Here is a 72089-nt window from a genome sequence, read left to right as displayed (position 1 = left end):
GTGACTTGCTTACCCTTCACCCATGCTATATATACCCTCATTACCCACAAATGTAAGAAAGGTCATTCAGAGAGAAAAACCCTAGATAGGTTCTCTACAACACACACCTATCTTTTTGAGAGAGAGTTACTCATCCTTAGTGAGAAATCATTGTAGCCTCTTCTCCATCCCTCTCCCATTGTCATACCTTGAGAGGAGATTTATACCCAAACACAACTCACACCTATTCAGAGTGTAGAGAGTGTCTTGGAGCTTGGGAAGCATTAGGGAATTGCCAAAAAAAGCCGGTAAGGCTTGGCGGATGCAATCGGGTGGATTGCGGGATCCGAAAAGCTAGACAAGACACGGTTCTGAGAAGCCTTGTTGGAGTAGGAGTTTGGAGGGCTTAGGTACATCGGGTAGATTAGGCTTTGAGGGTCTCTTGCTAACCCATGTATTCCAACTGATTGTCTAATGGATCAATTACCGCTTGGAGGGTAGCGGAGAGGTTTTTTGCCAAGTTCTTCGATTTCCTCTTTGATAACACATCGACGTATTATCTTGTGTTTGCATTCTCTCTTCCCTTACTCTTGTGCTTTACTTTTAATGTTTGTTGTTCATGTTTATGCACTAGAGTAGTATTGGTTTATTGCGCTTCACTTACTCTTGTTTCCGCACTTAGATAAGTTAGAGTAAAAGCAATCTAGCCGTAATTTTAATTGGGAGTCTAAACAGCTCTTGTAGTTTTTAACACATTTTTGAGCTTTCAATTGGTTTCAGAGTGGGTACACTTTATTTGGTTTCATTACCTAAGTGTGATCCTTGACTCTTTGTGTGTTTTGCCATGGATAATGTTTTGTATGCTTCTATGGATATTGTTGATTGTAACATGCCATGTATTTGTGAAAATGCCTCTATGAGTGTTAATCCTCATAATTGTGATGACATGTTACTTGAATCATGGGTGTTGTTGACAAACTCTTGAAGAAAGAAGCTAAGAAGTTTCATAAGAATTTGAGCAAGTTTCGTTGTGAAAATGATGATTTGATTGCTAAGCTCAATGAATCCAATAAATTATTTGAAAAATATAAGAAGCTTGTTGAAAATTCTCTTGAAAAGCTAAAAGAATTTGAATGTTTGAATATGGACTTGTTTTGTCTAACAAACTAGTTTATGATCTTAAATGTGGAAATGAATCTCTTAAGATGCATGCCAAGTATTTGATTGCTGAACCTGTTGATAAAAATGATGAAAATATCTGTTGCAATCATGTTGTGGTACCTGACTTTGTGCCTATTGTGTGTTCTACCTCAAAAGACAAATCGGTGTACATTCCTCCACACAAAAGAAATCAAAAAGTGGAGAGAAATGCTCTTAAACCTAAGCCTCTGTTTAGGTCTCATCCTAGAGAATTAAGTGGATCTAAGTTTGTTCCTACTTGCCACCATTGCAGTGTGATCGGTCACATACGACCTCAATACTCCACGTTGAAGAAAGAACAAAACCATGGTGCTAGATCCCTCCCTAAAAAGCCTAGTGGACCTAAACACATTGTTTGTCACCATTATGATGCCTTTGGTCATCTAAGACCTCATTGCTCTAAGTTTCATGCTTTTAAAAGAATCAAAAGAAAAGAGAAACTTGAGTTTCTTGGAAGTTGTACTAAAAAGGGTAAATCGGATTTGAGTGAAAATAGTATGTTGTTAAAGAAAGTATTTAATGCTCTTAACTCCTTGTCTATGTGCATCTTCGGTTCTCATTCTTCCAACCCTCGTCAGAGGCTTGTCATGAATGATTGATCAATTGTCTTAATGGTCTTGATACTTGCATAAACTTGTGCCTATATATCTTCCCACCTTTACTTTTATGTTTTTGCTATGAGAGCTCACCAAATGTAAATATCACAATAAAAAGAGATCATGAGCTGCAAAAGTCTGTTGCACATACTAGTATTTGACTAGGAAAAAGGGAAAGCGACTTTTGTATTGAAATGTATGGTGCTTAAAAAGCCAAAGGCTATCTCTCAAAGTTGAAATATCAAAAATTTCAAACACCGATCTTAAAAAGAGATGTATTATCCAAAAATGATTAAATGTTATGATTTATGCAGAAGTCAAATGAAAAGCTTATGAGTTTTGTAATCATTCTCTTGTGGGAGGTCATATATGCTCATTTCTATAATTGAGATAGTCCACTTGATTGAGTACCAGTTATGTATAACTTGATCGAATTGATCATTGAAATTTCATTCTAGTCTAAGGATTATTCCACATTTGATACTCACCCACAACACACAAGTTTAGTTCAATTAATACTTATCTCATTTATGTAATTGTACATGCTTAAATGTGATATGTGTGTACTCAACCATATATGGATCAAACCAAAATGATTTTTGTTCTTTTTGTTTGCTTTTGGAAGTGATTTGTATCACCCATGTTTTTCAAAGTTTTTCAAGTTGTTTTTGTGTGAAAAACATGTTTTCTGGGTGTTTTCATGACCCATTTCATGTGTAAGCTCAACTGGGAGTTTTAAGGTCCAAATCTCAAGTTTTTCAACTTTGGACAGAGAGTTTCGCAACTGTTTCATGAGTAGCTCGTGAGTAAGGCTTACCTACGAAAAATTTCACGAGTACTTTCACGAGTAAGCTTCCCGCGAAAATTTCAAGATCAGTTTTTTAAAGGGCATTTCGTGGGTCATTATTTTTAAACGACTCTCATCCTTTCCCAAACTCCTGTTTTAATGTTTCTACATCAAAACCCAACTAAATTTAAGTGTTTTTCATTTCATTAACATCTTTAAGGTAATCTTTAACTCATTTCATTGATTTTGATCCTTAGATTATGTTTTTGAGGGTTTTATGTTCATAGTTGGGATTTTCTTAAATGGGAGTTGGAAAACTTATTTTTTGTCAATCTTTTTAATTAGGCTTTGTTTTAAATGATGATTACTTTGGATGTTGGCCCCTTATGGCAAAAATAACATGTATTTAGGCAAGGTTTTCATATGTTCATGCATTGTTTAACATACATGTGTAGTGTGTGCACTCTAAGTGTTGGATAAAATGCCCAAATGGCATTTTCTCATTGTTTTGGACTCCAATAAGTACCAAATTTTGGGGATCACCATAATTATTCATATTTATCATGTTTTGATCATTGGTGGTGTGTTTTATACACTTTGCCCTGTGAATGCTTATTCATGCAATGGTCATGCATCTCACATGCACACTAGATGCACCTTTGCTGCACACACTCTAACACTTGACATATTTTGCACTTTTCTCATGCTAGTTAAGTCTTTTTAGACCTTTTAGCACTTAACATGTTCTTGTGTCTATGTCATGCCTAGGTTTACATCATGTTCCATCATCCTTAGCATGTCATGTTCTTTATGCTTTGTAGCATGTTTTAAGATGTCTTTGTTTTTCATTTGAGCTTCATTTTCTCATTCATCTTGCACCCCTCATGCATCATACCCTTGCTCATATCTTCTTTTCTTTCCCTCATTCCTCTTGATTGTTTTGTCTATTTGTGACAAAAAGGGGGAGAGTATACAGGTTTGTATCGTCATTTCCATATGACTCATGTGCACATTCTTAGGGGGAGAAATTCTACCTCATGCACATTCGTGGGGAGAGAAAGCCATAGGATAGATGCATATACCAAGGGGGAAAAGTCTTTTTTTTTTAGAAAACCTTGTTTTGCTTTATGCTTGTTTTCTCATTGCTTTATGGTGCTTTGATATGCTTTGTTGCTTTCATCGCATCGTGCTTATGTGTTGGACATGCATACATCCATATACTATTGTGCTTTATTGGTTGCATGTTCGGACGATCATTTGCTTTGCTATATGATCATTGTAGTCATTTCCATATGATTGTTTTGGTGTATGATCAAGTTGCTCACATGTTTCACATAATGTTTACTTGATCGCATTTTACTTGTTACATTATACTTGTCCTTTTATCACTTGATTTACCTTGAGGGTCTAATGCGTTTTGTGCAAGTGTTTCAGGTTACAGATATATATGTTCCAAGTTCATCACAACTTCTAGATTTAGGTGTGAATAAGTTTTGCCATTGTTCCGAAAGGGGGAGATCGTAAAGTTGTGATTTACAACAATGTTTTATGTTGGCTTTATTCCATGACAAAAAGTGTTGTAATTGCTTAAATTTTATTCCTTGTATTTTGTGGGATTTTATTGTATTGGGTTTAGTATCAAGTTGGTGAAGAATTAGTGGATTTCATGAGAAGCTAACCCACAAAAGAGCCATGTGTGGAGCACATGTCTGGAAGCTGAAGAGTAATGCCAGGCTATCGTTTTCGCGAGTGTCTCGCAGGTAAGGCCTTCCCATGAGATAGTCACGAAACTTTCTACCTGGAGGTTTTTTAAATATGACTTGCTTACCTTTCACCCATGCTATATATACCCTTATTACCCACAAATATGAGAGAGGTCATTCAGAGAGAAAAACCCTAGATAGGTTTTCTACAATACACACCCATCTTTTTGAGAGAGAGCTACTCATCCCTCCCCCATTGTCATACCTTGAGAGGAGATTTGTACCCAAACACAACCCACACCTATTTAGAGTATAGAGAGTGTTTTGGAGCTTGGGAAGCTTTAGGGAATTTCCAAAAGAAGCCGGTGAGGCTTGGCGGATGCAATCGGGTGGATTGCGGGATCCAGAGAGCTAAACAAGACACGGTTCCGAGAAGCCTTGTTGGAGTAGGAGCTTGAAGGGCTTAGGTACATCAGGTATGTTATGCTTGGAGGGTCTCTTGCTAACCCATGTATCCCAACTAATTGTCTAGTGGATCGATTATCGCTTCGAGAGTGGTGAAGAGGTTTTTCGCCCAGTTCTTCGGTTTCCTCTTTGATAACACATCGGCGTATTATCTTGTGTTTACATTCTCTCTTCCCTTACTCTTGTGCTTTACTTTTAATGTTTGTTGTTCATGTTTATGCACTAGAGTAGTATCGGTTTATTGTGCTTCATTTACTTTTGTTTCCACACTTAGATAAGTTAGAGTAAAAGTAATCTAGCCGTAATTTTAATTGGGGGTCTAAACAACTCTTGTGTTTTAACACATTTTCGAGCTTTCAAAATCCAATTTCAATAAATATAAAGTTTAGTAACTCCTTACTAAAGTGGGTGCCCTGAATAACTAATTATCATTAAACTTATCTCAATGGGATATTTCGTGTCTCTATAAAAAGAGATTATGGATTCCATCTTAAGAATATATGTTCCCTCAACACTACGTATGGTTATCCAACATATTGAGGTTTTGACCGTGAATATTAGATCTCACTCCTAATATATCAAAGTAACCTATATTTCATGATCGGGTTCATTATCCTCTCAATATTGAGAGTCTATGAAATTAGAAGTCGTGAGATTAATTATTCAGGTGTCAATTGTTGATTGAATAATTAATCTCACAGTAGTCCAGTTCAATATGTCTTAACACTTAAGACACATCAACCAGAAGTCTCCACTTCCATGATCAAGACAAACCATCTTAGTTAATGTGTTATAGTCTTCGCAGATGAAACGCCCAATTTCATCACTAACTACGAACTATATTTTGAGTTTACAAAGAACTTGTGATTTATATCTTCTATGACTAAATCACATAAATCACATACAATGCATCTCAAGGACTATGATAATGTCTCATTAGTTCATTTATAAATAGTCTCATATAATTAAACAATTTAATTATTTATGACATGCAAATAAATTGGATTTTAGGGCATAAACCCCAATAGTACATAGGTCTGAAGCATGCGTACACATACACGGTTCCTATGCGTACGCATACATGGCTAGAAACCCTAACCCAAAAAAGCAGAAAAATAGAGCAAAAGCTTAAAATGATAAATCTAATATACCACAAACAAAAACCTTCTTAGCTTGATTTTGACTGTTCCCCTCAATCAAATCTATTCATAACTAAACAAAATTGATTAGTGAACTTCAAAACATGAAGATCAAGACCCAAAAAGGTCCCAATCAAAATAAAATTGACTTGAGGATATTTTGTGAAAAACTCCCTCTTTGATTCACTATTTCTAGTGTATCTTAGATTTTCCCTTCGGATTTTTTGTGTGTTTTGAAAAGGTACCATGTATGGCTTTTTATATTGAGAAAATAGGGGTTTAGAACGGTTCCCAAACGATGTAGGATTCATTCCAAACCTCAGCTTTAATGTAGAAAACTTGTCATTCATAGTTTCTGGAACCCTAGCACGCGTACACATGCCCGTGTACGTGTACGTGTACGCATGCATAAAGCTTGTGTACGGAGATCTAGAGCATGCGTACACATATGTGTGTCTGTATACACATGCCCTAAGGTTTTCATGGCCTTCATTTCCAAAAATAGATTTAGTTAGCTCATAAAAAAGTTATATATTTCATAAAAACATTCCCCAAGTCAAATTAAGTTTGATTGGGCCCTAAACCAATCTTAAGCTTTAGAGTTTTACCATCATTGGGGAATGAGGGCCCAAGTAGTAAGAGGTACAAAATGCGGTGTCTACCCCCCCCCCCCCCCCCGGGCCCTTCCACAATCATAATTTTATGTTTTACTCTATTAAAATTCACACACTACATACCATGGTCGCCACAAGTGTGTGTGTGTGTGTATATATATATATATATATGTATTACACGTTTTAATGAATTACACATTTTGAAATTAACGTGGTTTTATCATATGACTCAATAAATTATTAAGATATTTTATTTATTTTAGATAAAACTCTATTAAAGTGTCAAGTGACTCCCTAATTATTAATATTATTTTAATTTATTTACATATAATTTTGAATAAAACCATGCATTGCATGAATGTAAATTGGGGTGTGCAACAAACCTACCAACCTGCCAAAACCGATCCGATTCAACCCTACCCGCCAAAATGGGTTAGTTTTTAAGGGTTGGTGGGTTGAGTTGGGTAGGGTTGGGTTATGAAATTTTTTTTAACAATGGGTTGGGTTGGGTTCGGGTCATAAGATTCACAAATTTGCCTAACCTGATGTGTCCCACCTATATTTAATATATATTTAAAATTATACAATTTTTTATTTTCTTTTTTTGCCCTTCTTCCTAAATAAAACCCAATCCCTAAGTTCTCCTCATAAATTTTGTGTTTATTTAGTGTTATGTTCATGATTATTTGGTTATAAATTTGCTCTTATTTGTAGTAGTGTTGTTCTAATGTTCAATTTAATAATAATAACAGTAATTAGAAAACTATCCAACTTGACCCAACTCAATCCACGTGGGTTGGGTTAGACCCCTATGATGAGTTGGGTTGGGTTGATTTTTTTTAAACCATCATGGTAGGTTGGGTCAAAAAAACTTCTCAACCCAACCCAACCAGATCCATGCACACCCCTAGATATAATAATAAAAGGTAAGAAAAAAATATATATATTCTAAGTTATGTTCATTAAGTTATGGTAAAACATTTAAATAAAATTAAAATAAAAAAGAAACAAATTTTTAAATAAAAAAAAATTTTGGTAACTAAGTTTAGTTAAATTAGTAAATATTGTTGTAAGTTTGATGATTAGATTAGACTACACATGAGTATGATATACTTAATGGAAAAGAATTAAAAGATACTTGTAGATACCGTATTTTATCCACTCTCAATTTGTATACCGAACCCCGAAAATTCCAAAAATATTAACTTTCTTCCATGGGACCCCATAAACATCTATATTGATGTGAGGCAACCCGTTCAGGCATTGGAGCAATCGAAGTACCATTTCAGGTCAAATTGACCAAAATTCCCCTAGTTAACCTTGGTTTGATCGAAAGTCAAAGTTGGTCAAAATCATCCCAAAACAACATTTTTCATGTTTCGACATCAAACCAATTTTGACCCGAGGTTGAATCCTAGGGGCACCAAAAATCCTAATTTTTATTTGACCATCGAAATAGGTTGAGACCAACATCATTACAAAGATTATTGAATTTCTTTTCCAACGACTATTCATGGGTCGAAATTGGAGTTAAAACGGTTGAGATATCTTGAAAACCGTGCAAAGTGTGTCAGTTCTCTTCCCGAGGCCATAACTTTTGATCTGATTGTTGACATTTCAAATTATTTAGTTTTCTAGAAACTAGACATTCAGATCTTTCTAGGGACACCGAGATCAGCTCGATCGGAGTTCGGGAAGACCTTCAAATATGCATCCAAAGCCAAATCGGGGAAAAAGCAAGGATTGCTAATGTCAACATCAGGCCCCATGGCCACTAAAGAATGATTTTTTAATCTATTTAACCCTCAGACCCCCCTCAAACAAGGAAAAAAATTGGGCATTTTTGGAGCACTTTTCTAGGCAAATTCTCTCTCTTATCCTCTCTAAATTATCTCCCAAATATATTTTAAAACCTTTGATCTCACTCTTTTCTCAACAATCAAGAGGTAGTTTTCTTGCACTCTTTTTCTCCTCCTTGGTCTTAGGACCTTGGATTTGAGGTTTTAAGGGTGTATATGTAGCTTTTTAGCTACAATCTACACCATTTGCTTTATCTTGCTTTATAACATGCTTTATTTCTTTTCTTAGTATATATCATACTTTATCTTGCTTCCTATCATGTTTTATAGCTTTTCTAGCATGTCTCCTTGCTTTCTATCATATTTTATTGCTTTGATGATGTTGGCCTAGCCTTCTTGGGCTAGGATATGCCTAAATACTATGTTTGTGCTTAGATTCATATGCCTAGGGGCTTTTTGTCATGTCTATGCCTAGATCTACATGTTTATATGCTCTTTGCAATGCTTATGCTTAGATATATATGTTGATGTGCTCCTTGCCATTTGCATGTGTCTAGATCTACATGTTGATTGTTATGCCCCACTTCTTTAGTCTTTTGTCTCTTGATACATCTCTTTCTTGCATTTCGGCCCTTTAGGTAGGGTGTAGTTCTAGATCTTGTGGTCTAGGCCTACATCCATATACTTAGGCCTATATTAAAGGGTTTGGATCATTTTCTTTATGCATGTATATGCTTTCTTCCTACTATTTTTTATATCCATGTTTAACTATCTAGATCTAGGTTTTTCCATGCTTGATGCCCTCTGTGGGCTTATGCTTGCTAGTCTTTAGGGCCACTTGCTTGTGTGTGATTACATCCGTCCCTATTGTGATTTGTTTGGATGTAACCGCTTGTGAGGTGAAAAGCTACCTTTCGTTGTGGAAATTTGGCATTGATTTAGATCAAGATCACACCCTTTCCAAAGCCAAACCTCAAAGCCCAATTCACTTAAAACCCCGAAACCTAATGCCAATAGCTTGATTTTTAAAAGCATTACTATCTATGTAAATTAAAAGAGAAGGGTCCATCCCGCAATTTCAAGCATGATATGAAAGTTTTGGTTACTTGCCAAGCTTGCGCATTAATTCTACATCACTATAGAATCTCACCATGATTAAAACCCACTTAAGGGTCCAAGCCAATACTTGGAAAATGATAGGGGCATTTTAAATAAGCAAGAACCTAAACTAACTTTGTGCTTGTTTTGTGTTTCCACATTGTCAAATTTTCAAATGTACCCCATTTCTTTCCCATCCTATTCTTTTCCTTTCTAGGATTATAAAGTGAAAAGATTACTCAAAGGAAATAGTCCAAGTTACTATCACACCGTGATCCTATCATCACTAGGTCTCGTACTAAAGAGATGTCTACCCTACTAGTGGTCCTTCCCCCATCAAGGAAAACACATATGAGATCACTCTTCTAAAAGAGCAAATGGTAGAAATGATGAGCATGATGCAACAGCTGATTGTAGAAGGGAACCGAGATTCATCCGGTCCCACTCTAGAGGGCTCTGTGCCCCAATCTAAAAATGAGGCCCGACTACCGCAAGAACCTAATCAAGGCCCAACCGCACCGCCATTTGTCCCACAAGGGGGTAACCAAGAATTGAATCCTCCTAAGGATAAGACCTCGGAGTCTGGCTACGGTTAGGTCAAAAGTCAAGAAGATATCCTGACTGAGAAGATACTTATCATAGAGGGCTTCGATGCTTAAGGAAGTGTTGATTTACACAACTTGACCAATTTCCCTTTAGTCATTATGCCTCCCAAGTTCAAGTTGCCTATGTTCATCAAGTATGATGGCACTGGAGATCCTTACACCCAATTGTGCATGTTCTATAGGAAGATGGCACCTTATGGAGACAATCGTCCTTTGCTCTACTAGATTTTCCCTGATAGCTTGATTGGCATTATGGTCACACGGTATGTGAGATTGGAAAATACCTCTAGTTGGAGAGAGATGGCCAATGCATTTTTGGAGTATTACCAGTTCAATACTAAGATAGCTCTCAACCACATAGTTCTTTAGAGGACAAAAAAGAAAAGTGGGGAATCTTTCCATGAGTATGCCTAAAGGTGGTGCGAGTTGGCCTCACAAGTGCCTCCTCCTATGATGGAAGACAAAATGATCAAGTGGTTCATCGATAACCTTATACCTCCTTACTACAAGAACATGATCAATGCCTAAGTCACTCACTTCGAAAGCCTGATTTCTATTGGGGAGCTTATTGATGAGGGTCTTAGGAGCAAGAAAATAGTTGATCCCAAGGCTCTAAGTTCTATGATAGAACAACAGGTGAAAAAGGCAACCACCCGCAAAGGAAAAGAAGCCGATGTTCGCATGATCGACAAAACACCTGAAGGACTAAAGGGTGTCAATTCTGCTTATACAGCCCCAACGGCCTTGCCCTATCAGCAACAGGTTCAGCCAACCCAGGCACCTTACCGAGCATTCAATCAAAGGGGAAGGCCCGATCAACCCTAATATCCCAAGGGCAAGCCACGAAAATTCTCTCTGTTACCCATGCCCATGGAGGAGCTTTATGCCTATCTGTTGGAGAAGAAGCTAATGACTCCATTGTTTACAAAACCCAGAGATAGTCCTTTTCCACCCGGTTTTGATCCATCTAAGAAATGTGAGCACCATTTTGGGGCCGAAGGGCGCACCTTGGAAGAATGTGTGCATTTGAGACATCAAATCCAAGATTTCATCAATAACAAGCTAATACAGTTTGACAACATGGCTGGGCCAAATGCTTTATCCTTTGCCTCCTCATCTAGAAGGGAATGTGAATGCTATCTCTATAGTGGAAGAGAGGATTCCAGATTTTCTCATCCCTCTCATTCCTTTTGGAAAGCCATGTTATGGGCTCTAGCCCAAGAAAGTCACATTGTTCTAGAGAATATAGGAACTTTAGGATTTGACTGGGAAATTTGCTCATTTTGTAACAGTAGGGATAGGCATGACCTATTCGATTGTAAAGTGCTTAGGGCACAAGTTTAGAGTTTAGCTAACCATGGTATTATTTGGATTGAAAGGGAGGTTGTGCGGAGGAGTGATTGCATGGCAGCTAACCTATGCCCTCCAAGTACACAAATGGGAACTAGCCATAGCGCTATGTCAATGGGATCAAGGAAAGACGGGGACGAGTACTTACAAAAGCGCCTTTGTAAGGTTCCTTCAAGGATGAGGACGCCAGTTCCTCCAACTTCAGTCGTTATCGAAGAGATTATAGAATCGCCTGTGGATTTAAGATTGCCAGCTCTAAAGAAGGAACAAACCATTGATGGTTTTGCTCCTTTGATCTTATCTTTGCCTGGGATCGCTAAATCATCTCTAGAATTTGTCCAAAAAGGAACCCCTGCTGTCCCTGTCATTTGAGGTTTTGATCCTCTAGTTTTACCAAAAACCTATCCACGGAATCTCTGAAGCTTCTGGCCCAAAGGCTTTAGAAGCCGCTTTGCCTAGTCCAGGTATCATCAGTCAGAAGATGTTCTCCTTGGTGCCAAATCTACAAACTCAATAAGGCTTGGTCATTCGTATGCCAAGGCCCTTTCCATACAAAGATAGTCATCATGTCCCATGGAAGTATGATGTGATTTTGATCTCCACCTGAATTGGAGAGGAAGAGGTTTGCTCTAATGTCTCTTTAGGTCTATCCGGGCTTATTAGGAGTGGTCAATGTTATACTCTTAAGGAACTAAAAAGAGAAGGAAAGAGCAAGGGCGTAGCCTAGCCAGTCAGGAATAGAGTCACCACTGAAAAAGCCGAGGAATTCTTGAAAACCATCTAAAAGGCCGATTATAGTGTGATTCAATAGTTGAACAAATCTCCAGCCCATATTTCTGCTTAGCCCTGTTGTTTTCTTCTCAAGTCCACCTTGAGGCCCTATTAAAGGTATTGAAGGAAATGTATGTTCCTACTAGTATTACAAATTCCTCCTTCGAGGGTTTGGTATCGTTGGTGTTAGCCACCAACCAAGTCTCCTTTTCAGATGATGAGTGCCTCTAGAAGGAAGAGATAATACTCTGGCCATGCATACCATAATCAAGTGTGAGGACATGATTGTCGCAAGGGTATTAATTGACAATAGATCAACCTCGAATGTTTGCCTAATGGCCACTCTAGAGCACCTAAAAATGGATATGTATTTAGCCTAGCACTATGATCATCAAAGCCTTTGACGGCACGTGTCACAAAACAAGGCAAAATTGAGCTAATGATTGAGATCAGCCTGAGATCCTTCATGGTCAACTTCCATGTGATTAAAATAGACTCTCCATACAATATGCTTTTAGGGAGGCCCTAGTTACATGCAGTAGGTGCAATCGTGTCCACTCTCCATCGAAGACTCAAGTTCATGTCCGAGAATTAGTTGATCACATTATGGCTGAAGAGCCCACGACTATCTTCCAGGAGACATCTATTCCCTACATCAATGCTAATGCCTTTCCAAAAGCATCCTTCCATAGCTTCAAATTAGTTTCCATGATCCACAATGCTTCAGAGACCGAGTCCGGCTAGCCCGCAGCATTTTATATGGCTGCAAAAGAAATGCTCATGTTTAGGTACAAGTTAGACCAAGGCCTCAAAGCCATAGGATGTGGGAGCCCTGCTCTAATTGAACTTTCAGATAACAAAGGAAGATTCAGTTTGGGGTATGAACCCATTCATGAAGAACTCTTTCAAGCTTCCAAAGGAAAGAAGAGGAAGTGTGACACTCTAGGGATGTTTATTCACCATGTCAGGGCCACTCTTCCAACTCTGGCCGAGGTCATTATGCTAGAATCTTTCAAGGAATTGAAGGATGAAGAGTCTGATCTAGTTTGCATTATTTGGCTTTGTCCCAAAGAGTTCTCTATGAACGCTATCACATCTTCTGAAGATGATCCGACTTCTACTATCCAACCAAGGATGCCAAGTGAGATAAGAGGCCTTTGGACCATTGAGCCTTGCATTATGGATGCACCGACTGAGTAAGGAGTATTCCATCATCAAGTGGTTGGGTCTCCTAATCACTCGAAAAGGTTGGAATAGCATATTTAGTTTGTTTTGCATGCTCATGTCATTTCCTACTTTATTTGTGATAATGCTCAGAAAATCAGTAGGCTGGATGCTTTGGGCTTCAATGATTTGGAGGGCCTAAAAAAGGAAAACAAAAAATCAAAGGAGACTGGGGTTGACTGGCCAAAAACCCTTCAATGATGAAGTTAGTTTCTCTCTTTAAAATCTGGAATTCCAAATTTTTGGGAATTGTGTAAAAGGAAAAACTTGCCTTATTTGTCAGGAAATAAGTGTTTATATAGTGCAATGGAAGCGGTTATTTGTCTTGTAACTTCCCCAACATTTGTGGAGGTTAGAAGGTTTACACTTACTTCTCATAACCGCTATAGAAGTTAGGATATGTACTCTCATTTTTTTTAACTGCTAATGGAAGCTAAGTGCTTGACAGGTGATTGCAATGATGCATCAAGATCTCACGATGTGGTTTGGTTCACAAGCTCAAGTAGACAATCCTTGTATTGAGGGTCATCCATATCCGGACGACCTTCCTAAGTTTGGACAAGTTCTCCTTAATAACCCATGAACAGTAGCTGAGCGTTAGGCTCAGCTTCTATGGCACTTTACATCCTATTGTCGACAACCCATAGCCGAGCTTACATTCCATGGACGACTATGCAAGGACAAGCTATACTTTCCTTTCCCATCAATTTGTATTCCCTATCCATTTCCCCCAATTTGTTTTTCTAAAAATGAGGAAAAAAAAAGTGTTTCATTTTTTATCATTATCAAGCATGAACTTTGTTTTCCCCCTACCCATAATCCATTAATGAAATATTCAGCATATTATTCAGGAAAATTCTTGCATCTCTCTTTATTTGCTTTCCTATGAATATGTGTGTGCAAATTATCTTATGTTTCTTTGTATATGTTCCGCTCTATAAGGTTTGTTCTGATTCCCAAGTGGGTACATCGTCCCTTTGCCATAACGAGGGTGTGGATGATGTGAATGAGAAAATAGATTTGGATCATGATGATGAAGGATTGGAAGAGGTCTTGAACTTACCTCAAGACATCCTAGAAGCTTTGAATAGAGAAAGTGAAGGGTCTAAACCCAATATAGAGGAGACAGAGGTGATAAACTTAGCTAAGGAAGGTGAGAAGGAAAAACCTGTCAAGATCGGGGTAAACTTTCCTAAGGATATGAAAGATGAGCTTATAACCCTATTGAAGGAATTCTTATCAAGATATGCCAGGAATGGATATAGAAATTGTTGTCCACATAATTCTAGTTAAACCTGAATGCCCCTCAATGTAGCAGGCTTTCCAAATGATGAAATTTGAGACTATCCTGAAAATCAAAGAAGAAGTAGAAAAGCAGTTGAATACCAATTTTCTTACTACCATAACCTACTTTGATTGGGTTGCAAACATTGTTCCCGTACCAAAGAAAGATGGGAAAGTACGCATGTGTGTTGATTATAGAGATTTAAATCAAGCCAGCTTGAAAGATAATTTTCCCTTGCCACATATCGATACCCTGATTGATAACACCATGACCAATATGTTCTTCTCCTTTATGGATGGGTTCTTGGGTTATAATCAGATCAAAATGGTTGAAGAGGACAAAGCCAAGACAACATTCACCACCCATTGGGGAATTTATGTCTATGATATCATGCCATTCAGATTGAAGAATGCTGGTATGGCTTACCAACGAGCCATGGTAACCTTGTTCCATGATATGATGCATAAGGAGATCAAAGTCTATATGGACGACATGATCGCCAAGTCACACACCTATAGAGATCATTTGATAGATTTGAGAAAGATATTCAAGTGCCTTGTCAGGTACAGGTTAAGGCTTAACCCTCACAAGTGTGTCTTCAGAGCCAGTTCAGAGAAATTACTCAGCTTCATAGTCAGGAATTGAAGTGGACCTAGCAAAAGTCCAAGCCATCAGGGACATGCCTATGCCAAAAACCAAGAAACAAATTCAAAGCTTCTTGGGAAGGATCAATTACATAGCCCACTTCATAGCACAGTTGAGCACCATGTGCGATCCCTTGTTCAAGCTCTTGAAGAAGGATATGAAGATAGAATGGACAAATGGGTGTCAAACAGCCTTTAACAAGATTAAGCGGTACTTGCTGAACCCTCCTATTTTGGTTCCTCTGACACCGGGACATTCGTTGATTCTTTACCTAACGATGCAAGAGACATCCATGGGTACCTGAGTAAGAAGTTCACCAGTTGTGAGATCAACTACATCACCATTGAAAAGACGTGTTGTGCCCTAGCATGGCCTTGTGTAAGTTGCGGTAGTACTTGCACTACTTCATCATACAGTTGATTTCCTGCATGGACCCCATTAAGTACATCTTTGAAAAGCCTACTCTCAAAGGGAAGATCTCTTGTTGGCAGATGTTGCTATTCGAGTTTGATATTGTATTTGTAGTGTGAAAGGTCATCAAGGGACAACCCATAGCCTATTACCTAGCGGACTAGCCATTGAATGATCTAAATTTCTCAAAATCCCTCTTCCCAGATAAGGATGTTTTGACAATAGAGCTAGAACCAAGCAATGTAAAACCATGGCATTGGAAGCTTTATTTCGATAGAGCCGCCAATAACACTAGAAATGGAGTGGGTGCAGTCCTAGTATCCTCGAAGGGCCAACAAATCCCTGTTTCAATCAAGTTGAATTTCGATTACACGAATAATGTTACAGAGTACCAGGCATGCATAATGGGCTCACAAGTCACCTTAGAGTTTGGCGCATATGATTTAAGTGTCTTTGGAGATTCCCTGTTGATCATCTCCTAGATAGAGGGAAAGTGGTAAGCCCGAGACACCAAGTTGACTCCCTATCCAAAATGCGTCAGTTGCTTAATCCCAAAGTTTTGGAATATTACCTTTGCTTATTTGCCTCGAGCACACAATCAGTTCATAGATGCCTTAGCAACCCTAGTGAGTATGGTTAAGTTGGCAGAAAAGGATGAGATGCGACAATTGTGTATAAAAGTTCGTAGTTTGCCAGCCTACTGCATGAATATCAAAGAATGCATGAATGTCGAAGTTGAAATCGATGGGAAGCCATGGTACCATGATATCAAGGCTTATATCAAAGATGGTGAATACTCGTCTGAAGCCACAAACAGTGAGAAGAAATTCATCAGGCGCAGGCGTGCCAATTCTTCTTGAGTGGAGAAGTCCTGTATAAGAGGAACCACGACACAACTTTGCTTCAATGCATAGATGCCCCCGAGGCTAACCATTTGATAGAGGGATGCATGAAGGCCTGCTTGGAGCCCATGCAAGTGGACCCCTATTGGCCCAAAAAATTATGAGAACCGTCTACTATTAGTTCACCATGGAAGCAACTGCGTCAAACATGTGAGGATGTGCCATTGTTTCCAAGTCCATCAAAATAGGAAGAATGTTCCTCCCCAACCCCTACACTCACTAGCAGCGACATGGCCTTCTTTGCTAGTGTGTCTCTTTGCATGCTCCCTTTACCTCTTTTTTATCCCTTTTGCTTGTCTGCTAGCTGCTTTCTTTGTTTGTTGCATGTTCATGCTTGGAGTAAGGATGCTTAGAGCAAGGGCACGACTTCTTAGGCGAAAGCAACAAGGGCAAGGATGCAAGTAAGAAGATGCAAGCCCAAAAAGGGCAATGTTTAGTAGATTAAGAGGCCTAGCCTCCTTGGTTGGTTTTCTCTCTCCCTTTCTTCTATCCTTAGAATCATGTATTAGGGTTCTTTCTCCATGTATCCTTTATCTTTCTTGCACTTTTTTTGGGCCACGTTCCCTAGGTATGACAATGTCTGTTTTACATTTCCTGTACCTTACTGGGCCATACCCTTGGAACATTGGCAATGTCTGCTTTACTTTCCTACTTTGTGTGATAACATTGTGCATGATGTATGTATATCTATATATGCTTGTATGTGGTTGATCATGCTCTTCATATGATGGACTCTCGTGGCTATATGAGCGACCCTCTCTAGTCACGAATGCTCTTGACCTTGTAGCGTGGGTATGTGCTCAAAGCCATTGTTGTAGGTGCATATTCACACTATATTGTGTGCACGATCATTGCGATGTGATCGTCCCAATCCATGTCGCCAAGTGACATTAGTTTCCCTGTGTATGCGACACACATCAATATGTTTGATGCTTTTGAGGGGCTCTAGTTTGTCCTAGCACGAGCATGTTGGCACATGCCGTATACACAGGCATGAAACCCTGTCGGTGCGCCATAGCGCACCAAACACGAAACTCTATTGGATTTTTGCCGTAACCTGTTACTGTATTCTCACGGCAAAAGCTTGGTAAGAATAGCGTTTTGTGTGCTATGATGCACTTGAGGCGAATCGCTGTCGGATTTCAGCCATGAAAATAAGGCAAAATGCTGCCGAATTTTTGTTGTGGAAATTTGGCACCAATTCCAAACATATGAGGGAAGCATTGATCGAGACCACACCTTTTCTAAAACCAAACCTCAAAGCCCAATTCATTTAAAGCCCCGAAAGCTAATGTCAATAGCTTGATTTTTAACTGACAATGTCCTTAAATTAAGATTTTACCAAAATGAAAGATTGTCCATGGACAGGTGTTATAGGGTGCCTAACACCTTTCTTACACATAACCAGACATCTGAACTCAAGAATCAATATTTTTTATCCATCCATATTAGATTAGGTAAAACAACATTTTTCTTAGCCTAGGATCGATAATAAAATCAAATAAAGTAAAGCAACCAATCACACCTTAGAAAAAAGTCCAATAATTGGTGACAACTTCACTTACCTTTGGTAACTTCCTTAAAATCGACTCATTTCTAGTCATACATAAGAGGTATACCCTTTTTCATAGCACCCAAACTCCCGGGCCCACAGCTCTTGCGGGCACGTTTGAGCATTGTTGTGATGGGAGGTCGAACAGCTGCAAGTCATTGACAATACCCAATTACTAATTTTTTTTAGAAGCACTAGACGAAGTTAGATTTACCAAATTTTAAATTTGGGTGAATTAGATAAAATATAGACTCGACCAAGTTTGTCCCCTGAGTGGCTGACTAGCTAGCAAGCTTAGCATATTACGTCTTCGTGAATGGGTGAAATAATCAATTTTAAATTCCATTGGGCGGTGGATGATGCAATTAAAAAAAAAAAAAAAAAAAAGGAGATAGATAATTTTTTATTTTATTTTTTGGAAAACATAAGGAGAGAGATAATCACTTTTGTGCCGACCTGGTCCTATTATAATCCACAAACTAGCCTTTCACCCTTTACTAACTGCCACGTGGCCCTCTCTCTATCGTTCATGTCTTCTTTCAATTACCTAGAAAATATATATATTAATTGAAATTTCCTAGTTAAAAAAAAATGTTTATCCTCTGTTGAAGGGTAAGTTTACATAACGCTACACACAATAATCCATGACGGCCATGACTTCAACGTGCACACATTAAAAGAAAAGAGCGCCTAAAAAAGTTTATATCAAACTTTTTTTTTACACATCAATTTTCAACTCTCCATAGATCTAAGGGGATGAAATATTTAAAAAATAATCCCATCTTCTTCTGCATATATCAAATACAAAGTTGGCCAAAAGGAAGGATCAAACTCAAAAAGAAGATTTGGTGCTGCTTTTAGTTCTTGATTCCATCAATGTCATCCAAAAATACGCATTAGTGATTTTTTTATTATTTTTTTTATTGGTAATATGATACTCCAACAATATTTAGTCATTCATTTCAATTGTTATAAACTCAAATATTTATTTATTTCATGAAAACATATCAGTTATTTCAATGGATAGTTAGTTTATGTGAGTGTCATATCTAAAAATTATTTCAGATATTATAATAATTAATTAGAGAAGATGGATAACCTTTATTTTATTTAAATTATCTATTGAAAAAGGAGAGAGAAAATAAAGAAGATCTTGAGAAAAGTTTAAGAAAAAATTATAAAAGTATAAATAAATGTATTTAAAGAAAAAGTAGAATCATATGCTGTCTAGTAGAAGAAAGAAAAAAACAAATTAGTGAACATTGTTTTATATGATGTGAGATAAAAGTATTCTATTGAATATTCCTTTTATGATAAATCAAAAGTATTTTAACAAATGTTTGGATCCAAACATATTTGGAGCCTAAAAAGATAATATGTGATTTCTCACTTAATTAGTTAAGTTATGTGAGTCATTTATATTGCACATAATAAGGACAAATATCATTTTTCTATTAGTGATAAAGTCTAAAATTCTAAAAAATTTTGAGCCAAATTTTGTCCTTTAATAAAAAATTAAAAAAAAAATTCATGCCACGGACATAATGGCATATCATAGGCTTTTAATCTTTTTCCAATTTTAACTTTGAAATAAAATCAAAGTGTATTACATGGTTGTTATCATAGTTGATTATATGGTTGTTTATTAGCACTTTTAATATTCTTATTTTTTATTAAAAAAAATTGATAGTTATTTTAGTTTTTTTGCTAATGTTTATTTAAGACATCCAAGCATCATCCCCACTTGTTTGACTTTACCCAGCCCACTAGCCGAGTGCTGGGCACAAAAAAACACCCTATTACTCTACTTTCCCCCAAATTAACAGAGCGGAAGACTTTTTTAAAATAAAATAAAAGTTTGGTTGGATAGTGCAGAAGAGGCTATGACCACATAAACACGCAACCACTTCACTAAAATACAAATTTCTTAAAAAATAAAAGAATAAGAAATCACAAAACCCCAAAGAAGGACATTTATTTATTCATTTCTTATGGTATAGGCCAATAATGGAACCTGGCCAATAAGATTGGAGAAACGAATATATATATATATATATATATATAAAATAAAATAAGATAAAATCTTAAATTTTAAAAGTTCTCATTTTAAATTTATAATGAAATTTGTTATTTGACATTTATGACCATATTTCTAAATAAAATTACCCTTTATTAATGAGAGTATATTTGAATCACATAAAAGTCTGGTTAAAAGAGGAAAATCTTCTTATATATAGTGTGTATATATACTAGCCTATGAACACGCACTCACGCATGTGCTCAGAGATTCTTCTATTTTTTTGGTAAAAGTTAATAATTTGCATTTATTATAATTTTATATATATATATATATATTTTTTTTTTTTTCAAACAAATAAAGAGAATAAACTTTAGAGATAAGTAGTAAATTTAATTTCTTTTTTGAACATGAAAGGAAAAAAATTTTAATTTTAAAAATTCTCTTTTTGAATTCAAAATGAAATTTGCTATTTGACATTTATGACCCTATTTCTAAATGAAATTATCCTTCATTAATGAGGGTATTTTTAAATCACATAAAAGTCTAGTTGAAAGAGGAAAATCATCTTATATATATATAAGAGGATTCCCCTCTTTTAACTAGACTTTTTTGAGGTTCAAAAATGCCCTAATTAATATATGGTAACCTTTTATTTAGAAATAGGGTCATAAATGTCAAATAACAAATTTCATTTTAAATTCAAAAAGAGAACTTCTAAAATTTAGGATTCATAAAAGAAATTACAATTACTACTTATCTCTAAAGTTTATCATTTTTATTTGTTTGAAAAATAAATAAAAAAATATTTTAAATTATAATAGATGCAAATTATGATAAGATTCATTTCTTTAAACTGGACTATTACATGATTAAAAAATACCCTCATTAATGAAGGGTAACTTTTCTTAGAATTAGGTTCATAAATTTCATATATTAAATTTCATTTTGAATTCAAAAAGAGAAATCCTAAAATTTAAGATTTTTTTTTTATCCCTAAAAACTAGAGAAGTGCTATATTTATAACATTTTTACTACATTTTTACAACAAATCATAGATGATTAGTTGTTATTAAACCATTTTCAAAATTTAGAACTCCTAAAATTTAGCATTCTTTCCCTAACATTCTTATTTTTCCTACCCAAACTTTTCTCTATATTATTACACCACTTTCAAATACACATTCAAAAAAAAATTACAGTTATTGCTTATCTCTAAAGTTTATCATTTTTATTTGTTTAAAAAATTAAAAAATATATTTCCAAATTTAATAGACTCAAATTATTAATTTTTACAAAAAAAGAAAAATAGTCTTTAAGCACGTGCAACACACATGTTTAGAGGCTAATATATATATATATATATATATATATATACTAGCTTCTGAGCATGCACGTGCGTGTGCTCAAAGACTCTTCAATTTATTTTTTTTGGTAAAAGTTAATTATATGCATAAATTATAATTTGAGAATAATATATTTTCCAATCACAAAAAAAAACCTAGGGGTGTGATGAGTGTTAAGCGTTTGTGGTGAAATGATTTTTTCATCACACCCCTAGGTTTTTTTTGTGATTGGAAAATATATTAATCTCAAATTATAATTTATGCATATTATTAACCTTTAAAAAAAAAAAAAAAAAAAAAAAAAAAAAAAAAAAAAAAAGAAGAAGAAGAAGAAGAAGAAGAAGAGAAGAGGCTAGTAAGTAAATAAAGCAATTTGAAAATTAATAGAAGAGTGGTTCTATTTTTTAAGTAATCTTTCAGTGAGAGTTAGAATTGCATTTTTACCGGATTATCCTTTAATTTTGTCTCTACTTAAACATAAGAGTGTAAGGGCATTTTTAAACTAAAAAATGAGGAATCCAAACAGGGAAAGTCCCTTAAATAATAGTATAAATATATATATATATATATATATATATTTGGTATCTTAATAGTTTGGTCCAAATATTATTCTCTTATGTACAAGAAATTATGAAAATCTCCTAGTGGATAACGTAATAGATAGATTTATGCTACATCTTTCAAATTCATTAAAATCCACCCCCTAGCTTTGTGGGAGAGGGGTCATGAGAATTGTGCACTGAGCAATATATACGTCAAGAAAATAAAAAGGGTTGTCGGTGGAGGGTGAATTCATAGATTTTTTATAAGGCTTTGGTTTCCAAGTGCTAAAGAGGTAAGTGGCTCGGCCAAACTAAACTAGTAATAAGGTTATCTGTAGTGTTACCTTTACCTTAATTTGTTAAACTTAATAAACACCAACAAAAACCAAAACTTCTCTGCGACCCCAAAAGTTCACTTTCAGCTCAAGCTTATCTCACTTCGCACCATCTCTTCTACTATCTCTCGAACCCTCTGGTCTTTCCTAACTATTTTTTTTAGAGAGAGAGAGAGAGAGAGAGAGAGAGAGAAAGTAATTGAGATGAACAGTGGTGAAGCCTTTGGAGCAATGGAGGCGCAGTACATAGGGAGACATCACAGGCACGAACCCAAAGAGAATCAGTGTACCTCTGCTCTTGTCAAGCACATCAAAGCCCCTGTTCATCTTGTATGTTTTTCTTTACTCTCAACCGCCGATCACCACTTTCTTTGGTTTCTTTTTCATTTTCCTGTCGTTGATTTCTTTGACTTTTTCTTTTTTGCAAGGATTTTTAGGTGGGGTTTGACTTTTTTCTTTTCTTTTTTGGACGTTTAAGATCTGGGTTTTTCTGGTCGATTTTAAATGATTTTGTTTGGTTCATGATGCTTTTGTTTCTGGGTTTTGCTAGCTTTTAGTTTTGATTTTTGGTTCGGATGGTTTTGATTTGTGGGAATTATTGTATATGCTGGGTGATTAGTTTCTGATTTTTTCTCAAATTTTGACTTTTAGTGTCAAACTAGTTGAATTTAAGGTGATTAGTTGAGTATTAGCTTGTATGTAGTTTATTTTTTTCATTTGGAATTTGAGTGTAAAGTTCTAATGATGTAATCTTTATGTAATTTGAAGTCTTAATTTTTCTTTGTAATGATGTAATCTTTATGTAATATTCACTTTTTCATCCATTCGTTTTGGAAAGATGAATGAAAGAAATTGAGTTACTTTTAAATGTTAAGATTTGACTTTATTAGGCACCTGACAAAGTCCACTCAACTAGCTTTATACTAGTTGAGGATTCAAATTTTCATTTCCTTTTCTTAATACATGTTAATAGCAAAGAAATAGATGGTTATTGCTTTGAGCATAGATACTTATTTGAAATTGGATAATTGTCTTTTGCCCCTTATGTGATTGTTTGATTTTCAGCTTATTGTGTTGTTAATGGGAACATTTCTCTCATCAGGTGTGGTCGTTGGTGAGGAGGTTCGATCAACCTCAGAAATACAAGCCCTTTGTCAGCAGGTGTGTGGTGAATGGGGACCTTGGTATTGGGAGTGTAAGAGAAGTGAATGTTAAATCTGGGCTTCCTGCCACGACAAGCACCGAGAGGTTGGAACTTCTTAATGATGAGGAACACATTCTTGGCATCAGGATTGTTGGCGGCGATCACAGGCTGAGGGTATGATTATTTTTAACTTCTTATTTGTTCTTTTCTTATCACTGCTGTTCACTTTCTCTTATTCATTTTCAGGTCTCAAATGAATAATTACAATTGTATGGTTGTGTAGCATTGCATGCAAGTATGGTTCAGGAAAATGCAAAGATTCCTATTGCTTTTTAACAAAAACCATACTAATTTATTTAAGTGCATTGGACTGCTCTGTCATTTTACCTGGTGTCCACTGTGAACTTAGGACTTTTGTTAATACTAATTCAACCAGATATAAGAGCACAAGGTGTAGGGTGAGATTGTGGGTTTTAAACCTACCAAGTGTATTTGTATTTTGCCAATCAAACAAATTTCTTGGTGGCTTGACAATATCTTGGATGGCAGCTTATAGTCATGTATGGATGACCAACCAATTTGCCTATTGTATGCTCTAATGATTCTATCAACCATCACAATTCCTTCAAAAGATTTCCAAAATAAATCTTCATGAATTGAATACCCTACATTTTCTTCACATCAATCTTCAACTGATATTTTCATTTGATGGCTGCACATAAAAGCTCATCGTGATGATTAAATTAAAAGTTCGTCATTCCATCAGTATTAAAGAATATTTTATCACAATTACAAGGAAAAAATTGCTTTGTTGGCAATGATCTAATCCTTGTGCATGAACAGTTTTTTTTTTTTTTTAATTGAAAATTTCACACCCGCAAATAAGCCTTGAACTTACGATCAATGTCATTTGAGTTAGAGCTCATTGGCCCAAGAATGAATTATATTTATACCTTATTGAATTCTACTATATTTGCAGATAACCATCAAGTTTATGTGATGCAGGTATTTACCATCTTTTTTTTTTAAAGTATCCTCATAATCGAAATAAAATTTAAACTTAAACAACTAATCTACAAAGTCATTTGTACTTGATATTCTATTAATGTAAGGAATAAGATCATAATCCCGAATTTGAAATCCCCAACACAATTACTCCCATCATTTTGACAATTCTTACTGACATTTAACCTGAAATTGATGAGCATATGATGTGAACTTCATAGAATACACAGTTTTTCTCTCATTGTTAGCTTGAATTTTTACTTGTCTTTGTCTTTCACCATATCAAAATGTCAACAAGCTTTGATACCAAATAATGCAGAATCAGAAGTGTGAAAGAGTTAGATATTGTCTTAGCTAGAGTGCTAGAAGTAAATCTAAATCCATTAGGGGCTCATTGAATCTATGAGGAAGATAACAGGACGAACTTTTGTTAATAAAATTGTATTCTTATTTCTTTTACAGGCTTATGCCAATTCATAGGCTCCTTAAAACTTAATTATCTAGTAAAAATATTTTTGAACATACCGAAATTAATATACTACCATATAAGGACTTTTTTTTATTAGAAAAATTCTATAAATTCCTTAGAGTAAGCAACCATATTCTAGAAAATTCCGAAAATGGCCAAATATATTTTTAAAAATGACCAATGATAAAAAAAAATGATATGTATGACCAATGATAAAAATTAACCACCTTGTTCCGCCATACATCAAGTTCCTTTTAACTAATTGAATCTGTGCCATATATGATATATCTCATTGAATGAAAAGAGGAAAAAGGAAAACAAAAGAAAAAGGAAAATTCAGAATATTTTAAGGAGGTAGGATATTCATTGTTTTTTCTTGGGATTTTTGTACTTGTGTTAAATTTTTCTTCTTACACATGCATATAGGTTGCCCAAAAGAAGGCAGTTTCTTCTCCAGAGTTGAGTTTTAATGTACTTTTAGCATGGCTTCATAGTTAGTTTGGATTAGGGTCCAAGAAGCACATGGGAGCTGAGGTGTAGTGCCATTTTTTTTAATTAATTTTTCGTTCTTTCTGTTTGAAGAAAGAAAAAATAGAATTTCTCTGAATGATTTTGACAAGAGAATGACAGGTTTGGGAAAATCTGACTTTAAAAAAAAAAAATTGTTGAGATAATTTTGTTCCAGAGAAAGAAGTGACTTCTCTTTGGTAGCTTTGGATGAGGACTTCTCATCTTCCATCACATAATCTGTTAACAGTAGTTATCATACACCATTAGCCAGGCTAATAATGCCCTGGTGCTTTTTTACAGATGGATACCATTCTAGGGTTAAACAAGATTAATAAGAGTGGAGCATGTAGCATTAATGTAATTACTAATTTTCTGTCAACTAAGAGAATATCTCTGCTGTTTACAACTTTTCCTTAAATTTGCAGAACTACTCTTCTATCATTACAGTCCATCCAGAGGTTATTGATGGAAGGCCAGGGACCCTGGTGATTGAGTCCTTTCTGGTGGATGTGCCTGATGGGAATACCATGGAAGATACACGTTACTTTGTCGAGGCGTTGATCAGGTGCAACTTGAAATCCTTGGCTGATGTCTCTGAGAGGATGGCCGTGCAGGACAGAACTGAACCCATCATCCAATAGTGAATTTGGGGATGGGGTAGAAGTGTGGCAGACTACATTTATACCTCCAGATGAAGACTTTCAGATCCTTATGCTGTGTAGAGATTGACAGGAGATGTCCTTCCATGTTCTCAGAAGTTTTGGATACATTGCTGGCTGTTGCTTTTCCATCTCATGGGAACCATTCCACTCTTTCCTAGTGCTTTTTCTTGTTTGTTTGTTGGGATTTCTCTTTCAATGTCCGAGGATGAGGTACCTAAGTTTTCAGTGTTCTCCATGAATGGATGTGGGAAAGTTCCTTTTACTGTTATATTTTTTGGGTTTTGTGCATGGTGGTACTAAATGCGACTATGGTTATTTGTAAATACTAATATTGGAAAGAATTGTCTTATGGATTATGGAACCCCGGAATTTCATGTTGTAGTTGTAGTTGCAGTTTATAGGTGCAGGGAGGATTGAGGAGAGAACCTTTGGGAAAGTTCCTTTTACTGTTATATTTTTTGGGTTTTGTGCATGGTGGTACTAAATGCGACTATGGTTATTTGTAAATACTAATATTGGAAAGAATTGTCTTATGGATTATGGAACCCCGGAATTTCATGTTGTAGTTGTGGTTGCAGTTTATGGTGCAGGGTGGATTGAGGAGAGAACCTTTGGGTAGCAGTTTGTTGTTTATTTTGTACATGCTGTGTTGTCAAGTAAATTATTTTCAATTTTTTTTTTCATTTTTTTAACTGTGTTTTACGTGGAAATGTCTTTAACAAAGGCTCACTTGAGGTTTTGCTATGGGATTGCACCTTAACAACAATTTCCATGTCAGTTCCACCTCAAAAAGGCTGCTAAAGGAGATGCCCAATTCAACTGTCTGTCTCACTCTGTTGTCTTCTTCTCAAGGATTGCAAACTTTGGGTTTGCCAGAGCATGCCCTCTTTTTCTCAACTCAACCAGCCATAAATGGAGCAAAACAAGGAACACAAATCTCAATTAGAACAGGGAAAGAAAGGCAAAACCGGCAAAATCCTCATTTCAACCAAAAGTTCCAACAAAATATTCATATTTTGAAACTATCTAGTGATATGCCCTGCTATAGGCAATCAAACTTAAATAATAATAATAATAATAATTTTATAGAACTCGAGTTCCATTTGAAATTTTTCAAGGAACTCGATTTTTTTACTAAAATTCAATTTTTAGAAAATCGGGTTTCAGAATAGGGGTATTTTGCTATTTTGGCCAGAAAAGATATATGAAATATGTTAAATGATTTTATTTTCCACAGTATATTCTTAAATCATCTCTGAATAACAAAAGCATTTGCAGCAAAATCATGCAAATTAACATCCACACACATGTTTACTTGTCTAATGTTTTTCTAAATAAAAAGGTGACCACATAGCAATGTTTTAACTGTATTTTTTTTTTTTTTTTTTTTTTTTTTTTGAGGAAAATAATTTCAATAAACCAGAAAAGGGCTACAACAGAGAGCCACCAGCATGAGGCTCTAAATCAGATACAACCAAATGAGAAACAAAAGGTGGGGTAACACCTTTCCATACATGAGAACAATGATTAGACTTGGCGAATTGAGCAAGCTTGTGAGCAACCATGTTGTAGTTTCTCCCTTAATTAAAATCACATCCCCAATCTTCATCCTGGACTCTAAAGATGAGAAACAAAAGAAGAGAGAAAACTCCTCTAGATATTTCTGCAATTTTTTAAGCAATTAACTTCATTCAACAATAGAGTTCCTTTGTGTACACACTAACGCCTGTTAGGGACCTCACGAAACTGCAGGTTTGCTATCATAGGCCTCTCTTGCTTCAAGTAAATCTGTACAATACCTTTCGGAGAGGACTTCAGCTAGTTCAGCAAATGACATGTTTGCATGCTCACCAATGTGTCAATCTGGTCCCATCGTTTTCGACATACATCTCCAGAGTATTTGACTTCGCCATCTTCATCTTCTTCATCTCCTTGTTGCCATCTTCTGTGCTAACAGCATGTGTGTTTCTCTTCCTTGTCTCATTACTTGATGAATGTGCATTACATCCATTACCTGCACATTCATTAATTTCAATTCCCTTGCTTTTGTCTCTTGGTTTCTCAGCAATGGTCTCTGACAGGCGAAAATGGGTAATTACCCATAAAAAACTAACTATATAGTTAGTAGTGCCAGTTTACAAAGTATTTGGAATTTTAGCAACTCGAGCCTCAAAGGCTCAATTTTAGGCCCCTAAATCGAGCCTCTAAGGCTCGGTTTAGGTAGTTTGATGTGGCAAAAATTCAGGCGGTGTCTACGTGGAACTCGAGTTTCTGAGACTCGAGTTCCACGTTGATGCCACGTTTTAAACTCGAGTCTCTGAGACTTGGTTTAGGGAAAGTGAAACCGAGTCGTAGAGGCTCGAGTTTCAAAGACGTATCGGCGGGAAGCCACTTTTCTTTAAACTCGAGTCTCTGAGACTCGGTTTACTAAAAGTGAAACCAAGTCTTAGAGACTCGAGTTTCAAAGCCCTATGCTCTGCTTCTCTGGTGATGTCTGGTTGTTTGGTCATGTCAACCAGTCTTTGTTGCTTGTGCTTTGTGCTAGTCTAATATATTTAACTGAGTACGTTTGCTTGTCTGGTCATGTCAACAGTCTTTGTTGCTTTTGCTTGTGCTAGTATATTAATTGAGTACGTTGCTGAAGGACATGTCAAATGCTTTGTCTGTTTTGAGACCTATTCAGAGAATATATTAGACTAGCAGAAGCACCAAAAACTTCTCTCAGACCATTTTGAACCAGTTTTGTCTGTTTAGAAACGTACTCAATGAATATTAGACTAACAATAAAAAACTCTCACACTACTCTCAGATGCAGAGAATATTTTGACAAAACACAACTCTCACACCTTCAACAACTTGAATCACAGAACCTCAACAATTCTCACACCTTCAGCAACTTCAATCACAGAACCTCTCTCAACAACTCTCACAAAAACTCAAACTCTCATACATATTTAGCAGCAAAACATTGCTCCTCTCACTCTCATACAATCTCAGCAGTACATTTGCTCATCATTATGTCAAGTAAGGGTCTCCTCACTCTCTAATTAGTTGTTTAGTGTATATAGCTGATTTAAAAAGTGTTGTTTGCATTGAATTTGTCATGCCATTTCCTAATAAAATATTTGTTTGTATTAGGCAAATATATTTGTTTCCTGATAAGATATTTGTTTGTATTAAAATATGTATATTTGTTTCCTTATAAAAAATATGTATATATATTTATATTTATATTTATACAACTATATAATTAAATATTTATATATACATATTTTTATTTATATATTTATACAACTATATAATTAAACAATTAAATATTTATATAAATATATTTATATTTATATTTATATATTTATACAACTATATATATAAATACTGTAGGGGCACGATTTGTTTAACAGCCCAAGAGTAACATTGGGCTCGTATACAATGGACCCTAACAATATGATTTGTAAAGAGTGGGCTCGAATGGCATGACATTGGGCACAGGTGGGCGGTTTGATCATGGCGTCCATGATCATTCTTGTACAGGCGGGCCTGGCTTGACCAGCTAAGCCCTCCATTGGAACGGATTGTAGGACCTTTGTCCTTGGACGCCGTCCAAAAATCCTTGTATTATTCCCTTTCTCCCCTTTTTTGCCTGGGGGAGAGAGAGTCCTCCTCACTTTCTGGGGAGTTCTTCCTTTTATATCCGCGTTCCTTCTCTTACTTCAAGTTCACGTGTAAGTCTCACCCTTTTTTCGGGGTGCAGACCTGTCCTGTCAACCCATACTCCAGTATGGTTTGGGGTTGCTGGGGAAGTTACAGGGTATGGTTTTAGAGCATGGACTTGTCAGATACAGGGCTTGATATTATGATGTTGGTAGTTTTTTTCCTTACCCTGCCCCTGAACTCAGTTTCCCCCCTTTCTCAGGCATTTCGTTAGGTGCCGAGCAGGAGGTTGTCCTCGGCAATGGCTCTCCTCGGCGTGGGCCGTAGGGCCTGGGCCCCCATGTAGAGTGGGATTGGGCCGCGAATCCACTAGCCCCACAAATACTTATATAAATATATTTATATTAATATATAAATATTTAATTATATAGTTGTATAAATAGGCTAAATATAAATATATTTATATAAATATATATATATATAAATATATATATATATATATATATATATATATATTAGAGAAAGATACAGGAATCCACTAATAATCCATCCACATAGAAATATGGAGTAGACATGCATAGGTTCCAAATATGGAGGGAGATTTTCTTCTTTTTCTCTCTTATTCAATCTTGCACACAAATTCTTCTACCCAATAATAGATATGTGAATCCAATTTATAGAATTTGGCATGAATAATTGCGTATAAAACAGTAAGAGAGATAACTTTGGGTTATATATTAAGTGAACCTAGCGGCTGGCTACTTCGCCCATTGTGGACAAATGTTTAAAAATTTAAAAACTTAGGCATATAGTTCGAAAGCTGTTAAAAGATGCTGAGTCTATCAAAATATGACAAGTTGATGATTTTTTGTTCATAGCTTTTTCTCCATCTATATATAATGAATTTTGCAGTGAAAATTATTTCATTGAAAAGTAGGCATATAGAACTTCAAAACGAATATAATTTAGATTCAATGGTGATTTTAAATAAGTGAAATGCGACCGTTTGAAATTGGCACAACTATATTATCTTCAATATTTTCACTTGAGTAAAATGTTCTTGTTCCTATGCAAATTTTTAGGTTGTGAATTCTCATTTGTAGAAAATGTAAAAAACGTATACAAGGCACAATAACAACAACTTTTTGGTCAGAGAGGGCAGTCACGAAATGAAGATCTTGAAGCCTTTCTCTTACTTAATTTAGAAACAAAAAATAAAATAAAAAACTTGGGAAAAAAAATAAAAAAACTCATCTATGTGCTGTGATCCAAAAAAACAAGTTATTAGAATTTTTGACAACACCTTAACCCTTAAACCTTTAGAAGTTAATCCCTAAAGTTGTTTTTCCTTTCAAGATTTAGTGTTTTACCTTAGTTACCAAATCTTGTGCTGCATAATTAGGCTTTATCATTATTGCTTTAGATTTTGAAGTTATCTGTTTCCTTTCTCCATAATTTGGATGAAATTTGAGTTTGTATATCACATCTGGTATATTTGATTGTATATTAATGCCTTGATTTTGAAATTAGATGATATGTCTAATTTGATTGATCATGTTTATATTCACATTAGTGGTTTTTTTTTTTTTTTTTTTTTTTGTCTGATGAACCCTGCTCTATGTTATTTCATTAATAGTAGTGTAATAGGGTATGCCATTACACTACCAAAATTACTTGAATGATGTTGTTACATAATTGCACTCATTCATTTGCACATCCTCATGACTTTTGTTGTTTGCTTTGATATTTTTATTTATATTTTTGTTAGAGCTGAGTTTCAATTTTGTAATGGGGTTGAGTTTTGTCTTTAGTTTTTTTATTTGTTTGAGTACGAAATTATAATGATTGAGTGTGTTTGTATGTGATGTGGGGTGAGTATATGCAATTGTTACACTTTTAGAAGTTGTGATTCTTGTACTTTAAGTAGATAGAAAAGGTTTTGTAATTGATGTTAAATGAAAGAGATCAAATATGTCACTAACATAAATTTACTTGGCTCTCTAATAGGTTCACAATCTTTGAAGAATATTGACATAAATGTATACTTTGGTGGACCCCTTTACAATCCTGAAGGGGTTGACGGATTCCCATTTAGAAGGGAGGGTATCGAATGCTACTACATCATGTTACGTTGTAAGTTGAAGACGTTGACTGATTTGAAGAGGAAAATAATGGACGAATTGAAATTGAACCCTGCTTGGTATGACATCAAGATTATTTATCGTTACCCACAAGAAGCCCTTCATGAACGGATAAATTACGGATATATGACGATTAAAGAAGATAAACATGTAAAGATGATGTTTAATAGGATCCAGAAAATGCCCCAAGTAAATGCTGCTGAGTTGTATGTAAGTTTGGAGGCGGGTGTAGACAACACTACTAAGGTGGTGCAACAAACATCTACGGCTTTACAATTTACAGCCCTAAATGATAGATGCACTACAATGGGAGGGTATGCAATGTGAGGGTATGCAATGGGAGGTTATACGCTCCCATCTCAAGATTATGTTGCGAATACTAGTGAAACCCTCTACTCTCAAGAGACACATTTAGAGGAGGAAGACGAAGACGAAAATCATGCTGCGAATGATGGTGAAAATAATGATGATATGGATCAGTACGAAGAGAGGATTGAGCAAGGTGACTTTGAGAACGATGTGGATGAGCATGAAGTCGTTCCTAATTTTGAAGAGGAAAATATGAAGTACCATGATGAAGGTGATGCAGATGATGATGATATTGGTGTCCAGCATGATACAGATATGACCACTGGCTACAGACCTCCTGCGGACTCATTCTACACAAATACTTGGGAAGATATGGTTGATCCTTCACGTCTTCAGATACCATTTCTTTGTACTTGGGAAGATGGGATGCATTTTTGTAAAGGGTTGACTTTTGCAAATAAAGCTGCGGTGAAGCGTGCATTGATAATATACGCAGCAAAGGATAATAGAAATTTCTCCATCCAAAGGTCGACCACAACTCAATTGTGCGCCGCATGCGTTGACGACAACTGCAAGTGGTACGTTGGGGCATACATGAAGCCTAAATTCAATGGTCTGTGGATGGTCACGTCTTATGTGGGTCCACACAGTTGTATACCCTTTGGGTTGTGAAGAGACGGTAAAATGATGGATTTTAATTTTGTTGCATCAGAAATTGTGGGAAGATTGCGAAAAAAGCACACTGCTACTATTGATGAGCTTTGGGAGATCATACGTACTAAGTATGATTATGAGCTTTCTTACTATAAAGTATGGGACGCAAAACAAAAGGCAATTGCTAAGATTTTTGGGGATTGGGAGGAGTCTTACCAAAGGTTGCGAAAGTTGTTGTTGGCATACTTGGATCAGGATTCGTGTACCCAGTACAGCTATCACATCATACCTAAGCCATTAGAAGGTACTACGTTACTGCGCTATGTATATTGGGCATTCGCTCCATGCATTGCTGCATTCTAGTATTGCATACCAGTGATCAGTATTGATGGAACTCATTTATATGGTAACTACAAAGGGGTATTGATGATTGCAATGGCAACCGATGCTAACCAAAAGGTTTTGCCTATCGCCTTTGCTGTTGTGGACAAGGAGTCAGGGCCTAGTTGAGGGTGGTTTTTAGAGTGTCTCAGGACTTCAATAGAGCGTGTTGTACCTAATAAGGACATTTGCATTATTTCTGATCGACATACAGGTATCAAATGCGCCATTCGAGAGTGGCCTAGAGGGCAAGACGGAAGAGAACGGGTATATCATCGATATTGTCTTCGACATGTTGCTAGCAACTTCAACACACACTTTGATAACCCGACTCTAAAGGCATTGGCCTTGAAAGCTGGATATGCGACTCATGATGCTAAATTTGTGTCCATAATGCAAACCATTAAGGAGGCCGAGATTAATTTACTGAGGGATGTAGACCCTACTGATCGTCGGATTACACGTTATATGCCATACACATATCTAATGAGTGAGGATCTGGACAAATGGACCCAGTCACATGATGGTGGAAAACGTTACGGGGCAATGACAACCAATATCTCTGAGTGCTTCTATGGGGTACTTAAAGGTGCCCGCGGTTTGCCCATTGCTGCAATGGTTGAGTTCACTTTTTTTAAACTTGTTGCATATTTCCACGATCGACATAAACAAATTACTTCTGATCTCTCTCGAGGTAAGGTGTGGAGTGATTATGCAATGGAGATCTATAACAAAAATGAGCAGAAAATTGCAGGACACACTCTGAGGAATTATAATCATGCAGAGGGTATATATCAAGTGGTTATCCCGTATAACGACCATAGAGCTGGAGGGGGAAATCACAGTCATGATGTGCGCATATTTGATAGAACCTGTGGTTGCGGAAAGTGGCAAAACTTGAAGATCCCTTGTTCACATGCAATTAAAGTTCTTAAAGGTCTGCATCTCGATGCGCCCAGCTATATTGACCCATGTTACAGTCTGAACAACGCCATTCTCACATATTTTCACATAATTTTGTGGTACCAAAGTCAGAGTCATTATGGACAGACGTTCGCGGACCACGGTGGGTGCCTGACTCACAATTGTTGCAGGCCAAAGGTCGTCCTACGATGTCAAGAATAAGGAATAAAATGGATGGGGTACGGCGAGAACGGGGAAGCCGGATGGAAGATCTGGACTTAAGGGAGATTCAACTGAGGCAACGATGTAGAGTGTGTCATCAAGAGGGGCATAACCGCAGATGCTGTCCCAATTCCTGTGGGGCTTCGACAAGTGGTAGTGTTATGAACTAGGCAAGTGCCGTCACTGTTTTTATATAATATACTCAGAATGTCATTTGGTTTTTGTTCTTTGCATTTGGAACCTAATAACCGTATTTAATGTTTGTCAGGCAAGCGGAGATTTGATTTTCGTAAGTGACATTGTACGTGGGACTTGCCTACGTAGGTGATTATGTAGAGTATGTTGTATCAGTATGGACAAGTGTTAGGTGACTATGTATAATATGTTATATCAGTATGGAGCTTCCGCTAGGCGAATATGTAGATTATGTTGTATTAACTTAGTTGTTATTTTGTTTATTGTTGTAAATTACGGATAATTGAACTATTTGCTATCCATTGTACTCGTTACATTAGTTGCGTGATGCAGCTTTTTCCTATAATACGAACAATGATATTACTTTGGCAAGTTCAACCACAAGGCCCTTCTAGTATTGAACTACCATTGTGTGGTAAGAGGGCAACTATATAATTTTATTGAATAGTTACTGTTTTAATTTGGTTGTAGAATTTTAATGTATGAGCTTTGCCTATCATATGCTTGTATGTAGTTGTTTGATGTGTTCTGGACCCTGGAAAATCTGCTGTAGGGGAAAACTAATTCTGGTCCCATGCTGAATACTTGCGGCAAAAAAAAAAAACATCCCAGTAGAACTTGAGTATCTTATACTCGATATCTTATACTCGATTTCCATAAATAGAAATCGAGTCTCTAAGACTTGATTTCTATTTATGGAAACCGACTATAAAATACTCGAGTTCTACTTGGATTTTTTTTTTTTTATTTACCCCAATTTGAGAACTAATTTCACGTAATTTCCCATAGAGTTAAATTTAAACTAATTCTGGTCCCATGACCTGCGGCAAAAAAAAAAAAAAAAAAATCCCAGTAGAACTCAAGTATCTTATACTCAATTTCCATAAATAGAAATCGAGTCTTAGAGAGTCGATTTCTATTTATGGAAATCGAGTATAAGATACTCGAGTTCTACTAGGATTTTTAAAAAAAAATTTTTTTTTTATTACCCCAATTTGAGAACTAATTTCAGGTAATTTCAAGTATAGATAAATTTAAACTATTCGTCCCCAATATTTTTTTTAAATGTACCACATTTATCTAAATGAATAAAACATCCTTCTCCAAAAAAATGAAAAAAAGAAAGAAAAAAAAAATGTACGTTGTGACCAAGAAGAAGAATAATAATACAGGTTCTTTTTTTCTTTTATTACTCTTATATCACACACAAATATATATATATATAGCAGTATTAGCACATTAAATCAAAATATATTAAATATCTCTTTTCTTATATATATAAAATTATAAATTCATTATTTTTTTTTTCTAATTCGATACGTACTAAAGACGGAAATTTGATTCTACAAGAAAAATAAACAAAAAAAAAATGCTCTTCCTTGTACTCTGGTTGTTTTCTACTAAACCGCCAACATCGAGGAGTAAATACCTTGTAAATCCAAAAATATAACTGAAAATAAACAAAATAAAATTATACAATCTGGTTTTTTTGTTTTCAACTGCCAACATCTAAGTAACCCAACCTTGTAAATCCAAAAAAAAAAAAGAAAAGAAAATCAACATCTCATGTCTTCACAATCCAACAATACACAAAAAGCACACATTCAGTATAATTTCATATCACATTGTAATGCACAAACTAAAAGCAAGAAAATTGAGTGGAATATTAAAAGTTCAAACTTGTTCTTTTAATTTTATTTTGAATATAATTGAAGTTCTAACTATAATTAGCTCATTTACAACCACTACATGGTATCATTGATCCCTAAGTGCTATGTCCCATGCTACAGCTACACATGCCCAGAAAACTAAGCCACATGTGCTTGTCCACTAGAGGAAATAATTTTTATTAATCATTCTGGTCGTCTAACCAATAGATTGATAAAAGATTGACAGTCATTGTCTACGGACATTCTTGTCAGATACTTGAAGTAAAACACATATTACATAAAAATGTATCACAAAAGAATATTTAACAAAATAAACAGAGATGCCAGTGGTATTTAAAAAACTTCAACAAAGGGTAGGCACCCCCGCCTTGTTTTTTATATCCATAAAAAGAACAGAACTGTTGGTTGTGTGTGAAGAACAAAGCCACGGATCAATGGCTCAAAGGGTAGTGGAGTGAAACAAAACATTAACATGGAGACACACTACTTCCATAGCTTCCGCAATGACATGTTTTTCTCGGTCTCCTTCTTCATTACCTTTGCCACTACCATCTCAAAATCTTCTTGTGTTACATGAACCCTCCTCTCCCTCAGAGCAAACATCCCAGCTTCTGTGCACACAGCTTGCAGAAAAAAAAAAACGAAAAAATGTATGACAATATGATTATGCACAGAGAAAACACACAATCTTTCACTTCTGAAGACTCTAATAGCCCAGTGCAATAGCTCGTTATGGAATTAACAAGACTATACTTATCATTCTGTCCAAATCCATCCAAAAGAGTTGAGATTGTTTAAATTGAATAAAATACTGGCAATCTTTACAAGAATGAAGCCTATTTTGACATGCTTGCCAAATACTTACAATAAGAGATGAATCTGTTTAAATAGTTGAGGTCACAATAAAGAAAAGTACCAAAAACTAAACAACCCAATCTGCATAATGAAAACACACACGATACCTTTATTTTATTTGATGCTTCAAATCCATCCAGCTGGTTGAGAAGCTCCAGCATAGTCCGCTGCACTTCACTGTCACCATTGCCACTACCAGATTCCATTCGAGCAGATCCAATACTGTCTATTTCATCCATAAATATGATTGATGGAGCATGTTCCCTGCCAAAGAAAAAGAGAAGTTGATATCCAAAATGCTTAGTTTAAAAGAATGTATGATTTACAACCTAATATGCCTCCCTAATCAAGGAAGTAATATGGAGACACAATAAGCATTGGAGTTTAAATGCAGAAAGTAAAAGGGTACACGAGGCAAACCTCCTTTATCTCTTTAATTGCTGGTCAAGACCGCCAATCATGTCATATGTGGAATCTGGAACCTTTTCAACTTTCATGAGGTTGACCAATGGATCAACTTTGGTTGGCAAGATTAAATGAAGCACATAACTGTCATTACGGAGAGCAACTCTTGTTGATGGAGTTATCTTGGTGATATCGATATTTTTATCAATGTCAACAACATATTTCCGTTCAGGATGAACCTGGGAAACAAGATGAAGCATTAGATAAAAATGTATTCAAACTGTTATCAAACCATCTCTTATTAACAAAAAGGCACTCCTAAGGCACTCCTTGTGCATGTAATAGTCTATTCCCTTGCTAAAATATCATTACTTTTCAAAAAAAGAAATAGTTAAGGCACAGCTGCAAATTTACAATTGAGTGCATTCATATAGGAATATTACTTACCTTAACTAAAACCTTATTCTTCCCCATTACTTTGACAACTTCACCAACATATGATCCAAGCTCCTGGAGTAGCTGTAATTCTTCCCTAAGCATTCTCACTGTCAATTTTTTAGATAACGTCATTGACCAAATCCTAACCAAAACTCAAGAAACTAAAAAATATATACCTAGAAACATAAAATAAAATTACTGCAATTGATTAGATGCAATATTTGTGTGTTATGCAATCAACTTTAAATAAATCCATCAATTTTAATGACTAGCCACCCATCCTAATTCCTAAATGAAGAGAATAATAAAAAAAGAAATGGAAAATAAGTTAGTGTTTAGCATCCCATGACAACCATATCCACCCATTACAATGCCATGACATTTGAGCCAAAACATTGATTAAATGACATCCTGATAACTGAATAGAAGTTGCAGACTCGCCATAAAGCACTTAACTTTCTGATATAGGAATTTTTTTACTCAATGTAAAAAAAAGGGTGTGATAAATTTACAAGTAATATAATTACATTGGGAAATATTATCCCAAGAAAAAAATTACATTGGGAAATCAAAGTGACTCAAGCAGCGTATGACGCTTCATGACAATTGTAATATAATGAATAATGTCAAAAATCATACAAAGTGAAACCCAATAGAGCTAACTTTAATGCTAAAATACTCTGCACAGTGACACAACAACTTACTGCAAGAGCCTTAGCTGAATCTCCTTCAGTTAAAATCAAGGTACATTTATCAGCCACCCACATAAAAAGCCTACAAAAATTTTGAAGCTACGGCTGTATAAATATAAATAGAGTGTGTTTTTCTGATAAAAATCTCGTTATGCTAATTCAAGGTTGCAATATTTGGGAAACAAGCATACCTTTTTATTCAATAAAGGTTTCAAAACCTTCATTCAGATTAGCTCCAACATCTTCAAGCTACTTGAACGTGGACCTCAAAGGTAGGGTCCAAGGAAATTGAAGAAAAGGCTGATGAGGTTCTAAAGTTGGATATCTTGGACTGTTGGACTCTAGAAAATCATTATAGATGGTCTAAATCTAGAAATGTTTAACACTTAGATTTAGTCCATCCATAGGGATTTTCTGGCGTCCAACAATCCAAAATATCCTATTTTAGAACCTCATCAGCCTTTTCATCAGTTTCCTTGGACCCTACCTCTGAGGTCCACGTTCAAGTAGCTGCACTAATATCCACTGCATGTGATTGAATCCCCACCTAGAAAGAGTCATACAGTAGTCTGTGAGATATATACATAATTACTTCCCTAGCTAAGATCATAATGGGATGGAGGCCAAGGTTGTAGGTTAAAAACCAACTAGCTGAGTGTGTAACAAATGCAGTGCAACTAAAAAACCATAACAAAATAACTGATGCCATTTCGAAATTAGAAGAACATCAGACTTACAAGCTGCAATCTCAGTGGAGAATAGCACGATAATTTGTAGAAAACTAAACACAGCCAAGCAACAAAGGTCCCTTTCAACCACAATCACAGTAAAGTCCTGTCAGTAAATTTGTAAGGATTAACCAAACAAATAACATGATTAAAACAAATATATGATGATAAATTGCAGCTAAAACATCCCCCTTGAGCAGCGTACCATGAGAGCCTGATGCCTTTAATGATGATAAATCCAATCCATATTCTGTAATTAGCAACTTTGCAGATGGACTGATCCTCGCAACACTTGTTTTCTGAGCTTTAGCTTCATTTCCATCATCACGATGCGTTGGCTTTGCCTCTTTGATTTCAGAACCACTGCAAACACTATTGTTTACTGTCTCAATATCAGCTGGATCCTCAACCTTGCAAAACAATAGGCAATGGTGTTTTCATAAAGTATAAGTGGCTAGTTTAAAGGATGACATTTCCATAAAGTAACAGTGCAGAAAGAAAATATAGCTAGAAATCAATTTAACAGGCAATTAATAACAATCTCTACATTTCTTTTTGGGGGGCAATAAAACATATTAAAATTTAGACTAGAACAATGTCAACCCTTTACAGGTGCAGGCTGGAACCATTAGCAAGCTTACAGGTGCCCTACTGCTCAGCTATAATAGCATTGGCTGAAAGTTGCTAAGGTCAAAAGTATGCTATACATTTGTACAAGCATTATCACACTTACTGTTATTGCAATAGGTTGACCCACAGCCACATCCTTTGAACCTTCAGGTGCTAGTATCTTAGCCAAGTACCTAGACCCAACATTCCATTTAAAAATGTAAGCAAACATGTTAAAAGTAACAAATAAAGGGCATCATTATTAACAATTCAAATGCCTCCGTACCAATAAGAAGAAACATCCCAAAAATGATAAAGAAAGGAAGTGCCAGTTGATTGTCTAAAACAGGAAGTGCCATTATGGCATCTTTTAGAGGCCAAACTTTGACTAGAACAGGTACTCTCTCTCTCTCTCTCTCTCTCTCTCTCTCTCTCTCTCTCTCTCTCTCTCTCTGTTTATAAATTACCAATTTTCCCAAAAGTTTAAGCTAGGAAATAATGAATTCAATCACTTAACTAAAATTCTAACACTCTCTCTCATATGTGGGCCTAAACTCCCCCATATCAAGTGGGACTCAACACGTAGGATTTAAACATCATGAGGAATTAATTATATGAGGAATTAATTCCAAAGACAAACGACTCATCTGATAACATCAAGGTACCAACCTTCCAGTAAATATATGTTCCCTAAGCCCAAGAATTGTATGGTGCCTCACACCATCATGCTTTTTAAGAAATTCTTGAAGCAAATTCCTCATTTTTAATGCTTCCTCCATGTAGTTATCCTAAGAAATAGACACTTTAACCAACTGATATATGTTAAGAGAGAAGGTAGGATGTTTATTTAGATTTAATAATAAATATACCTGGTTCATATCTATTGTTTGCAAGCCTTCACCACGTGTAAATATAATGGCATGGTTCTGATTTTCTGGCTTTCCCTCACCTAAGATTGCTGGTCCAGGAAGTTTTATTTTATAAATAATCTGCATGGACATTGAGACAATCAAGTTGAATATATTTTAATTTGGGAGATTGATAAAGACTAAAGAGAGTTTGTGAAGCTACACTCATACACACACAAATTGACATTAAATTAATAAAAGAGTAAATGAGTTTGAAATTTTTTAGAGAGAGTGAAAAGAAAATGAATTTATAAAAAAGAGTTATCCGCACAAAAGTCAACTGCTTCTCCCAGCAACTCACTCAACATTTTATCTCCACACATTTGGCTGTCGCAAGGACTACTGTATACACATAAGATGGTTGTTCATTCTTTTTTTTTTTTTTTTGGTAAGCAACAATAATTCATTCTTCTGGGGAGCAAATTTTCACCTCATTTACTCCCATCCCTTAAACTGTGCTAGCGAGCAAGTGAGAGAGGGCCACAACCTGTTATGTTATGCATATAAATGGATCTACTGGAGTCAACATAGACACCTTTAATGGTGTTGGCTTATTTTCGTAGCTTAGGTCATCTCACTTGTGTAATCAACTACTTCCATTTAAATTGCCAAAAGTATCATCGACAAAGAGGGCAAAGGGATTACTGACTGGGCAAAAGCATTTGCAAAAGTCCTTTTTATTTTTATGTGTTTTTTATAAGTAATGAAAATGCATTTGCAAAAGTCCTTAACACTTACAAATGCACTACGTCAAACTTGAGGCATGCTATTTTATGAGTAAAATAAGTTTTAGATGGCATGCATTTTGTGATAAATCCCCAAATCTTTAGTATGCAAAAGATCAAATGAGCTTTTACCTGGTCCAAATTCTGCACAGGATCCGAAGAATTAGAATTTGGCAAAGCAGCCTTCACTAGACAAGAATAATAAGCCTTCTCATTGACCTTTTTGGAATTGTCTTTGTTGGGTTCCTCTAGCTCATCAATGTATGCCACACGAAGTGATGGGTAGCTGCCAAATGGAAATATATCCATCAATAGAAAGTTAAGACAAGTAGGAGTTCGAAATATAAAGTTGGGACAAATACGTTGTCATGAGCCTCAAGATGTCCTGTGCTCGAGGATCACCAGATCGCTTGTGAATTCCATATTGCTGGCATGATACCACATAAGTGAATTTCATATCAGACACAGCTTGGCATTGTGCCCAGAGAGACCTTTCCCCCTTCGACTGGTCCTCTAAATTTAATTCTACAGCTTTATAGCCTTCCATTAAATCTGAAGATACAACAGTCAAACCAAGAAAAGAAAAGCCACTTAGTATCAAGATGTCCTAGCTTGGCTTAGTTTCAACTTTCAAGTATCAATGCAACTAAGTTTTGATGGCAATATGCCCAAGCCAAAACAACTTTACCCTTTTGAGTTGTAAAGACAAAATGCCCAATAAATTCAAAGTACATTCATTGAAAAAGAGGTAACACCTTTACTCCTCAAGTTAAATAACAAGTGCTTCAAGACAGTCACGATTTCCAAGAGAAAGTGAGTACAGATTTTATGAATCATAAAACCAGGTAAAGCAATTGTAATTGAATTTGCAAACAAATGATAAACAAAAAGTTGATGAATGCAAACCTTAATAGAGAGCCTCATCCTTCCACACCATAAAGCTGGCAGGATCCACAACAGTTGGTTGGATTATCTCCTTTGCAGGGAAGACTCCCCATGTCACAACATTCACAGCAGTTTGGCAGACATTGGATATCCAATTCCCTTCAGTGACTCAAGCAGCCATGTAGGTTAGAGATGGGAAAGCCTTGCTTTTGTCAACAAGTGCATCCAACTTCTCCCTGGAACAGAAAAACTCTACATATGCCTTCTGATAAACATACCCTCCAGGTCCACCCCATCCTGAATCGTGCCAAAATAAGTCAAGAGGCATCAAAATTTAAATAGCCAGAAAAATCAAAGATCTAAAAATTATTTTGACAAAACAACTACAAATATTAAATCAGATCACCTTTCAAAATATGAAAATAGAGAAAATACTGTTTAATTTGACAACAATCTTTGAACAAAATAAGTGCCAGGCATACAAGACATCTTAAACATATGCATTAATAATTTATTTATTTATTAATAGAATTAAATAGATAGAACAATGTCAATTCATATATACATGTCTTTATTTAATAACTAATTTATTTAGTAAAAGGGAACACTCATATAGCAGAAATGGAAAAGGATGATGAAACTACCAAGTACAAACTACCAGGAATCAAAGTTCAATATCAGCTTGTAGCACAATAGAGTTCTCTATGTACTTTTGATTTTTCAGCAATTTAAACACTTCAAAGTAAGATTCTCAACAGTAGGAATCAAAAGAAAATTAAATCATTACTAACATCTAACTTGTGCTAGAGGCACTTGAATAGACATAAGATATGAAGTTATTTCATAATTTTTTGGATGACAAGCCCACACATGCAATGCATATAACAGTTTTTACTCACCAACAGATGGGGAATCAGATTTTTCCCCATTGACTGCTGGTTGGCTATTGACAGTGACGAATCCCTTTGTATTAATCTTCCCCAGCTGCTCATTTATGATTCGTGTCTCTGGCTGAAGCCCATCTAACTCTGACCATGGACTGCTTCTCAATTTTCCAAGGCAGTATTTCTTAAATTTCTGATATAGAAAAAATTCAAAGTAAAATTATGGGAAACTCTCTGGCAATGAGGAAAGACTATTACGCCCAAAATGGAGACTGTACCTCCTGAATATCATCAACATTTGTCAAGGGTGTAGCCCATTCTTCAAGAAGTTTCTTGTCACGTGCTCGTGGCCGCATGAACTGTTCAATAAATTATGACTTAGGTTATAGATGGCCATGACTAAAGAAAATACATTTAACAGTACATGTAGCCTAACCAAATCACGGTTACTTCCATTTATTAAAACTAAATTATTCAATGAATATTTTCTACACAAGCAAGCAGTTGCCAGATACACAAAAGAGATGAGGTCCTAGGACTTCATATAAATGAAAAAAAATAGAAGAATGAAATAGCTATTCAAGGTATTATTATTCATTATGAGGACTGAGACAGAACCAAAGAGGTTTTGTATTCTCTACTTGTATCAAGATTCTTTTACAATCCAGGCAATCACCACTTGGAGAGTGTGCATATTATGCCAGAACCCATATAGGCAACAGACTACCATTCAGATGATTTTATTTATTGATTCCACCAAGAGCCTTGACAAACTAACTCCACAAGGGTTAACTTTATACTAAACCAGATCGCATATTTCCTTACCACCATCGGAATGATGTACTATTGTTGTAAACCTTTTTAAAACAAAAAATGTAATGCTGTTGTTCCCAAGACCAAAGACCATTGACATTTAGATATTATATGTATGTAAAACCAACAAAAATAGATATGATTGCAATGCCAATAAAGAAACAACCCTTTATTGTTACAAACCAACATTTTTAAATTTTTCAGTTTTACACACGCACGCGGTGGGTCTTGAACCCATGACCTTATCCTCCACCTTGCTTTTACAAGGGGAGGAGGTGCCATCAATAAATATCAGCCTTATGAAATGAATGCAACATTGTCTTAAGTATTAATTATTCATATCAATGAAATGAGATGATACAAACTGCAAACATAAAACGAATAAGCTTGTCATCAAGCCATACGAAAATATATTTGCTAATAAAGAAAGGAATTCAGAATTCTCAATGTTTTCCTTACAGAATTTAAAAATAGTGAAAGGTTCATCATGATGAATTTTTAATATTTAGTACACAACAATTAAAAAAATAGAAGTTAAATGATCGTGCCCACCTGATAGTCACTTAGTGCTCCATATGATGGATTGCAAGAATCACCCCACCGCCCATGTGGGTACTGGTCCCAGCCTATAGTCCTTGATATATAGCTCTTTGGACGATTAGCCCTACCATCAATGGCTCATAAGATAAGAAGTCTTGAAATTTAAACATACAATAAATTCTGTGCATCCCTAATTAATTGCTGGATTTTAGTCCAAAATATAGCCGTTTCAAATGTTGCATACCAGAAAATTGGACGAACGTCTTCCTTCACACGGAAAACATTAGTTGGGCGTCTCCAAGGCAGGGACCTTGAAATTTTGGTCTCTTCAATCAGACCAAGATTCTGCCAAGTGCATCCATTATCAGTACCTAAATGTTGTATGAGTACTAATATGTCACACACAATTGACTAGGATATGAGAAACAACCATTAATATAGCTAATGCTGACTTCTCCATGTTTAGGGTATAAAGATGCAATGTCTTAATCCCATGAGCTAAAATCTTCTTGCACATTTCAGTTCCAAGAATTCCATAGGCTTTGACAGCTTCTTCATTGTCCTTGATAGGCTCCAAGGCGGCCATAATTTCAGCAGGTATCTACAATATGCCAATAGATGCAAACACTTTATCACATTGATATGCACTGAGAGAGGCAGAAAGACAACCACCATATTTCACAAGTTATCAACAGAACACACCATAACAATAACGAGTAACCATTTAGCAAATACATGCAAGGCAGGTTTTTCCACTTCCTACATTTATGAAGTTTGTGTCCATTTAAATTATTATTAATACAACAATAAGAACATCACCAATAAATCCTTAGTCCCAAAAGTTTGGGGTCATGCATGGATCCTATAATAGGCTTGAGCTACATGTATTCTTCTTTGTCATACTATCCTATCCAAAATAATACTCTCTTTAACCTCCTTAATGAACAAGTCCTTTTAGGTCTCCCTCTAGCTATTTTTCTTCACTGAAGCATATAATAAGTTTGACATAATTCAAGAGTTTTAAAGGTTTGGCAACAACAAAAAAGAAAAAAAATTAACTGGAAACAGATTCTACCCATTAATATTATTGTTTAGAACTCTAGCATATACTAGAGGAATAAAAAAAAATGATGGAAGTAGTCTGTGAATTACCTTAGTTTTGCAAAAACCAGTCATGCGAATGAAGCCCTTGTAGTTATTAATAGGCATAATTCCAGGAACAATTGGGCAAGTAATTCCAATTTGGCGACAATCATTCACAAATTTGAGGTAAATGTCAGTGTCATAAAACAATTGTGTGATGATTACATCTGCTCCGGCATCCACCTAAACACCATAACATAAGCACAAGAGAACATTTTATTAATAAAAATAAATAAATTCATTTCACTTTCTTTTTTTTCTTAAAAATTCTTGAATCAACCATTAATTAATTACATCATATACTAGAAGTGTGAATGTAGTACAAACAAAAAGCAGAATATATATAATATAATATAAAGAGAGTGGTGTTGGTGTTACCTTCTGCTTGAGATAAGCAAGATCCTTGTGATAAGCTTTGAGTGTAGCCAACCCATTTTCTCCGATCCCATCGGGATGTGCCTCTGCAGAGACCAAATATTATTAAGCAGCAGAAACAAAAGAATCAAACAAAAAACACAAAAACAAAAGAAGAAAATAAACCTGGATAACCAGCAACGGTAATGCCAAAGTAATCACCATATTGGAATATCTACCTCCAGCTAATGTCCTTATTTGAGGCATTCACCTAGTTCCAATAATGTACGTTCAAACCATATTGAAAACATAAATAATCTTATTGAAATGTGAAAAGAGAAATAATAATGGAATAAAGTGTGTTGTTTCACATTAAGCTTTCAGATATTTTTTTTGAATTTTACGCCGTCTCGTATAATGAGGAGGAGGTCTTGCATGTCCTTCGTCAGATGCCTCGGGCCCAACATTGTGTCCATGTTTGTGCCCCCTGTCCCACATGGAGGTACCTTTGATATGCGTTTAGGCCGACCTTCAGCCGATGTAGGTAACCCAACCGCCTGCTCAGCCTGAACATGGGGTGGGTCAATGGCTGAAGAAGGGGTACTAAACGAACTACGGGAGGGTGGCTCTTGCTGCATGTCAGGTGGGGTTAGATTAATACCCAGGTCAAAGGATGGAATGGGTGACAGCTGAAGAAATGACTGTGGGATGGGTGGACGAACGTCAGACTCAGGACAAGGAAGTGGGGTGAGTGGAGGGATGGTGGGGCAAGGAGATGGATGTGGGGTGGGTGAAGGGATGGTGGGCATAGGGGCTGGATGTGGGCTAGGTGAAGGGATGGTGGGCGTAGGAGCTGGATGTGGGTTGGGTGAAGGGATGGTGGCGGTAGGGGATGGATGTCGGGATGGATGTGGGGTGGATGAAGGGATGGTGGGGCTGGCGGATGCATGTAGGGTGGATGGAGAGGGATCGAGGGTAGGGACAAGCTGAGGGGTAGCAACAGGCGGACGAGATTGACATCCGGCCGGAGCTGTGCTCGTGCTTAGGCCGACAGGCATAGCTGCCTCCTCAATCGGGGCCTCAGGGATAGGAGGTTGGACACGTGTCATCGCCTGCACTACCGTCAGCACCTCAGTAATGTCGTTGTGGTCCTCCGTGCCCACTGGGTGACGCCTCAACAAACGGACGTATCCTTCAATCTGCACATGGAAAAACCACACATATTAGTAATGCAATACGAAATCAACAATGCCAATCGATAATAAAATAAATGTTGGTTCTGAATTGGTTCTGCTACTAATAATTGCAAATTAAAGGGAGATGAAGTGCTAAGCAAAAAATGTAGTAACAAACATCATGCTCTCTAAACAGTGGTTTCATGGTAAGAAATACGGTAAGATGTAGAAGACATTGAGAAGTTACCAGCAGAGTCACTACAGCACCAGGCCTATCGATGAACCTCCGAGTCACCCTTTTGAACCAGTCGTGGTACTCGTGCTGTGGAGGCATATCACCAAGCACTGCTTCACAACGCCGATAAAAGCGATTACCCCACTCAAGGATATGCATAGCATGTTTCTGCATCCAATTAACACCGATTTTCCCCCTCAAATCAATGCCATGAAGCACTCTGTCAGTGTCAACATCGCAGGGAATTTCTTGGATCATCCCAAATTGACGAACTACACGATCCGGTGTATGTCTCTCTACTAGGTGGAAACATACAAGCGGCATTGTTGCCGTCCATACGGCCCTCCCTGCAACGCACCACGGCGGGAGGTCGTCAAAATGAGCTTCATATGGCTGCCACACCACCTACAATAGCCAAAAAAGAAGTACACAACACATTAGGGAACAATGTTTATATTTCAAAGTTCACAAAACCTATATGGACGTTCGTAAAAGCGTAAAATAAGGCATTTTCATACCTAGTCTGGCAACATGGAAGCTAGTTGCTTGCGATACCTGTCCCTGAAGGTGTGGGCGGGCCTATTTTTCTTGTTTGGGACCCACAACCACCTACAATCAAGAAGAAGGGATCAATAAGTACTGAGATAATCTTAAAACTATAATGTAATCACATATAATGTAAAAACTATAATGTAAAACTAAGATAATGTTAAAACTAAGATAATGTAACCACATATAAGTATTGAGATAATCTTAAAGATATTAAACTAATTAATAATATCACTAGAATAAGAAACGGCCCTTTTAAAAGACAAAGAACAAACCAGCTATATTGAGAGTCACAAAATTATAGTAGATTAACATAATCATATACATTGAACCTCGGTTTAAAATTTTGTTATGTTGACATAAAAAATTGCTAGAAGCCTTTAAAATCAATAAATAAAATCAAGTTACATGATTGTGGGGTTGGTAATGATCACATAACAGTATGTTATAGCAATATGAGGTAGAGACTTACTTCAAGGATAGTGGACCACGTACTGGAGGACCATAAGCACCCACTGGCGGGCCACGCTCAACTGTCGGGCACAAATAGGGGAACCTGGCCCATGCCCAGTACTGGAGCAACAGTAAGCACCCACCAATCTGACAGGTGTCCTCGCTTGCCCTGCATAGCTCTCGATACAACCATGCTAGGCAAGCACTTCCCCAACTGTACCTCCATGGGTTGTGAAGGTCTTCCAACTGCTGCACCCACATTAGATGCACCCTATCGTCGGATTTGTCCATGAATATTGTGTCCCCCAATAGCGCTAAGATGTAGTATCGTGCGTACTTATGCAGCTGATCCTCTTCAGCATCAGGCGGCAATGGGTTAGCAACTTCCTCCAAAAGCCGGTTGATGAGAATCCTCTGCCCATCAAGTTGCTTATGGTTGTTTTGATTTACAGGTCGAAAGCCAAGAAGTCCCGGCACACATCCACCCAAGTTTTTTGTGTGCTCCCTGTTATAGCGTCACCATCAACAGGAAGTTAGAAGAACCTCCACATCCTGCAATATGATGGTGACCTCACCATGTGGCATGTGGCATATGAAAGGTGTGAGTCTCGGGCCGCCATCGCTCCACTAAGGCCATTATCAGGCCGTTGTCAATCTCTCTACTCGGGACCCAGAGGAGTCCCTCCAAACCAACTGTGTTGATGATGTTCCTCACTCGGTCGTCCACCATTGGAGGTTGCTTGGAGAACTCTGAACTACGGCTACGGCAGGTAATGGACCCTGGATCCTGCACATAACAAAACCATGGATTAATATATGACAACAAATATGTGTACATTGTATGGATTAAATGCATGTGCACAAGTAAATGTTTAGTGTTGTGTTTTACCCGCCCATTCCAAATAGCTTCGGACCGATGCTTCGCCTACTGTGACAACACCGAGTTGTCAATGGGTCCAGGTTGTGTATAGTCAATCCGTCCAGCATTTGCAGCAGCCATACTGAAGAAGAATGATAAGTAGTTAGTTTCAGAATTGAACACACAATATGCTTAAATATATAGGTATGAGTTAGAGCAACTAAAGCCAGTTTGTACAATGAGAATTCAGTAAAAGATGAAAGACTGAACCAAAAGAGGCCAATATGAACACAAAGCTTTTTAGACTTAGGATAAATTATTTTTAAGGTTACAGTTTTGAACACACGCAGTTTTTGTATTTATTTTTATTTTTTAGAAGAAGATCACACACAGAATAATGCTTAGTTACAAATACCACAATACAATGAAGGGCTTTGATAAACTTACTATCAAACATGAGATTAAAGGGTAATTTAGGAACATAAAAAAAGAAAAAGAAAAAAGAAACTAATGTATTAATAAATATGATTGATTTCATATCAACAACTAAATAAATTAATTTTTTAATGAAAGAAACAATTTTTTTTATATCAATTTTATTACAAAATGCTTACAAATTGACATGATAATTCTTCTCCAAAAAAAATGACATCATAATAATTGTGATTGATGTCATGACAACCACATAATAAGTAAATTTCTTAATTACTTTTTTTTTTATGTGTTTTAAATATCAAAATTATTAGAATTTAATTATTATCTCATTTAAAAGTATACATAAAACATAAATTCATGGATTAGACAATGAAAAAAATCCTATTAATACAAAAATAGGTGTCTATAGTAAGAACAAATAAAATATATAATACAATTGTGGAATTTTCAAAATATTAATCCAATTAAAGGTTATTAAATAGTGTGATAATTAGCAGCTTTTTCCTATTATGAAAAGTGTAACTTAATGCTAACTACCTAAGAAAGGGATTTTTTCCCTTTCTCTAAATTGGTTTGGGGGAAATTTTAGTTACATGACCAACTTAATAGTCATGTAACTTGATTAAATGATTTAATTAATCATGTGATTTAATACATAACGATGTCATTATAAACCACCCCTAATGAGTGAGGAGATTCCTCCATCTTGGATTGAAAGAAAACTTTATCCCCTAAGCAATTAAATCACTAATTTTCAAAATTCCAATCAAATCCTACGGAGAAGTTAAAATAGGAGAAAACTCATATCAGAGTTAAGAAACCAATGGGATTAAGAAACCAATAATTTAATTCGTTAGAATTTAACCATACATATCATCATTTTGGATTCAAGCCTCTTATATATTTTGCAATGACAAGCATTTAGTTTTCCTAGGTGAATGACATATAGTACAGAGATTGAAACTTTTTCATTGTTTTGTGACCTTACTTATCCACCCTTCATGACCCTTTATGAATAAAGAGTAGTCATGGTTTTATCAAACTTGAAGGTTTGGACTCTCTCGAAGTGGTCCATTTTATCAAATTAGGAAGCCTTGGTTCGCTTGAAGCAAACAATAAAAGAATTGTGTAAGTAAAAGTTAAAACTAACTTCCTATAATAAATCAATAAGACTCATCATTCATCCTAATCTAAACTAATCTAACTAATCCTAATTCAAAGTAATTTAATTGAATCAATAAAACATCGTTTTGTTAGTGAAGTCTTCCAACAAATTGATAGTGAATTCAACTATCAAGTAACTCGATAGTTGAATTTTTCAAGCATCGTTTTGTTTGATTTCTCTTTATCCCTTGTACACTGCCTATGTACTTGGATTCATTGTACTCTTTCGGTTTTTTCAATGAAGTCTTACTTATCAAAAAAAAAAGGGTCGTCCAAGTTTGCGCCCAGAAGATTATGCCAGTATCTCATGGTCTTCTACTCCTCCTCCTAGTACCATCTCTCACAAATTCTCTCTAAGAGCTGAAACTACTTCAAAGGAAATTAGAAAACAACTTAAGCTCTAGATTTGATCAACATTGGCATTACAAAAGATGAGAATATCGTCGACGATCAGAAGATGTGATATCACCAAAGGTTCTCCTTCTGCACAGTTAAGAAATCCATTACCACACCAAAATTTTATGTTGCTCTCAATTGGAGTCTAGTAGGCTACTTTAAAGGGAGGAATTAGCTTAGGCACGGTGACTCTCTGTGCACTTAACTATTTGCAATTGCAATAGAGGCTTTTACTATGATTATGCAACTAAGTGTCAAGGAGTACAAGGAAAGCAGGTTGCTTTTTCGGTACCCATTAATATCAGGGAGATTGAGCTTTCATGATCATCTCTGATTGATAAAATCAATCTGGACAGCTAAAAATCTCTCAGCAGGAAGACCTCAGCTCCTTCAATCAGTATTCTATAGAATCCATGTTTATTTGGCTAGTTGTTTGAACTGCCTAGAAGTTTGTAAAAGCTATCAAGCAAGAATTCAGTAGCTTTTTGTAGAAAATTTGAGAGAAGTATGTTGGGGTGCTACAGTTGTTTTGGGCTTGGATTGTGTGCCAATGAAAGGAGGTTTGGGGTTGAAAAGGATAGAGGAATGGAATAAGGCAGCCGTTCTAAAGCATAATTACAATTTGTTTGTACAAGCAGGTTCTTTATGTGTGACCTGGGTGCACTATAACATTCAAAAAGGGAAGAGCTTTTAAGTTGTTAGGGTCCCTCAATAGTGTACCTGGGGCCGGAGGAAGATCCTAAGCTTGAGAAGCCTTGCTAAACCTTATCTGAAGTTTCAGTTGGGGATAGGATCCTTATTTTCCTTATGCATGATTGGTGGCATGCTGATGGGGGGCATATGAAAAATATGGATACAGAGCAGTATATAGTTCTGCTAGCAACATGGATGCCAAGGTTGCTGTGTGTTGAAGGGTTCTAACTGGTGTTGAAATCATGCAAGGCCAGATGACTTAGTCTCCATCCAAAGAAAATTATATCTAATTAAGCTAGAAGATGTGGATCAGCCTATTTGGGTGGTTTCTCTCTCTCTTTTTTTTTTTTTTTTTTGGTGGAGAATCTATTTGGGATGGAGGATCTAAGCAAAGTTGTTTGTTTTTTTATGCTTTCTTGTCCTCTGCTTCACATGCAGCATTGAAGCTGCGTGTTGGTGTTTGAACTGAGTTTTTCAATAATATTTTTCTGATTCATTAAATAAAAATTATAAGGAGAGAGAGAGAGAGAGAGAGAGAGAGAGATAATTTTTTATGTTTTGCTTCCACACATAAATACTCTTTAAGTTAATAACTTTTCTTTAAAGAACCTGCATTGTATGCATTTTTATCCCTACACATTGGTGGTACAAGTTGAATTATCACCTGTTAGTGCTTGTTGCTACTTTTGTAGCTCAATTCAGACTTAAAATGGTTGAATCCTCTTGTACTCTATTATTATCTTGCACATGATAGCCCATGTTAGAATCCTTTCTTAGTTGATATTTTTAAACAGAAGGAATAATGCCACACAAGCTATTCTGGTGGGTCTAATTTTTATCATGTGTGAAAACAAACTGCTTTTCATGTTAAGTTGAACTACCAATTCAAGATTTTTCGCAATTTAGATTTAGAGTTCTTCGAATGATGGGAAAGGTGGTTATTTATAGTAAAGTATGGTATGAAACTTATAAAACTTATGCAGCATTGGTTAACTAATAGAAAAACTATGATCTACTAGTACTATGGAAAAAAATAAGAAGGATCCGCATTTCAGTTGATAAATTCATATCAGTCTGGTGTAATCATTTCACCTAAATCATTTCACCTAAAGCATTCATTTCAGAATGCTTTAGCAAAAGTGCAGGAGTACCTGGAACCAGCAGATATCCCAACTGATTTAGAAACTATAACTGATGAGGAGAGACTTTTATTTCGTAATGCCAGATCAAACATATCAAACAAGCCCATTCCAATACTTGGCTACCCTAATGCCAGATCAAACAGATCAAACAAGCCCATTCCAATATCTCCTAAATGTTTCAATCAATCTATTATAAGTATATTTTGATCATTATCCAATTACAATTACACTAAGCATACGCTTCACATGGAAAATTTAAAATTACTAAATGTGAAAAAAAATTTAAAATGACAACCCAATTGAAATATTTAAATGTAAATAAAATTTAAAGGAGCACAGATGTAAAATTCACAAAATTAGAAAAATAAAAAGGGGTTTAAGACATTATCAAATTTACCAAGAAGAAAGTCATCAAACTTTCAGTAACATGGATCAAATTAAACACTAAATCATCAACTTTAACAAACCCTAACATCAACAATTTAATTTAACAAAGACCCAGTTAACAAACCCTAACATCATCACTGCAAAACAATGCATAGTTCAAGATTTGAGTATGAAATTTCCCTCATATCAATAGTTCAACCCACGAACAGAACAAAGCACAAAACAAAACAAAACAAAAAAAAAAAAAAAAAAAAATCAAACCCGCAAACCAATTCAATCTCAAAACACAATAAAGTTTCGCTCTTTTTTAGCAGGTTTAACAGTTTTATTACAAATTCAATACATAAACCAAAATAGAAAACAACTTCGTGAAACCAAACTTTCTTTAATTTTTCATGCATGTTTCTCGGCAACCAAACAGTGAACGGTGGGTACAAAGAAACTCACCTTTTTCTTTAGTTTTGAGAGACCGCGTAGACTCAAAGCTTGCTGTGGCTTGATGAAAGCTTTTGGCGAAGGCTGACTGAGACTGAGAGTGAGACTGACTGAGAGAACAATGAGATGGAGAAGCAGGTGAGTGAGAGCGTGAGTGGAGAAAGTGAGTGACGGATCAGTGTGTGAGAGGGTGAGACAGTGAGTGAGAGCGTGAGAGTGCGCGTCTGCTCTGTGTGAGAGAGAGGGTGAGGGTGAGTGACAGTGGAGAGTGATTTGTGTGAGGTGAGTGAGGCATTATTTTTGAAAATGCCTTATTTGAAATCGAGTTTCTGAGACTCGGTTTCACTTTAAGTAAACCGAGTCTCTGAGCCTCGAGATCTACTTGCCCAAATTCCACGTGGCGTGTCCACGTAGAACTCGAGATTTACAAACTCGTGTTCCACGTGGACACGCAAGGTCATAGAAACCGAGCCTTAGAGGCTCGATTTAGAGCCCAAAATCGAGCCTTTAAGGCTCGTGTTGCTAAAATTCCAAATTCTTTCTAAACCGGCCCTACTAACTATATAGTTAGTTTTTTATGGGTAATTACCCATTTTCGCCTCTCTGACAGCAAGGATTTTAAACTCGGACCGGATGTACAATCCGACTGGATTAACCATGAATCGTTCATCAAAACGGTTTTTTAAAGTAACAAAACCGAAAATATCAGTTTTTCTGTGAGCCTCTCGAACCGCGGACGAACCGCCAAGTTTTGGAAACTGGACACAGGTTTGGCGGTCTTCCAAGCCAAGATCTCTCACACGAAATATCAGATCTGGCGATCTGTCGAGAAAAAAAGAAGAAGAAGAAGAAGAAATGTAGTCATTGACTCACTGTCCACCAGATCTAGTAAAGAAAAAGTGAAAGGCGGCAGAGAGAGAGATCGTGACTAAGAAATGAGGGAGAGAAAGAGATGAAGCCTTACTCTGTTGGCAAAAGTAAAATGAGAAAGAAAAAGAAAACAAAAAGATGGTTTTGGTAAATCAATTGGCTTGGGAAACGTGAGTCGTGTTGGATGTTTTGAATTATTTACTTTAAACCTAAAAGCTATATCTCATGAGATCTCAATGACTCTTGAGTTGTTTTAACTTTTTTATTTTCTCTTCTTTTTATCTTGGGAAAACGTGAGTGGGGTGAGGTTGTTTTTTTTTCCTAATGGAGGTTGGGTACTTGGGTATTTAATTTTTCAGTTAAATTTTTAAAATCATTTTTAGTTATATTAATTTATTATATTTTAGAAATATTTTGTTAAAATATTTTAAATAGTTAAGAGAGTATCTACTAGATCTATGCAACAAATTATAAGAAGTATTATCTTTATCTTGAATTAAGATATATTTGAATCTCTATAAATATTGATTTCATCAATATTACATAATTTTACACATTTATTTTAATTATTTTTGTATCAAATAATTATTAAATTAATTATGACATCAGCACGGTTTGACCTCGGTTCGACTTTAAAAACTTTGAACCTCTCTCTATTCCGGTTCTTTGAACGGTTCGGGTTTCAAAACCTTGTCTGACAGACCAATTTCCAAATCATCAGTTTGGTGTTTATTATCTTTCCTTCCCTTCTTTTTGGTAGGCTCAACCTTTTCCATCTTTTTCCCATCTAAGAGGTCCCTTTCTTTTCCCATGTTCTTCACCAGAATATTGCTACCTGTAGACACTCAATTTTGCACCCATAATTTAATATTGAGAGATGACCGAAATGATCATTTTAAATACCCAAAAATCATAATTGCATTTCATGCATTAAATCATCCATCACATATCATAAAAATGATCTTGAGATTCTAAAGATCACGATGATATGCCCAGTTCCCAAATCGAATTGTCAGATTGAAAGATATAACAAGATCAAGTTTTCACGGTTTGCATGTATTTTATTTGGGTAAAGCTAAGCATGTGTGATTAATTGAAATTAATTTTGATTGGTCAATAATTAAAATTAATTAAATGATTTATATGATTGGCTATTGGATTTGGTCAAGATCATAGGGAAAACTTCAAAGAGAACCGAAGAGTGATAGCCAAGAAAGTTCTAGTTCCAAGCCCATTATAGTGCTGAAACCATTGTGCATAGAAGGCACCTTACAGCTCTAGCACTGCAACCCAGTGTTTGATTTACAAGATAACCCAAGAAAAAGATCAGAAGACCCTGTCACTATGGCAGAAGGAGATGAACACCAGAATGCTGAAGAACAGATCAGTACTCAAGAGCTGCTGAATATAATGGTAGCTAGCCAAATCCAACTGAGGGAGATTATGAATCTCATGGTGCAACAATTATAAAATATGAAGAATGGTCAAGAAGAAGACAAGACTGATCAAAACTTCCCCATCATGGAAAATAAAAAGAGGATCAATGAAAAGATGAACAAGATGGAAGAAATGACCAAGAGGGCAAGGAGGACGGACAATCTTATGGATTATCAATCGCTCTCTCTCTTCCTGTATGTGAGACCTCCAAAGTTCAAGATGCCAATCTTGGACAAGTTTGATGGCACTAGCTGCCCTAAGTCTCACTTGAAGATGTATGTGAGGGCCATGTAGCCTTTAGGAGCAACTGAAGAGATGTTAGCCCAGATGTTTTAGAATACTTTCACTAGAGCTACCCTCAGATGGTTCCTTAATATGGAAGATAATAGAGCTTGGAATTAGGAAGATATATGTAGGAGGTAGATGTGACGAAAAGGGACTTGGAGACTACCAAGCAAGAACCTAAGGAGTCATTCTCAGCCTTTATAACTAAATGGAGGTCTAAAGCTACCTAGATGATGAATAGACCTAATGAAGAGGAAAAATTGACAATGGTTGTAAAGAATTTGTTGCCTATATATCATAAGTATTTATTTGCTCAATATTTTCCAAATTTTAAGGCCTTAATAGCGGTTGGGACTCAAATCGAAGATGCTATAAATAATGGGACTATAAAAAATGAAGATGCACCTAAATTTAAAAGGAATTTTGGGCCCTCTAACTCTAAAACTACAGAAATATCCAACATATATAAAACTAATCCATACCAACTCATTGTCCCAGTGCAAGTATCAGAAGGACCGCCTCTAGGGCCTAGGAGAGAATTCCATAAATTTTACATTCCAGCGAGTCATGTACTTGAAAAGTTGAAAGCAAAAGGTTTATTAAAACCCTTGGACCCGAGATCAATCCCAAATCCATTACCCACTAAATTTGATGTGAACAAGAGGTGTGCATACCATCAAGGCTGAGGACATGACACTAATAGGTGTTATAATCTCTGCCATGCAATTTAGGATTTAATAAACACAAAAGTGTGTGCACCGCTTACAAAGTCTAATATCACCAACAATCCTTTGCCTAATCATAATTTCGGGAGGGGACCAAGGATTAACTGTTTATTTCCTGAAGAAGAAAAATAAGGAAAGGACCAATTTGATTTGATCTATGACATCCCGAAATGCTTTATGCTAACTTGGGAGGAGTTAATGGGTATTTCATCTACAACAAGATTTGACATATGGAATAAAGACAATCCAGAAATCCCAAATGATTCAACACCCACATATGGGGGGAGACAATTCAAACCCTACTCAGATGACTCAGTACCCAAATATGAGGAGAGACACTTCAAACCCCACTCAGATGACTCAACACCCACATATGGGGGGATACACTTCAAACCCCACTCGATAATCCGATACCCATATATGGGGGAGACACTTCAAACCCCCAAGATATTGAACCAAGTGACCCATCAAAAATTGCCCACATCATGAGAGGGGGGGGGGGGAGACACTTCAAACCCCCACATTTAGAAATAGATAACCCGGTAGAAGCCCTGAGCAAAGTAGCCTAGCCAACACCCAATGAATAGGATAAGGTTCTTGAGCAGCTACAAAAGACACAAGTAAACATATCTCTATGGGGTTTGCTTATGGCCTCATACAAATACTACCAGAATCTGGTGGATCCTCTCAACTAGATCCAAGTCCCTAGAACCATTACTTCTCAAGATTTGAGCGCCATGATTGGATCTATAAGTAGAGAGCTAACTATTTCCTATTCTGACAAGGATTTGACTAAGAAGGGAAGCGCCATAATGATCCGTTGCATATTACCATGGATGCTAAGAGCATATGATAACAACAAAAGGGAAGTTTTGGGGATAGTGACTTTAAAGCTCAGCATAAGGCCTATGGTTCAAAAGGTGGAGTTCTAAGTGCTAAACATAGCTTCATGCTTTAATATGCTTCTTGGGCAGCCATGGATTCATGATATAGAAGCTATACCTTCATCTTTGTACAAGAAAGTTTGATTTCCACACGAAGGAGCTATAGTTACTATATATGGGTGTTGATGCCTCGCGGGGGTTCAACCACCCATTGCGGCGACGCTCGTGCAATGCTTGGAAGCGTGCAGGCCCGAGAACTCAAGAGTTGTGGAGGAAGGTTGTATCTCGGGTGTGTGACTGAAATACAAGTCAATTTTAAGAAAATTACCAAGGGTAAGTGAAGTCACCACCAATCATTGGTTTTTTTCTAAGACGTGATTGGTCACCTGACTCTATTTGTTTTTATTACCGATCCTAGGTTACGAAAAAGGTCATTTTTCCTAATCTAATGTGGATAAGTAAAAAATATTGATTCTTGAGTTCGGAAGTCTAGTTATGTGTGGAGAAAGTGTTAGGCACCACACAACACTTGTCTGCAGACTGATAGGCCAAGAATGTATTGACCCATTATAATAAATTAATTGATTAATTGGCCAAGTTGATTAATTAATCAAATTAACATTCAAGATACATGGTAGCACAAAAAAATCACCAATTAAACTAAGTATAAAGCGGAAAATAAATTGACACGGTGATTTGTTTACGAATGGGGAAAACCTACATGGCAAAAACCCCATCGGGTGATTTTAAAGTCACCATTCTTGAGAATCTACTATTATCAAAACAAGCAGTTACAAGTAAAGGAATCCTAGTACCTTATACCAACCTCAGTTGAACCCATACCCCAATACTCAATTGGACTTGTTCTGTAGTGACAATCTCTCCTTTTTAATGCACAGCTCCCAGTACGTGACTAACCAATTGCGCAGATCCCAGTACGCGACTTGATCACCAACTTGAGAAGGATGTTGGGTGCAAAATTCTTCAGTTCATCATACGATGAAGATCACGAAGTTTCTTGGTCACAAAACCTATAGTGTACAAAACACTGTAGCTTCTTCAAGAACTAGGGCAAACTAGGTTTTCGGTCACACTCTTCTTCACACTTGTGGAATCGTGCTCTTATGCAACTGTGTGTAACCTTTTACAGCCCTCAAAATAATCCTTATATATGTTTAAGGTTGTGAGAAAAGAAAGCCCAAATATATACCCACAGATTGGATTGAAATCAGTTCTGAAAAACTAAATTTCATAAACCTCGATAGATGCTAGCTATCAAGCTAGCTGTCGAGCTTTAAAATCCTGCACTTTCTCACTTAATTCTTGGATAGACTTACATGACTTTAACACTTGAACTTGAAACCTTGTTTCTTGAAGCATTAAACACATCCTATATCTACCCAATTATAAGTAAAATACGTTTTGTCAAAGGATTAGCGAATTACATAAAATGTTGACATATGTTCCTAACATTGAATCACATATGTCCTAACAATCTCCTCCTCTGGCAATCCATGACAAAACCACAACAAATAAATAAACATATGAGAGAAGTCACAAATCACTCAACTCATACTCACTTGTTGAATACAATAAAATCTATCCTAACACAAACTCTTGAAAAACTTTGCAAGAAAAGAGTTTATGGCAAGTAGACTTTGACAACTTGTATTTCTGAAATACTTTAAACAAAACACATCAAGGCATCTTAGTGTGAAACAGAAATATAAGATTGCATACAAGAAATAAGAAACATGTGTATAAAGAAAGAAAAGAAACAACACATGAAAAGATAGGTGAAAGAACTGTAATAACAACCTCAAATGTATATATATCAACAAGTACAAGGTTTGCTATCACAATATGATCACAAGATCTAAGGTACAAGAACAATGTATCTAAAATAGAAAGAAAAAAAGATACGTAAAATCCTCACTACATCCCTAAAAAATATGAACACTCCCCCTAACAAAAATCTCCTATGCTAACTCTCCCCTTATGTGTATGACTACTCTTATATCCAAAACTACTCCCCCTTTTTTTCACGAGTAACAAAGGGTAAGAGTATTAAGTAGACATCTCGTCAGTGCTGGAAGAGCTAGCATCATCATCCTCATCAGCATCAGAAGCAGCAGCATCACCATCATTGTCCTCATCCTCAGAGGTCGGTGGAGAAGAAGAAGCAGCGATGAAACCACCCATGGTAGCCTAGCGTCGTGCGATACGATCAACACGGGTGTTCACCTGACACAACTCATCACTGAGAGTGTTGAGGCGAGCATCCATGTGCACAAGCTGTGCCATAATGTCCTCGAGAGTCACACCGCTCGTAAAAGAAGATGGAGCAGATAAGGATGAAGCTGTAGAAGCTGGAGGAATCACCGTCCCGGACCACCTCGAACATAGCTGCACCTCGCTCCGTTTAATGGAAGCGGTGTCTATGGCACACATGACATTGAAGTAGCCAAAAACAGGAAAAGGAACAGAAAAATGACATAAAATCCTCGTGATAGCCAAAGGGAAAATGAGCTTATCACGGGTTGTCGTATCCCTATATACATCTATGATGGAAAGAATAAAATGAGAAGGAAAATCTATAGTAAGATGCTCTAAAAGGGAAAGAAAAAATTGAGCACATGGCTCGGTAATGGAGTTATAATGAGATAAAGGAAGCAAAACAAAAGTTATAACCATGTTAAGAAACCTAGGGCCTTTGCAGTCATAAACATGTTAAGAAACCTAGGGCCTTTAGCTAAGGCCATACAAGAAGTGAACTGACGATCACACCAAACAGAGGGACACTCACAAAAAGAGGATATAAGCTCGTCTTTAGACACGGTCTTAAGATGATCACAACCAGAGTAGTCAGGATGCGCTACCTTGGGGACATAGGGCACGCCAGATACAATATCTGGTGTGACCACGATGTGCGTACCTCGAACGCGAGTAACAAAGAGACGTATTGAATAATCAAATCCATGCATGTTGGAGTAGAACTCTTGTATAAGCACGAATGGACAAGTGACTGGGACATCACACAGTAACTCCCAATCCCTACTGTGAATGAAAGTGGGTAGGTCAGTGTCGGAGAAGTTCGACAAAATGACTTGGTGTTCCGAATGAATGCCTTGTCTAGAAAAGTTCTTTGAGAAGTCCTTACGGGCCTTCTCATCACGGAACCAAATAGAAGGAGTGGGCTCAATGGAAGAATTAGATGTCCCAGAACAAAGAGGGTTTTAGGACGGAACAGATTTTTGTTTAGGTGCCATGATGCAACTAATCGAAAGAAGGAGAGAGGGAGAAAGAGAGACAAGTAGAAAAGCACCAACACAATCAATATATCAAAATATAAAGAATTGAAGGTACGTATGCATGAAAATGCATGAGCATGTGATATGCAATAGTAAAAATATCATGCGCTCAACCCAATCCAATCCTACCAACACACAATCATTTCAACAACGTAAACACACATCTAAAACGCATGAAGCAGTGTTATAAAGAACATGTGATGCAATGCATGATGATTGAAAGTCACTTTCACAAAGCCCAACCCAGAAATTTCACAAAAACTCCATTAATTTTGAAAAACCCCAAAGTTGATCAAAAATACCAAAGATTAGGTCAGAAAACATGAAATGCATGATAGAATGATTGAAAAAGATCATACCAGAGGAAAGAAGATGATCTTGAGGCCGAAAATCTCTTAGGAATGAAGTAGAGATTGAGAAAAATGTGTTTGGGAGGTGAGAAGACACAGAAGTATTAAGAGAGATCGAGAGAAGTGAGTCTGAAATCGCGCGGACCCTATATATAGAACCTTTTAAATCTTGGCAGATTGAGAGGTGTCAAGAGGTGTCGAGGTTTATAAATCTTGACAGATGCATCTATTGACCAGCTATCCAAAGGTATCCACAGCAAAAACAAGCTCGATGGATCAAGGAGCTATCAAGCATTTATCGAGGAGACAGAAACTTTCTCAATGGATCGAGGAGCTATGGAGAAGCTATCGAGATTATGATAAAAAGAAGCTAAAGAGCTCGATAGATAAGCCAAGTGTCAAGAGGTGTCGAGGAGCTGTCGAGATTTTTTAAAAACAGTTTTTCAAGAAGAGAAAAACATAGACATGAATACCAAGGATCCAAAAAAAACATTTTAATCCCTCAAAAACATCTCTCAACAAGAAAAGTGTTAAGCATATAGATCCCAAAACACACACACACACACACACACACACACACACACACACACACACACTAAACAAGTCTAACCAATTTTATATTTCAAAAACAAGTTAAGACAGTTTAGTGAGCATACATTAACACAAGTATTCCTTGTGATGGCCAAATCACATTGTACCTGCACATGTATCAAAAGTAGCAAAGAATATTGCGTGTTGTGTGTGAAAAATATTACAAGATTGCATAAGTGTCTACATGTTATGACGATTTGAGATATGAGAAAATCATTTTAACTCACACACAATCATAACTGTTTGATGGGGACTATCACCTTCGAGGTACATCCTATAACTCCTACATCTCCTAGAATACATGCTTGCAATCATATATAAAGCATTTTGATCTTTTTGTTTTTATTTTTCTTTGCATATTTTTCTTTTTAAGAAAACCATGCATGGGCATATAAGAGAGAGAAAAAAAAATCTAATTATGTTAAGCATTTGACATTCTACTTTTGCTATGCCAAAGCATACAAATGTCATTTCATGATTGGCGGGCAACAGTGGTAAGATGGTTATTTTTGCATTTCTCTTAGGATTTTCTAGTCATTCTCGTCAAAAAGAGTGATACGAGTGTTAAGTAAAAGAGATTACTTAATCTTACTCATCACAAATACGTGCCACAAAGCTCACTTGCTTAGTTGTGCATAGAGATGCTTATCTAAGATACAAAAGATACAAAGTTTAGAAAATTTTGTTTCAATGGCCATCCAAGGTACACAAGTACCAATGTACATAAAACACACACTGTTTTTGTATTTTTCCTGATTTTTCAAATTTTATTTTGAACACAAAACAAAATAAAAACTAAACAACCAAACAAAAATTGACAAACAACATGAAAGCATGAAAGAAAGATGCATATGCATGAAAGCATGATAGAAAGGTGCAGATGAGAAATCAAGCAAAGAGAGTCTTACTTTAGATAGAAAGAATTAAAGCAAAAGACAAATAGAAAGACAATTAAGTCTTAGGATCCTTTATCACCTACACAGCATGAGTCCTTGGCTGTGAAGATGAAAAGGCACATGTCCTAGTATGTCTACTAAAGGACATAGAGGAATTAGAATTCCCCTGAAATTGATTCAAAAAGCTCAAAGTTTTTAATAACTCACCAAGAATAGGTACAGAGCCTTTAGACAAAGGATGAGACCTATTTGACACTCGCTTATGAGGAAACAATTTGAAACAATTAGGATGAGTGTGACCAAAAACACCACAATGGTGACAAACATGAGTAGTTTTTGAACTACTATGCTTCCTAGAAAGAGGTCTAACCTTAGGAGTTGACAAAGACCTTAATTTAGGACAATTTGGCTTAATATGGTCAACAATATAACAATGATGACAAGTGGGGACAAATTTAGAATTTTTATTCTTCCTAGGGGGAGTTTTAGACATAGGTTTAGAAACTTCAACGTTAACATCAAAATTTTTACCTTTGTCTATCCTAGAAATATTAGCCTTCAACTCTTCATTATTCCTTTTAAATGGAGGAATATAAAAATCTTTTTCTTTTGAGTTAAACTCAACAACAAGTTTGGCACTAATTAATTTTTCAACTTCAGTTTTAGATTCAACAAGTTGCTCTTCTAAACTTTTAATTTTGTCCACCTAAGATGAAATTTAATTTTTAAAATTCTCATTCAAATTATTGGCTTCATCCAATTTTGCAATCAAATCATCTTTTTATTTTTTATTTTTTATGAAAAAAAGAATAAAGCAAAACTAAAAAATAAACAAACAAAAATATGTTAAACAAAACAAAGCAATGTGTAAAACTAGACTGACTCAAAACTAAAAAGCAAAACACATAAGTAATGCAAAACAAAAACACGAAGGGGAGAGAGAGAAAAAGTGACAGAATCACTTGGAGCCCTTATCCTTCCATATCTTGGAAGAACCTTTTCGTTTAGCAAACCCTTGATCGGGTGATGAGGGTGAACAGTTAAAACCGTTCAAGTTCGAAAGGAATATGAGGGATTTGAGAAGATCTCCAAGAGGAGCAAAAGAGGATGGAAACTGATTATGGTCTCCCGGTGCGATCATACTATTGCTCTTTTGAGTGGCTAACCACTTGTAGCAATTAGGTTGAGTATGTCCAGCTGCGCTGCAGTGATGACAGAAATGCTGCTTTTTTTACTTAGGCTTTTGAGAGTTTCCTTTCTTAGTCCTAGGGTTTTTAATCTCTTTCTTATCAAACTCAAGGTGTGCTCCTAAGATAGATTTAACCTTGTCTATGTTCTCACTAGCTAATTCATTTTTAACATCATTGTTCTTAGTTTCAATATTATTAGTAGGAGGAACAAAAATAGTAGCACTAGTAGAAGCAATACTAGGAGAAGAGAAATCATACCCTAAACTGTTTCGATCGAAAGCAGATTTCTGAAGACTAAGCATCTCATCGAGCTTAGTGCTTGAAGTCCTTTCCAGCTGAACTTTGACTTGGAACATTTCTACCTCAAGCTTCTTGGTCTTCTCAGCCAAGAAATTATTTTCAAATCTTAGTGCTCCAATAGTTTGGTTTGCTTCATCAAAATTTGTAAAGATTTCTTCCCGCTCAAGCTCCACATCACTAAGTTTCTTGGTGGCCAACCTATACAACTTCTCATGCTTTTCTAAGACCTTGTATAACTTTGCATAGGCTATGTGGATGTCATCTTGTTCATCCATCTTCTCAAACTTAGACTCCAACAATTCCTCTTTTTCATCCACATCTTCAACAATCCCTTCAGTAGGATTTACAGTGGCAGTGAAGGCATTTAGGATTCCATCATCCTCATTATCGGAGTCATCCTAAGGCTTAGTGTCGCTTAAGGTAGTAGCAAGTGCCTTACTTTTTCCGATGGTCTTGAGATAAGTAGGGCATTCTTGTTTCATATGACCGAAACCTTGACACCCAAAGCACTTTGGTCCTGAGGGTACAGTGTACTGACTGCCATCCCTAGCATCCTTTTTCCCTTTATCTTGGCTCTTCAACTGTGAGGAACTGGATTGCCTACGATTCTTGTCGAAGCCCTTCCCATTGGCATTCTTCATGAACTTCTTAAATTGCCTTGTAATGTAGGACTTCATTTTAGAATCTTCATCGTCTAAAGACTCATTAGTATCACTGCTTTTGGCCTTCAATGCCATGCTTTTGCTCTTGCTCGATTTCCCGATCCATGTCAAACCGAACTCATAGGTATGCAAATTGCCAACCGACTCTGTCAAAGGAATTTTGTCAATATCCTTTGATTCCTCAATCACGGTGATCTTGGCATGGAACCTTTCGGGCAGAGATTTGAGCATCTTTCTCACAATCTTGGGTTCAAGAATGGTTTCCCCAAGATTAAATGCTGAGTTTACTATGTCCTTGATCTTGGCATAGACCTCATCAAACGACTCATCCTCCTCCATCTTGATCTCTTCAAAGCTGGTAGTGAGCCTCTAAAGTTTTGAATCCTTGACAGCTTTAGTTCCTTCATAGATTGTCTAGAGGATGGTCCATGCTTTCATTGCAGTTTCAATGGAGGATATCTTCTTAAACTCCTCATTCGTGACTGCACTGAATAGAGCATTCAATGCCCTATTGTTGAAGTTTGCCGCCTTGATCTTAGCATCATCCCAGTCAGCCATTGCTTCTGTAGGCTTAGTCCAGCCTATCTCCACAGCTTGCCACACTTTCTCATCTAAAGACTGCAAGAAAGCTCTCATGCGTACTTTCCAGTATGCATAGTTAGTGCCATCAAATAAAAGAGATATAATAAAAGACTGTCCTCTATCCATGACAAACAAGGGTCAATGGATCACACAGCAAAGATTAACCTTAATCAGAGTGTGCCTGCTATGATACCACTTGATAGGCCAAGAATGTATTGACTCATTGTGATGAATTAATTGATTAATTAGCCAAGTTTATTAATTAATCAAATTAACATGTAAGATGCGTGGTAGCACAAACAAATCACCAATTAAACTAAGTATGCAGTGGAAAATAAATTGACACGATGATTTGTTTACGAATGGGGAAAACCTACATGGCAAAAACCCCACTGGGTGATTTTAAGGTGACCACTCTTGAGAATCCACTATTATCAAAATAAGCAGTTACAAGTAAAGGAATCCCAGTACCTTATACCAACCTTAGTTGAACCCTTACCCCAATATCCAATTGGACTTGTTCTATAGTGACAATCTCTCCTTTTCAATGCACGACTCCTAGTACGTGATTAACCAATTGTGTGGATCCTAGTACACATCACCAACTTGAGAAGGATGTTGGCTGCAAAGTTTTTCAGTTCATTATACGATGAAGATCATGAAGTTTCTTGATCACAAAACTCTATGGTGTACAAAACACAACAGCTTCTTCAAGAACTAGAGCAAACTAGGTTTCTAGTCACACTCTTCTTCACACTTGTGGAATTGTGCTCTTGTGCAACTATGTGTAACCTTTTATAGCCCTCAAAAAAATCCTTTTATATGTTTAGGGTTGTGAGAAAGAAAACCCAAACATATACCCACAGATTGGATTGAAATCAGCGCTGAAAAATTGAATTTCATAAACCTCAATAGATAGCCATCTATCAAGCTAACTATCGAGCCACGAGCTTCAGCAACTTTAAAACCTCGATAGATGCTAGCTGTTGAGCTTTAAAATCCTACACTTTCTCACTTGATTCTTGAACAGACTTGCATGGCTTTAACACTTGAACTTGAAACCTTGTTTCTTGAAGCATTAAACATGTCCTAGATCTACCCAATTACAAGTAAAGTGCATTTTGTCAAAGGATTAGCTAATTACATAAAATGTTGACATATGTTCCTAACATTGAATCACATATGCCCTAACACAGACAGTCCTTTGTTTTGATAAAATCATAATTTTCGGACAATGGCAGTTGAAAAAGAGCTATTGGCATTAGCTTTCAAGGCTTTAAGTGAAATGGGCTTTGAGCTTTGGATTTGGAAAGGGTATGGTCTCTATCGATGATTCCTAAGTGTGTTTGGAATTGTTGCCAAATTTCCACAGAAAATTCAGCAACATTTCGCCTTATTTTCGTGGTGGAAATTTGGCGGTGCTTCGCCTCAAGTGCGTCATAGCACACAAAACACTATTCTCACCAAGCTTTTGCCGTGAGAATATGGCAATGGGGATGCCCCATTTTCACAAAAAAAAAATTGGCAAAGTTTCACATTTGGTGCCTTATGGCACACCGATAGGGTTTCATGCCTGTGTATACGGCGCGAACTAACATGCTTGTGCAAGGACGAGTAGAAGCCCTTCAAAACTCAAGAAAGAGAGACATCAAGGGATAGAAGGGCTTTAAAAGCACATGGCATAGCAACTAACATAGATCTAAGCACAAAAGCATGGCACGGAGCACATAAACATATAGATATAAGCATAGGGACGTAGATCTAAGCATAGGCATGTAGATCTAAGCATAATAATGGCAAAGAACACATAGGCATGTAGATATAAGCATAAACATGGCAAGGAACCTAAAATCACGTGGATCTAAGAACAAACATTAAATTTAGACATATCCTAGCTTAAGAAGGCTAGGCCAACAATATCAAAGTAATAAATCATGGCATAAGCAAGGAAACATGCTAGAAAAACTATAAAGACATGCTAAGAAGCAAGAACATGCTAGGAAAAGCAATAAAAGATTATTATTAAGCAAGATAAAGCTAGGAAAAACTATAAAAAGAAAAGGGTGTGGATTGTAGCCAAAAAGCTACATCCACACCCCTAAACCTCAAATCCAAGGTATGGAACCAAAGAGAGGAAGATTGGGTGCAAGAACACTACCTTAATGATTGTAGAGAAAATAGGAGAATCTAAGGTGTTTGATGGTGTTTGGGAGAGAAATTTGAGAAAGAAATTTGAGAAAGGAGAGAGAGAATCTGCCCAAAACTTTTCTTTTTTTTTTTTGGTTACAAAATGTGGGATATGGGGGCATTTATACTAGAAATATGAGCCTTCGGCTTCCAGCGCACCTTATAGGGTTGCCAAGTTGTTGGAAAAATACATGTTTGTATTGCATACAAAACATATGTAGCGGAAAATTAATGGATCTACTTCATTTGCAATTGATAACATGTACTATGTAAGTTTCAGAATTTAAGAACAAGAAAGTGTACCTTGGTGCAGTGAAATTCAAAAACAAAAGATTAGAAGTATTTGGGAATACTTTTAATCTTCACTCCAATTCCACTTGATGCCCAAGAAGTGTGGTCTCTCAATCAGTTTCCAAGAGTAGAATAAGAAAGTGTCTTACACGCACATACACACCATTTTCATTCCTTATATGATCTTATTGAAAAACCCTTATGAAATTCTATTTGTTTCTTTCCTTTTATTTAACTGATTATCTAATTGGGCTAGCCTTTTGGGCCATTCCAATTGGGCTTTAGTATGTGGCTTGGAGTGGGACCAAAAGGGGACAAATAAGACTCTAGCTCCAATGGGTCTTGGGCTTTTTTCTCAATTCTTGACGAGTCCAAAGTTACCATTAATTATATTCAATACCACTATATGAATATAATTGCACTCTAGGCCTTATTAATAAATTTTATCCCAAGACTTTATTATATATGCAACCCCTTCATTAAAATATTCGTAGTAATACAAAGTTATGAATGTTAACTGTCACTTTGAAGATTACTACATCTTAATCCTTGAGTACCGAGTTTAATCCTTTAAGTTATTTATCATATATTTATGAAATCAAATTTCATAAATATATACTTTAGTAACTCCTTATTAAAGTGGTTGAGCCAAACACATTCACATTGAATAACCAAACCCATTAAACTTATCTTAAGGGAATATTTCATGCCACCGTTAAGAGATTATGAATTCCATCTTGAGAATATATGTTCCATCAACATTAAATGCGGCTGCTCAACATACTGAGGTTTTGATTGTGAATTTAGATCTCACTCCTGATATATCAAAGTAACCTACACCTCATGATCAAGTCCATTATTCTCTTAGAATTTAGAGTTGATGTAAATAGAAGTTGTGAGATTTATTATTTATTTGACAATCGTTAGGAGAATAATAAATCTTACAGTGGTTCAATTCAATATGTCTTAACTCTTAAAACATATCAACATATCAACTAGAAGTCTCCACTTCCATAATCAAGACAAATCATCTTAGTTGATATGTTATAGTCTTCGCAAATGAAATATCCAATTTCATCACCGACTACGAACTAAAATTATGAATTTACAAAGAATTTGTGATTTATGTCTTCAGTTACTAAATCACATACTATGCATCTCATGGACTAAGATAATGTCCCATTAGTTCATTTATAAATAGTCTCATATAATTAAACAATTTAATTATTTATGACATGAAAATAAATTGGATTTTAGGGCATAAACCCCAACACAACCACCCTATTGACATTAGCAGTTTTGGCTTTTTCTTGGTCTAGCTATGGATGTGTATTTGAACGCCTTCTCGGACTCGGATTGAGCTGATCTTGGTTGTGAGAGACCACACTCCTTGAGGGGTTCTCTCAAAAAAGAGATTTGGGTGCTTAAGGCACCTCTCTTTTAAGGTAATTGTGTGGAGTTGCCACTTATTTTTTATAAAAAAAAATAAGAAAAAATAAAATACAATTACATGTCCAAAAATTCCTCGAATGTTATTAATTGATTATGGAAATACAATTACATCAAGGTAGAATAACTTAACAAGGCTTTGGTCCTAATACAATCTTTGTAAAAATTAAAAAGTTTTAATCCTAGTTACAATCTTCCAAAAACAAAAGACAAAACACTAGTCTACTTATCCAAGAAACCTATGTTTGGCGGCTAAGTTACGGAATTGGAAGGTGTTAGGCACCCACTCCGCCTAGACGAAGTTTGGTCTTCTAGACTTTAAATGACCATTATATACCCTTTCAAAAGATGCATGACATTACAATGACATATTAAAATCCCTAAATTCAAAATTAATTCACTCTTTGAAAATTCAAAATTCAAAATTTTTATTTAAGAAGAAAACCATTTTTTATTATAAAAAATTTCAAATCTGTATTTAATGAAAATACATACCAGTTTTGTATGCTTGAAAAATTTAGATCTGTATTTAATGAAAGTACAGATCATATTTTCTTGTTCAAAAAAAAATTTAGATCTATACTTAATGAAAATACATATCAAATTTTCTTGTTCGAAAAAAAAAATTCAGATCTGTATTTAATGAAAATACAAATTTGTTTTTATTTCATAAAAAAATTTTAAATCTGTATTTAATGAAAATATAGAACTATTTTTATTTTGGAAAAACTTTTAGATCTGTATTTAGTGAAAACACAAGCCTTTTTTGTGTTAGAAAATTTTTCGTATTTGTATCTAATGAAAATACAGACCTATTTTTGTTTCAGAAAAATTTTTAGATCTGTATTTAATGAAAATACAGATCTGTTTTTAATGAAAATACAAATCTGTTTTTGTGATGCCCCAATTTGATTGATTGTGTGATGTGTGTGGGTGTGTGATGAGTCCCACATTGGGTATTTACTGGGTAGATCTGGGCTTTATTAACAATTACATGGAGCCTCAATTATGACTAGTCCTTTTGAGGTATAGCGCAGATGTGGCTAACGTTTTTTCTTAGGTCATTACTTATGATATTAGAGCCAGAGCCAGTTCGGTAACCCCGTGTGGGCTCAGAGATACTACCCCACAAAGTAGGTCCCAACGAGGACATTAGAGATTTAAGTGGGGGAGATTGTGATGCTCCAATTTGATTGATTGTGTGATGTGTGTGGGTGTGTGATGAGTCCCACATCGGGTATTTACTGGGTAGATCTTGGCTTTATTAACAACTACAAGGAATCTTAATTATGACTAGTTCTTTTGAGGTATAACGCAGATGTGGCTAACGCTTTTCCTTGGTTTGTTACAGTTTTTGTTTCAAAAAAAGGGTGTAGTGATTAATTGTAGATTTTTAAATTAAAGAAGAATTAAATCATAAACATGTTAATCAACTAAGGAAAATTCCAACTAAACATATAAACATGGCATATATAAATTGTAAGCAAGATCATATTGACAATGACATCTGACACATATTCATTAAAAAAAAAAATGCAATGAACAACACAAACATACCAATTAAGAGAAAAGAAAAATAAACACAAGAACGAAATTAAATACCTACTTGCATGAATGTACCCTTCGATGGAAGAATACTTTAGAAATCAAAGAAATTTTTACTTCTTTGAGATTTAAAATATTTTACTTACAAAAAAGAAGTTCTTAAAACCAAGGCTTCCAAAACATCTTTAACGTAAGGGGAGCAAAGAAGTCAGAAAAAGAAGGGCCAAATAAGGGGTCACTGAATGTTGGGAGGCCTCCCCTATTTATAGAGGTGTTAGTTGTTTACAAAATAAGCTAGGTTTGCTTAAAAATTAAGTCCAATCAACTTAAAGAATAACCAAAAAAACGTAT

At 36.1% G+C, this 72089-nt stretch overlaps 3 protein-coding genes across 8 annotated transcripts; 1 reads left to right on the top strand and 2 right to left on the bottom strand.

Moving 5' to 3' along the window:
• The first annotated feature begins 22341 nt into the window (after nucleotides 1-22341).
• On the top strand, nucleotides 22342-26720 carry LOC126721248 (abscisic acid receptor PYL9-like). The gene is made up of 3 exons (XM_050424304.1): nucleotides 22342-22695; nucleotides 23468-23683; nucleotides 25919-26720. The coding sequence occupies exons 1-3, from the start codon at nucleotides 22570-22572 to the stop codon at nucleotides 26132-26134; spliced, it is 558 nt and encodes a 185-aa protein (XP_050280261.1). The 5' UTR covers nucleotides 22342-22569; the 3' UTR covers nucleotides 26135-26720.
• A 10841-nt stretch (nucleotides 26721-37561) lies between these two features.
• On the bottom strand, nucleotides 37562-38111 carry LOC126721808 (26S proteasome regulatory subunit 8 homolog A-like). Its single transcript, XM_050424874.1, has 2 exons — nucleotides 37989-38111; nucleotides 37562-37780 (listed from the first exon to the last, which is right to left on the bottom strand). The coding sequence occupies exons 1-2, from the start codon at nucleotides 38109-38111 to the stop codon at nucleotides 37562-37564; spliced, it is 342 nt and encodes a 113-aa protein (XP_050280831.1).
• On the bottom strand, nucleotides 37593-42683 carry LOC126721243 (callose synthase 3-like). Of its 6 annotated transcripts, none has more exons than XM_050424296.1 (12): nucleotides 42548-42683; nucleotides 42004-42193; nucleotides 41774-41927; nucleotides 40878-40997; nucleotides 40678-40796; nucleotides 40133-40202; nucleotides 39605-39809; nucleotides 39409-39479; nucleotides 38863-39218; nucleotides 38684-38753; nucleotides 37989-38086; nucleotides 37593-37723 (listed from the first exon to the last, which is right to left on the bottom strand). In XM_050424296.1, the coding sequence occupies exons 2-9, from the start codon at nucleotides 42186-42188 to the stop codon at nucleotides 39174-39176; spliced, it is 969 nt and encodes a 322-aa protein (XP_050280253.1). In that variant the 5' UTR covers nucleotides 42189-42193; nucleotides 42548-42683; the 3' UTR covers nucleotides 37593-37723; nucleotides 37989-38086; nucleotides 38684-38753; nucleotides 38863-39173. The 6 variants fall into 6 exon arrangements, with proteins under 6 accessions (XP_050280253.1, XP_050280252.1, XP_050280254.1 ...); XM_050424295.1 differs by having other exon boundaries at nucleotides 37989-38073; XM_050424297.1 differs by having other exon boundaries at nucleotides 37989-38068.
• Between the last annotated feature and the right edge of the window lie 29406 nt (nucleotides 42684-72089).

Source organism: Quercus robur, chromosome 4 (assembly GCF_932294415.1).
Source record: "Quercus robur chromosome 4, dhQueRobu3.1, whole genome shotgun sequence".
NCBI classification, from domain to species: domain Eukaryota; kingdom Viridiplantae; phylum Streptophyta; class Magnoliopsida; order Fagales; family Fagaceae; genus Quercus; species Quercus robur.
Note: the sequence above shows the minus strand (reverse complement) of the source record. Positions and strands in the feature narration are given on the sequence as shown.

What these genes read in the sequence shown, in the direction of transcription:
- LOC126721248 (XM_050424304.1), top strand. Translation starts at nt 22,570, where the DNA reads ATGAACAGTGGTGAAGCCTTTGGAGCAATGGAGGCGCAGTACATAGGG. An exon ending in TCAAAGCCCCTGTTCATCTT is followed by an intron (nt 22,696 to 23,467) that starts GTATGTTTTTCT and finishes TTCTCTCATCAG; the next exon opens with GTGTGGTCGTTGGTGAGGAG. An exon ending in GCGGCGATCACAGGCTGAGG is followed by an intron (nt 23,684 to 25,918) that starts GTATGATTATTT and finishes TTAAATTTGCAG; the next exon opens with AACTACTCTTCTATCATTAC.
- LOC126721808 (XM_050424874.1), bottom strand. Translation starts at nt 38,111, where the DNA reads ATGACGTTATCTAAAAAATTGACAGTGAGAATGCTTAGGGAAGAATTA. An exon ending in AGAATAAGGTTTTAGTTAAG is followed by an intron (nt 37,781 to 37,988) that starts GTAAGTAATATT and finishes CTTGTTTCCCAG; the next exon opens with GTTCATCCTGAACGGAAATA.
- LOC126721243 (XM_050424296.1), bottom strand. Translation starts at nt 42,188, where the DNA reads ATGGAAGGCTATAAAGCTGTAGAATTAAATTTAGAGGACCAGTCGAAG. An exon ending in GAACATATATTTACTGGAAG is followed by an intron (nt 40,203 to 40,677) that starts GTTGGTACCTTG and finishes TGTTGGGTCTAG; the next exon opens with GTACTTGGCTAAGATACTAG. An exon ending in AAAGGCATCAGGCTCTCATG is followed by an intron (nt 39,480 to 39,604) that starts GTACGCTGCTCA and finishes TGTGGTTGAAAG; the next exon opens with GGACCTTTGTTGCTTGGCTG.